This window comes from Ascidiella aspersa, chromosome 9 (genome assembly GCF_963924565.1).
Source record: "Ascidiella aspersa chromosome 9, kaAscAspe10.2, whole genome shotgun sequence".
Lineage (NCBI taxonomy): Eukaryota > Metazoa > Chordata > Ascidiacea > Phlebobranchia > Ascidiidae > Ascidiella > Ascidiella aspersa.
In genome coordinates, this window is record NC_139455.1 from 25,771,608 (window position 1) to 25,828,767 (window position 57,160).

Genomic DNA, 57,160 nt, shown 5'->3' on the forward strand with positions numbered 1-57,160 from the left:
AAATGAACTGAATTTCGCAAAACCAAAGAGTTTATATCTCGAAATGGATTTATACTTCACTTTTAAGATCTTTTAATTGTGTCTGACCTGAATGGTAGTTTTGTTAAAGTATTCTGCTGTCAATTCACACCAGCGTAAAGCACCTACCGGAGTCGCACTCGGTTATTTTAAACCGACTCCGCAGCCCTGGCATGTTTCAGGCGACACTCGAAGTTACTTCGTTGGTTTCGCGATAATCACAAGGTTTTGACCAAAGTATGACCCAAGCACCAAACGTCCATCTCTAAGTTCATGAAGATGGGACGAAGCTGCAGGAAGACTTGTTCCTTTAGGATCGTGCAAAGCTCGAAGTACGTCGCCGTTCGCGTCCAACTCTATTGCGATGTTGTGGGTAGCTTCGTGCGTCCACATCAAGAACCTAAATTTCCAAAGGTTTTGTTACCATGGACAAAGTTTAAATAAAAGAAAAAAGCACAGCTCAAATATTTCGTTAAAGTCATGTAAAAACAAAAAAGTAGAAAAACGTAACAAAATCGATTACATAAGACCCCAATCTCAAGTTGGAACAAAGTGTTTGGTGACCTCCTAGGGCAGGGATGACCAACCTTTTAGCTGAAAAGGCCGCATTGCCACTCATAAATTTCGATGGGCCGCAAAACCTATTAAATTGAAGAGGTGACGTGATAAGTTACGCCATATCGTGACGTCATAAAACAACTTAACTTATAAACATCCGCTCTTCGAGAGTGAACTCGTGTGCAAATGTGCACGTAAAAAAATACTGCGCGCTATTGTTTTAAAAAAGGTTACCGGAAGTGAAAGTAAGTGGCGGGCCGCACGTGAACAGCAGGCGGGCCGCAATGCGGGTTGGACATCCCTGCCCTAGGATAATGAGACGTGGATAAATATGCCTGGATTTTAAGGAGGAGCCAGATTTTTATTTAATTAATAAATCGTTTGGACGTAATGAGTGAAAGTTTACTTTTGGTAGATATATTTTTAAAACAACCCTGGCATGAACCTTCTCTGAATTTATCATATTTTAGAAGCGTTTCAATTCGTGATAGCTATAACAATTACATTCGTATTTTAACGAGGCTTGCTGTAACTTACTGTCAAGGTTTTACAACATATCACTCCTAAACCTTACAAAATTCGATCTAGAAGACTTGTTTTATACATAAAATTAAAAAGTTTTGGCAGTATAAATGTCATACATTATCCAGTATTGGTGGTCGACCATTCCCGCAAGCGTTTGACGAAGAGGTGCGATTCTCCAGAACCAATGAGCCAAGGTTGGAGATGGAACAAAACCTCCAGCAACCCAATACGTTCCTCTCCCGCTAGCACGAATGTTGTCCGGTAAAACTGAAAAAACAAAACATTTATTAAAGATATAAGCTTAGGCCAGATTAAGGGGGAAAGTTTGTTTTGTGCTTATAGTACACATTATGAAAATGATTACCGAAATCAGTTGGTATGTTTGTGTGTTGTGTGTGTTTGTTGTATGTGCTTGTGTTTTTTTCGTGCTTGGTTGTGTTGCATTTATAGTTGTACCAGCGTTGTTTTGTCTGTGTTGTCTGTTGTTTTGTTGTTGTGCGTATATGTCTGTGGGTGTTTCGTGTTTGTGGGGTTGTATTGTGTGTTTGTGTGTGTGTTTGTGTGTGTGTTTGTGTGTGTGTTTCTGTTTGTGTTTGTATTTCTGTTTATGTTTGTTTATTCATGTGTGTTCTGTATATAAGTGTTTGTGTGTAGGTTTTTGTATGTTTGTGTGTTTGCGTATTTTGTTATTGTTTGTGTTTGTAGCTGTTGTATGTGTTCGTGTCAGTGTGCGTTTCTGGGCATTTCTGTATCTTACTTGGAAGCATAATCGTTTTCAAAAGCTTCCAGGTCTTGGTGTCGAACATCTTGACTTGATAAAAAAGGGTCTCGACCACGAAGATTGTTTTTTCGTCTGCGGAGAGTTGAACTCCGTTTGCGCTGCAAAGACCAGTTACCAACACTTCAAGCTTCTTGCTGGCGAAAGTGTAGCGAATCAAACGTCCGCTGCATTCGCCTAAAACGTGTAAAAACATATTATATCAAAATAACATAACAACACAAATATCCAAAATTGGTTGTTAGCTTGAGAATTATTGTCAAAGCCAAAAAAGGTCGAGTAGATCGACATCATCTTGATTTAGACTTTTCGATACAAGCTTGTATTATTTTCAATTAATGTCGTTGTTATATTGGGTTGTTATATTTTTGGAATTTCTGAAAAAAATTAAAAAATGGAGCTTTTTTGATGATATAGGCCAGGGGTGTCCAACATGTGGCACGCGACCTAATAAAAAATGGCACGCAAGCCCCCAAGAAATACAGCCAATTGTCAAAAAAGCTGAATTTGTTATACAACCAATTGTCATTGCTTATTCCCAACACAAAACAATCCCGGCAATTACGACAACAAACAATTACTTCTGATATTATAACACTATACTGATTTTATTTTTTGTATAAAAGCGCTTTTAATATTAGTAAAAAATAGTTGCTAAGCTTTGGCACGGGAAGAAGTTATAAGATAAAAATTGGCACGTCGGCATGTTTGAGTTGGACACTCGGTGAAAACGGCTTACTGTGTCTTATTAACCGATAACATTAAAACAGATTTATTTCTTCAGTTTTCCTAAGTTTGTGTAAACATTTCGTCAGATTTGTTCCCTTTACAAATACTCACGCTGTTCGTAAAGTCTGTTTAAGTTTTCATCGATTTAAAAAAAAACTATTTAAATATTCTGGAAACTAGTATTTGTGAATTATGTCAAAAGCCAAAGTTTATAGCACCAAATTAGATGGAGATTGACCTCAATTTGAAGTTTATTGATATACGTTTATGTTACTAGATTGTTCAAGTTTTTAGATTTAGAGTTAGCTAAAAAAATTATTTTATATATTTTTTCAAATCAAAAATTTAAGCAGAGCCATTTGGCCAAGTTTTGAATACTTCTATGTATGGCTACGTTTTTCGCTCACTGAATGAATTAAACACTAACCTTCGATAATCCCGTAATGCATTAGGTCGATGGGATACTTTGCTGAAATATCGCTGATATAAGCAACTTTTCCATCTTTAGTAATATCGAGGTCGTCGGGCATTTTCATTGCTGGTTCTGTTTGGCTTGGCGTCACAAGAAATGTGATTTTGCGTGAATCAAGGTTCATCGAATAAAACCCGTAGATAGCGTCGACCACAAATAGAGTTCGTCCGCGTAAACGAAGCCCTAAGAATTCAGATTATCACCATTACTGAAAACTTATTCATAGGTCTAAGTAAGGATGTCTATGTTACTCGTCCGATACTAGGATGGTATCGGTAGTCGTCCGATATTATGATGATATCGGTACTCGTCCGATATTAGGGTGATATTGGTTTCAGCTCTATTCCAAGTTAAAGTATAAATTCCAGCAATGATTTGCCATAAAAGGCAATTACCTCGAAAGGTATTTCTTTTTAAATAGTCGGTTTCCACTGATGGTAATTAAACTTATTTACGTTAAAGCAATTTTTGACCTGAAGACATGACAAAATTATATTTGTTTTACTTGTTTTAGCATATTAACGACATCATTTGGTATCGATTCGGTTCGCGATATATTTGTCAAAAATATCGGTTATCGGCATCCCTACTTTTGTTATTTATTTACAAAAATCCATTAATCTTTGATTAAGCAAGCAACAATATTTTCCCGGTTTGTGTTAAACTTAAAACTTCAGTAAAATTTGCAAAATATTTTTAATGTTTCCTCACCTAATGGTCTTCCATGTTTCATTGTTTCAGTGTTTTTTTCCTGATTTGGGAAAACTCCATCGATGATTGTTTCTATTTGTGTGTTTTCGCCGTTCAACCTCGACTTGGTCATTTTCACCACTCTTCCATCGTTGAGTCCCGAGTAGAGGTTTCCTTGCTCGTCCTCAGCGAAACATTCAGGTCCGTCCAACTCGATTCTTAAAACAGAAACATGTTTTGTTAATTAACGGTATGTTTATGCCATAAAACCACACAAGATCACGAACTCATAACTTATATGAAATCATATGACATAATATGATTGTAACAAATTTAATTATTGTAACCCTTTTGTACAGAACTAACGTGTTAGGCCACGGTACTGTCGTTAAGATCGGCCACCCGCCGACTTGGTGTTCCTAGGGAATAGGACATTGTGTGAATTTCGTAGCCTTAGTTTTCTCAGCGCTGCGTGATATCTTTGTGTGAGATTTCGTTTTGTCTAGCGTCTCCACTCGTCGGGTGGATACCGAGAACCGAGAGAAGTGTGATTGGGTTTACCTTATACTGATTGTCGTTTTGTCCAATAAACGTCTTGCTCGAGAAAGTAAAGTCATTCCTATCCTTAGCAGATACTTTGGGGATTGTGTCCCGATCTAATGTGCGACAACGAAATCATATGAAATCATATGAAATCATATCAATGCATAGTGCATTTATACTACAATGATTAATTTTTACACTACAAATGATTAATTTATGAAAATGGAAAAGCCTTTAAATTAGAAATGGAATTTTCTTTATAGTTTAACGTTAATTATAAATGATTGAATTGGGACGGATATGACTGAAACTTGACTTTCTGTTGGTTAAAAATGACTTTACTGGGACGTAAGTTATTTTAAAATCGCTTGTTTGCATCACTGCTCCTTCATGCACATCCGATTTTTTTTATCCTTAAAATGTCGTATTTATACCATTGTGCGGTCGCTACAAAGTATTACTACACTCTAGTAAACTTGAGTGAAAATTTTCTTTATAGAAGTTTCACGAGAAAAACAACAGTGATTCATAAACTGTGGACTTTGAGAGATTGTTAAATGTGCTGAGTTAGGCTACATTTTGTTATTTACCATTTTATTATATTTGTATTAAAAAAAGACGTGCGTCCAAAGCTTGCAGTGCAAGCATGTAAACGTGAACGCAGACTGTCCGTTAAAAAACTGATACAGAGTTTAACGTGTTGAAACGGCGAGTTTTTAAGCAGTTCCCGCCTCTGCATATTTTTGCTGCTTTACGGTCACGGTCTGCTGATTAAGGTACATCCGCAAAAGGATTATCGAGTTAAAGAGACTGGATTAAAGATAAGCCCAAATAAGTCCAACTCATCACTGTAAGCTTGACTATAATACCAAGTCCGACTACGCTACCATTAAGCTACAAACGTGCAAAGCGCAGCGATGTAATAATTCAATATTTATATAAATACTTACTTTATTCCCTTTGCCAGTTTATCATTCACTGCAAATATCCCAGAAAGGGGCGTGATGTCCACATTTTTGCTTCTTGCAACTATTGGCGAATTGAAGTAAAAATAAACGGGTAATATGAGCAGAAGTAGGGCTACAGCTTTCAAAGTTAGACTGAAGTACCCGGTGGAATTAACAGGATCATTTTTAGGCAAAGATTTCACAGGTTTCTTATCTTGACGTTTTCTTTGCCTTACATCCATTTTATGCAACTAAACCTGCAAAACAAACCAAATATTTAGCTGAGCAATGCTGGTAAATGGTAAACCAAAATGCCGTTTTGGCCACAAATATTTTTGTCTTAACATGTTATTAAATGAATAACTATGGTTTCAACAGTAAAGGAAATTTACAATGCTGATTAAATTGCTTTATTGTCATTCTGCATAAACCTAGCATTGGAGCCATTGACTTTCTACCATTCAGAGTATTTGTTGGCTTAATGTTAGGTCAGCGTTAGCTGTAGGGTAGGTAAAAGGCAAACATAATCTCAAAGATCACACAGAAGTAGCCTACGTAGCATTTTGAACAATTCGAATATTTCAAGTTTAAAATGAATAAAGAAATATTTGTAACGGTCACAAAATGTTACCTACTTCTGCATGGGCTTTGATATTCTTACTACGTCTAACTTCAACCTTCAACCGTTACTCCAAACGGAAAACTAATTATAATACCATGTTGGCGACCATACCTTATCATAAAGTTGTTCTACGCTTTTTCTGTCTGAGAAAGGGCGTCTCTCGCTAATACGTTAATGTTTAACAAGCGATTGCGCCGATTCAGCAGCGGTTTGGTGACCTTGATTGCAAGACTTATTTGACCTTGACTGCTAGACTTTGCAGCTTGCAGAAAAAGGCACTCGAAAGAGGAAGGCCATAAAATTTATTTAAAGATGACGCCATGACTCAAGTTACGTTAAAAGTTGAATATAAACTTGACGTTTTAAATATTCGTTTATTAACAAAAGCTAGATTACAAAGATGTTACCCAAAAAGCACATTTATTTTGTTTAAGTTGCCAAAACTGCCTTAGGGCTAACGCACAATACAAACATAACAGATTCGTGCATACAGCTAACTTTTTGTAGTTTGAATAGTTAAAACAGCAGAAATTAAAACTTTAAGGTACACGAATGACAACAACGAGGGGAAAATGGTGTAAGTGTCAAGTGTAACTAATCATTAGGTACCAACGGAAAACGTGATAAGATAAAAAATAAAGCGTGAAAGGTGTGGTGCAAAAGTGGAAAAGCAATATAACGTGAGTGAGAAAGAAAGAGTGAAAATAACAACAAGAGTACAAACGACACATATCAAATAAACAATACCAACCGCAAACAATAACATAATCGGTGCAACATTACCACTGTTTTTTTCACTTTATTACTGTATTAATAATTGACCAAAACAAGGGTGGTCTACTCAATTCCTAACCATTATATCGTAGCCAGCCCCTTCATTCAGAAACCTGTGCCGTTTTATTGGTTTTAAAGTCAAATTGTGATTTATTTGACAAGCCTGGTCGACCGGTCGTGTGTGGTCTTAATCCGACGATCATTTACCAATCTTAGATCGTGTCAACGCTAGTCCTTTTTGCAGCGCATTTCAGCGATAATCAGATAATCGTTGACCTTGTGCTCCCTGAATTGAGACACTTATAATGTCTTCAGATTGTAATTAGTCGTAGTAAGAAATTTCAAAGCCCATACATAAGTAGGATGCATTTTGTGAACGTTTTGAATAAATCTTATTAAGGATGGAGGTTGTAGAAATGAATATCTAAGTCAATGCAGATGTAAAGGTAACATTTTGAACGTTTCGAATAACTACTTTGAAATAAGCTATTGCTGCCAGGCATAATGACCGAGTGCTGCTCATCCAGCACCAACGCTAGTAAAAGTACTTTTCTGTACCTCAAGTGTTGATGAAGGAAACCAATTACCACAAGCGAGGTTTTCTTGAGTCGTGGAACATCCATTCACGCGCCAGCACGATGAACGTAAAAACTGACGTTCTAATGCCGGTAAGCTAACGCGCGCTCTTACACCAATGAGCGTTGGTGCGAGTTTTTAATCGCACAAATTGTTGTTGTCGATTTATCCTGATGAAGACGTTCTGTATAGGACGTCGATTGTTTATAATAAAACTGCTGGATGAGCAACACTAGACTTGACAGTTACGTTTGTAGAAAGCGACGCTTGTGTGTTTATGTTTGTGATTATAGCGACATAGCGTGTTAAATATTGGACTTCGATACTCTTTTCCATGTTGGGTCGGTCTGTCAAATCTAGCCGGCGATTCACTCAGCTAATCTCCAACGCAGTCGCTCTTTTGCTATAAAGTTTAACTCGGCTGCTAGAAAAACGAAAACTAGACAAAAATATGAACGCCATATCTGCGAGACGTGTTTACTGCGCTGTAAGTTGTTTATGTGAAGCGGAGTTTGCTAATTTCTTTGAGTAAGCGTGCTGACAATATGCAGTTTGAATGTAGCGACAGTCTGTTTTAGTGAAGTTCAGATAGCACATGGTGGTCATGGGACTCATTTCCCCTGTTAAAATATACAAGTTTGACCAGCGCAACAACCTCGTAAACCACACTACGCAACGCTTGGAAGTTAACCGGTTTACCTGTAAATGGGTTCTTAAACTATTTTTAACGCCGACCCTTGAAAAAATATGTTTACTTTGCGTGGAAACTGATCGGCATAAAATTGTCCAGAAATGACGTCATAAACAAGGGACCTATAAACCTGTTTTCGGTTCAACAAATGTGAAAATGAAATAAAGTCCTAACGCATTCAAAGAGAAGCCGGCCAAGCGTTTTATCTTTGAAAACAGTAGGCCTATTCATTTAAAAAAAATAATCTATTTTAAACTAAGATTAACTAAAAAGCCTTTTTAGACCTCCTAAAATAAGTCCACATAACCCAGTTTAAGAGCACCTGACCTAGGAATACATTATTTTTTATACAGTGGGAGGTAAAAACTTGTTTTTTAGTCAGCCAAGTTATAAAATTACCACTGTTCTAGAGGCCTTAAAATAATACCAGGCAAATAGAAAATACATTGCTATAACTTTAAACAAGGGAATATTTTAAACGGATAAACGAAAACATTGGAGGATAGAGTTTACGTCAAATGTCCAACAAAATATAAACACCCCATCCAGGAGATCGCGAGCAAAACATGTTTAGCTTTTGTTTCTCTAAATTACTTCTGCTGTTGTAAAAGCAAAAGTCACAGGTCTTTGCAAAAACACTCATTCGCTTCCTAGAGATTACATTTCGAATGAAAAACGGCTATCGTAAAATTCATTTTAGGGAAAATTAGTAATTCCTGACACAAGTTACCTTTATTTCATTCTTTTGCTAACGCCTTAGCTAAAAAAAGCTTCAAGAAGTCTACATTTTGACAAAAACAGGGAGAGCAATATTTCGACTCATAAAAAATACGCCCCCAAGATTTAATCCCTCCTAGATTTCCACTGCTTAAAGTACAATATAGAAATCACTCCGCATCAAAATATAAAGCCACACGACATTGCAAAAATACCCACTTTGCTTCAAAAAGCGAATCGCATTGCGAACAATAATTTGGCTCACACATAAAACGTGAAAAGCAATTTAACTAAACCAGGGTTACCACAGTTTTATGAAAAAAAGGCATGCAAAGACTTTTCAAAGAAGAGCTTTTAAAGACCTAAGGTAGATCTCAACGTTCTTTAATATAATCCAAACACAAAAATAAATGCTATGTTGTGCGCAATAAAAATAGTACTAACGCACTTTCTTAACACATAACTTGAACAAAAATAAATTCTTAGACTATTCAAAGATTTTTGGGAAAACATGGGGTTTTTCAAAGTTTTTCAATAAGCAAATCATTTAAAAAACTCTGCAATAATTTGCGGCGACTCTATTTAATGCCTTATAGTCAAAATAGTTAAACATTGTTTTTTCTTAACGCACCTTTCTTAACACATATGGTTTGAGCTAAGCATAAAATAAATTCAAATACTATTTAAAGACTTTTAAAAAACATAGGATTTTTTAAAGACTTTTCAATACACAAATTAATTTCAAAGCCTTTAAAGACCTTTCAAAGAAAATTTATAGCATATAGATTTTTACAACGTAAAAAATCCAAAGACAGTTAAAGACTTTCAAAGGTTCAAATACTCTATGGCAACCCTGTTTACTCTATAAAATTGGCAGCGATGGAAGCACAAGTTTCACAGCACCGTAGCAATGGACATAGAAGACGAATATGAGCCCAGAGCCAATCTCCCATCGCTCAGCTCAATAACTTGCGAGAGAGCATAGATCAAGTTCGCTCCAGGATCTTGAAGAACTCGTAAAACTTCACCGTCGTCGTTCACCTCTACTGCCACCGCGTGGTCGGGACGCACGAAATTATGAATAAATCTGCAATATCGAAAATCAGATAAAAAAACAGAAAAAAATCAGAGATATCGGCCGAAAATCAGAAATTATCAAAAATTTGAAATTACACAAAAAATCAGAAATTTGTCAAAATTAAGACCCGTTTTTATTATTTATTAACGTTATGTGATGGTTGCAACGCGACAGAGTGCACTTACGTCATCATGTTGTCGTGTGACGTCATCCCAGCTAGTATCTGACGCAATGTGGGCAGCTGGTTTATGACCCTGGTGACCTTGGAGGGTACGTTGGCACCGGCGACCCAATAAGTACCGCGTGACGTCATGCGTAGGTTGTCCGGCATCACTGGAAAGTACAAGGTTATTGTGAAAAAATATTTACTAAAAATAATATTATCATATATGTTTATATGTTCAACTTTTAGTACTTCATATAAAAACAACAATTTTAAGTCGTTTTTACGGACCCATATAAATGTTTGAATGAATAAAATATAATTACTTCAAGCTCGTAAATAACTAATTGTATTAAGGTTATTACGTGAGAAGATTCCTAAATAAAGCAAAAATATTTTAATTTATCGTTAATCCATTCAACTTAGAGGGCCACATAAAAAAAAAGATTTCGAGTATTTTTACTTGGGTTTTGTTTCAAATTTAACCAAAAAATTATATTTCTCGAAACAATCCACATTTGGAATTAATAATTCGTCCCTGATTAAACAGGGAAACATGACATTCGAATTAATCTTAATTTATTTAAATAGTTTTCAATAGTTTCAACGTACACATCCCAGATAAAAAATCATTTCTGATAAAAATGGATTAAACAACAACGATTTTTATTTAAAAAATGTTTTTCTTAAAAAAATGTTTTCTGAAAAACAACTGTGTCTAAAATGTGTCGAACACTTTTTGTAAAACGAACAACTTTCCATTTCAGCCAGATATGTCCGATAATATCGGATGGTGCCGATACCTAATGCCGAATAATGCCAGTATCGGTTTCCGTCCGATATTATCGGGCGGTATCGTTGCCGATCCGATACCAAATTAAAATAGAAATTTTTAGCAGTGACTTGCGATTTAAAGCGGCGTTAACAACTGGAAGTAACTAAACTTTTTAGCGCCAAAACGAATTGCGCCTTATAAGGTGGGAAAAATATCTAATAAACGCTTCAATTTTTTCTATTTTGCTGTGAGGAGAACCTATTTATACATATAACGAGTAATCTTGAACACAAAAACTAAAAGCGCAAGAAAATATTCCATTAAAGCTTTATTTTTCGAACAACAACAAGAAGCGAGTTCCGGTAAAATCTATATTAGATCATCAAACTTTTACCCAAAATAATGGGGCGCGGAATAAAATGTCAGGTATCATACACCCTTAAGCCAAACCCGTGTTACCTGGGAGGTGAACAGTCCTCTTTACTTTCCACGTTTTTGTGTCGAAGTACTTGACCCTCAGCTTAGTGGTTTCTGGTACAAGAAGTGTCAGTTGGTCCCTGGACAACTGGACTCCGTTGGCGAAACATAATCCATCCACCACTGTACGTAAGCGCTTGCTCGAGAAGTTGTATTCGAACAAGCGTCCGTCGCATTTTCCTAAACGTGAATGAATGTCGAAACGCTACATACTTCTGTACGGGCTTTGATATACGTCTTACTACGGTTTTTAAAGGATATGCTTAAACATGTCAAAAAACATTTCTGACTTATAAACGACTTGGAATGACATTCTTATTTCGTGTAAACGCCAAAATCCTTAAATATGTTTTCTTAAATACATTTTTGGATTTTTATGTTGAGAAACTTTTATTTTCATAAAATATGTAAAAATGTAATAAGAATATCAAAGCCCATACAGAAGTAGGTATCATTTTGGACGTTTCGAATAACTCTTTATTGATTTTCAACATAGTGAAAGGGCACCAACATTTAGAATAAGTGCCTTCACACTTTGTTGAAAATGAATAAAGAGTTATTCGAAACGTCCAAAATGATACCTACTTCTGTATGGGCTTTGATATTCTTATTACGTCTTACTACAACCTCCAACCATTATGCTCCAATGTAAAAATGCATATATTATGTTAACGGTACTAAACCAAGTAAACATATAATGCTTCAAGCTAGTTTTATAAATGATTATTTAGTTAAAATTTTCCAAAACGTTTGGGTTCGTCAAATGTTTAACAAGCGTAGAAAACTTTATTAAAGAAATATGCCGCAGAGCGAAACGTTAAGCCCTGGGCGGTAGTTTGTTAAACCATGCATTGATTCGTAAACCTTTTATGGCGAACTTGTGAAAACTATTCATTATAACAGTTTTTTTTCACCCCTAGCATCTATCTCCAGAATTCATTCACCCTTGTCTCATGTTATGATAAAACTATTTCGTCTAGATATAACAGTACAAAATTACTTGGGGTTGTTTCGCAAGCTATCATTCATTTCTAACGGTTCACCCTTATTCACCCCTTTTGATTGGTTAACCCCTGCAAAAAATTTATTCACCCTGGGGTAAACCATTCACCTGTTTAAAAAATGCATTGGAAGATACGAACGACAATCCGATAAATCATTACCTTCAAGGAAAATGTATCCCAGCTTTGTAATGGCGTGTGTAGCTGAGCTATCTGTGAAGTAAGCAGTTCTACCATCTGCTGTGATGTCCACGTCGTTAGGAAACACCATCCTAGGCTTCGTATCGTCTGGCTTCACTAGAAACTCAACTTTCCCGCTTTCCAAGTTCACAGAGTAGAAACCGTACATTGCGTCAACCATGTAAAGTACCCCGTCTCTGATGCGAAAACCTGCATAAAAACAAATTTGTAATCTCGTTACTAACTGTTATGATAAAAAGTTAATAATCCTTTATTCAGACAAATCCCAGAAAGTTTCAAGCGATTTTTCTAAGCATTAATCCTCACGCTTCCAACAGCCGTATCTCGACACCAACCGTTGTGACTCTAACCCCTCTTGCGTACGAAAATTAGTCACGTGACGATATTTGACATATTACGTAAAACACACAAAAATAAATATCCTGATATACCCCTTTCAACAACAAAAAACACACTACATAAAATTACAAAACTGTCTTGTAAAACGCATAATTGAATTTCGTAAAAATATTGTTAATTAAAAAAGTTGATATATTTTAAATAAATTGCATTTTGTAGGCCACGGGGGTTGTTAAACTTTTTTAACTCAGATCCCTAAAAAAGTTTGGTTTGCGGGACCAGGGTCGTCATACAATTTTTAGAGATGACGTCACAAATTGACGTCATTAAACAAGTAGTGTAAGGAAACCTAGTATTTACAGCAAATGTGAAACTGAACTCAAGTCTTATACTAAGAAGGCACAACAACGTTTTTCAATTGAACCATTTCATTTTTCAAACCATACACCTATATTACATTTAAGCATCGATGGAACCCCTAAAAGTTGTTCCCGGAGCCAAGTTTAAGAACCCTTGATTTAGGGAGTCTGATTAAGTACAGCGTCAATCTGTGGGCACATACAAAAAGTAATATAAATTAAACGGCACCATTAAAATCGCAAAATGTACGTAAAAACGCGAAACAAGTCTTAACATTTCTTGGCTTGTTTGTAATAGCTTTAAGATCGTATGCAAAAAGGTGATTAGCTTGCATAGGAAAAAGCCCACAAGGGTTTAATATTTCTCCTGCGTATTACTACAGCCTCCAGCCATTGTACAACACAGCGGATTGTTGAACGTTGGTTAAGGGGGATATGAGCCATCGCTTACTCATAACCTTAACAAACGCTTGTGCCGACGAAAGGTTTTTCACTTACATTAGCCCGATGTCCATCAATTGTGCCTTCCCCTGCCTATATTTGCACAGCAGCAGTCGGCTAAAAATCGCGACAAGCCGCCAAGGTTTACGCCAACTCGACAAACAAGCTTTGAATTGACTGTAGGCTGTAAATCAAAGTCTGCCAGCAGCTTCAAAATGTACGACTTAAGCACGATAGCCGTAAATTATCAGCACCACCAGCAATTCGCCTAGTAACGTTCGCAATTTCTTGCTAAGCTGAAACAATTTAGCATTTAAGGAAATATTCTTGCTTTTAAATCCGTTTTTCAAAAACGTTGTATAATTTTCCCTACCTTATTTTTCAACTTATTTTTTTGCATTTTTGTACATGTTTGTTTTTTGAAACTAAAGATTCCTACTTTATACGACAAAACATATATTTCTGTTTCGAATTCTATGAATTACCAAAGTTGTAATGTTTTCATAAGATTAGTCTTAAAATACCCAAACATTTGCCCGTGGTGGCAATTAGCTAGAGGGAATCACACTGGTCACGGTATAGCTACAGTATTAATTGGTTCATGCGAACTGATTTTGGGAATTTTGTTTTGCTAACCGCTAAATAACAATGTAAAACTTCCATCGGCATTTACTGGTAAAGGCCTATGTCGTGCACGTTGTTTTTCCGTGAACCTTTACAGGATTGTTTTAATTTCTTGGAACAAATCCTAAATTTTGTTGCTTATGTACAATCCAGACTACAGCCAATAGATCGAAATTAGAACAAAATCAACGTGGAATAAAGCACAGTTTGGAATAGGACCAAAATACGACTAATAGTTGAGAGTGGTAACAACGATTTTTAATGTAAATGTAATTTAGTGTTTTAAACCTCGTATAGCTTACAAGTCTCAAAACTGGCACAGGAAAATATGATTAATTACTTTGAATAACTTCCGTCCATTCGCTACTAAACGAAGCATTCCACTCCAAGTAAAGGAAGGGTAAGTGCAATTAATCATCGCTGAAATCGTGCGTATTCACAATTCAAAAAACCCGCTATATATTTATAGTGTATTACTCAGCAATCCAATACCCGATTGAGTGGGAGCATTACCTGTTGCGTAACGTATGGGAAAAGCGCTTTGCTGTTTGAAATTCGCACAACCTATTAACGCCTGTGCTTGTATAAACGTTTGCTGGCAGAAATAACATCAGTAAAAGGTCCTTTTGTGCTTATCGTGTCGTTTGTATAAAACGGAGGTTCCAACCTACACCGGGTTAAGTTGGCCGACACGCAGCATATTTTCTTTATGACGATATAATACAGTTAAAATGTTAAAAAAAAAAAAAAATGTTGTGGGGTGCAATTTCAAACAGAATTTTGATGAAAAATTAAATGAACAGGAAATTTTAGGGAGTATTTAATTATCTATGCTTCAAGTTTGACACAAAATGGTCAGGCATTTACAGTTACCCGGCCCTTTATGAAAAGCTTGGCGACCCGTGGAAAACTATTTATAGTGCCAGTAACCCAAATAAATGCGACCTGAAAACGTTGTAGTAAAACACAATAAATTGCTTCGGAAGTACATATACTAAAATTGGAACGATACAGAGAAGACAAAATGATACCTACTTGTGTATGGGCTTTGATATTCTTATTAACACGAAGGTTGTGCTGCACATTCAGCAGTAGTTAATGTTTAATTTGTGGAACCACTTTTTCAAATTCGCACAAGGCGCTAAAAGTTGCGGTGATATAAGTTAAAATTTTGCAAACGTTCAATTTTCCCGTCGTGAAAATATTCACGCAATATAACCGCACAGAAATAGCTCGAAAATTTTCAAACAGAGCACGAATTAATTTGCATATATTTAAATTAGGTAGGCAGAACTTTCAATTCGGGAGATAAAATCAGAACTGTTTAATTACATAATGGCCCCACGTTGCTATATTGGGAAATTCATTTTGCTTTTATTAATATGATTTAAGGTCACCAAAAAGTCGGGGCATTCCACATTCTAAGTATAGTGGGTAGTTTTGTTTTAAGTCTTAAATATCTGCGATATAAACATTTTTACTTGAGCACATAGGCTAAAACAGTCTAAATTATTAACTGTTTTACTTAAAAATTAAGAAACACCAATTTCTCCTTATTTATTGATAAAAAATACCAAAAAATCGTTATGGCATTTCTTTTCGGTCTTATTACAAAATATATTTTGATTGAAGTTGGGCATATACAGGCAAACTATGATCAAACTTCCTATTTACTTCGTTTTATGGGATTCAGTATGAATGTTTTTCTAGGGAATTCCCACATACTAGCAGCGTTGCAAGTATATGAAATATTTTTTTTTTAATATCCCTCCAAAAAGAAATAAAGCAAGATAAAATAAACTGGCCAAAACTGGCAAACCAAACTTGTTCAAGAAATCTAAAAATACGCGTAGTTAGCCGAAAAAACAACCAACACAACATTTTTCATACCTAGTGGTCTTGCGTGGTCCAAATCCTCGCTTGTCTTTCTCACATCGGGGAAAACCCCGGCGGTTATGGCCTCTACCTTTCCGGCGCCGATGGTTCCGTCGTCTCCCCTGGCCACCTTAACAATCCTCCCGTCCAATAAGCCAGTGTAGAGGTTTCCCTTACCATCCTCCTCAATACATTCGGCGCCAACTAGGCCAGGGATTCTAAAAAATGAAATCCATTATAGCAGAGGTTTGAAAGAAATCTTTTTAAGTTGCAGCAACAACTTGGAATTAATGTAAAATCTAATAATTGAGGGAGTGAGATTGTTCACAGATGACGTTACGAAGTAATATAACCGTGACGTCATAAAAAGTTACCATAAGAACACAGTTTGTTTATTTTTAAGTTTTAGGTTGGACAGAAGTTACTTTCAATACAAAAGCTACATTACAAAGATGTTATCGTAATAAGAATATCAAAGCCCATACAGAAGTAGGTATCATCTAAAATGAAAGATTTACTCGAAACGTTCAAAATGCTTTCTACTTCTGTAAGGTCTTTGATATCCTTATTACGTCTTACTACAACCTCCAGCAGACAATATGCAACAAGGATGTTATCGATTCGCACAAACCGAAAGCGCCTTTTATTTTAGGAGGTGTGATGAAACGTTTCGAGTAAAAACAAATGTATCCCAACGTGGTAAGGCATACAAGAAACGTAAATCCAATTTGGAGGCCATGGCAATTGAAAATGGCGAAAATTGTTTGGACGTCCAATAAAGCATATACTACTACTCTGCTATTCATACGTTGCACGTTTACAGTACAAGTGTAAATCTCAGTATTGGATCCAATGATTTCGGTATGTCTTTATATCGTTGGTCAAAAACGACTGTTCAACTGCTAGATCACGTTTTTAAACAGGTAGTATATGAATGATTAGGTTTAATTGTGGTATAAACATACGTCCAAATATGGTTTCCATAACAAATGCCTAACCAACAGAACAATAAAATCCTTTGAACAATAAATCCTTGGAGAGTTGGCCCTGAATTTAAATCGCCCTTTGTTTCCAGATTAATAAAACCTATTTTATAAATAGAATAGAAATTCACATATCGTATTACAACACCTATAGGGAGTTGAATTTGAACTAAAATCGCTTATCAAGCTGATTCTAGTTGATTTAAGAGTTGGAACCTAACCAGTATATGCGCTATGCTTGGCGTACAAAATATCCGCTTCGTTGCTCAGACTTAAACAAACATATGCGCTTAACATCATTTCCGGGCTTTTGTATCGTTTCACTATTGTATGGCAGTATAGGTTTTATAACAATTATACGCACAATACGTTCCATAGGCTTAATTCTTTAGGCAGGTTCACACTAGACGTGATGTGTGTTAACGAAAAACGTCGACACTTAAGGCGTAAAAACGTTTTCGGTGGCGGAAAGTTGAAGTATTTTAACTTTGACGCTTCCAGTTAAAGCGAGGAAATTTGTTGCCGTAAAGGCTGGTAACGCGTTATGTGTGAATTAGATGACGCCAGTGGTTGACACCAGACGCAAAACTCGTGCAAAAAAACCTTGAGCTGGAAGCATAAACCTAAATGACTGTTCAATGTTCGTACGAACAAAGTGCAGATAAAAATATCTTTCTTTGCACTTGTTATGTAATGCTGACATTCAGGACGCGCTAATCTTTCAACACACACACATATTTTAGACCTTTGCCTACTGGAAGTCCGTATATACAATGCTCGATTGTGCGTACAGTAAACAAAGGGGTACATGTATTTTCTTGCGCTGACATAGTTCTCAGCTTACATTCCGTTTTAACTTTGTTTATTCCTCAGAGTGAATCACTTCTCAATAAACGTGGCCGTTACCCAAAATATGCGCGAACTTAGATAGATTATAAATATTGGTTAAAACCTGGATAATGTACTAATGCCTATTTTGTAATTGCTTAGATACCGGGTTGGTGACAGAACGGAAATATCCACATTAGGGTTGAAATACAAACAGGATTTCAGCCTTTTAGCATAAACGCTCTATAAAAGTAAGCGCTGGTCTAGCATCCTACCCAGCGTTCAAATAATTAGTAAATCAACGCATATAATTTGGGTTAGGGTGCGGGTTACCGTTTGGGTTTGGGTAGGTAAAGTATTAATTTAACTAATAAATATATTAATACTTGACCCACCCTAATCCAAATAATATGCGTTGATTTAAACATTGTTTCAACGCTGTGGTAGGATTCTAGGCCAGCGCCGTTTTTGCGATGGCCACAAATGTATTCTGCAATTCGCATACTCAGAAACAGAAACACGAATTGTACACCAAACGTCTAGGTTGATATTTACTTACTTTACGCCAGTTGAAAGACCTTTATTGGCTTGAAATTTCCCGGTAAGTAACACGTCAACAACATCATCCACCTCAACAGCGTTAATAGGCGACCTCCAATAAGCAACAGCTAGCAAAAGCGATAAAGCGGCCAAAACTATGCAAGTTACGGCCCAAATGCGACCAAGAACACTCCTAGCATTGTGTTCCGGGCTACCATTCGGTGTCTGTGGTTTTTTAACCTTCGCTAGCTTTCGTCTGCGCACTGTTTTGTTATCCATGTTCGCTGCTGAATGCTGTAGCGCTTAATACCGACTGACAGTATAAGCTTAAGCTATTCTGTGGTTGTATTGCGTGCTACAACGCCCATTAGAGCTGATGGCTAACTGTGTTGACAAGTTAATCATTGCTGACTCCGACCTGCAAGCCAGACCAGAGTGACTAAACCGCAGGGAAAAAGTAAACTTAGCTAATTTGAATGCAGGTTAAGCTGCCTTGTAAATTGTAATGTAGGGCTGGCACAACACAGCGTTCATTGCAGCCACTTGACTTATTCTGACATCACAATCGATAACAAACGCCAGGCGTTCTTCAAATTTTAAAATGAATTACTACTTTGAAACTGAAGGAGGGTATAATTTGATTTAAATCACAGCAGTTATTTATTTGTTTAACGATCGGGTAGCGAGATAGTTTTCTTCGTTTTCTAGAATTTAATGTTGCAATCATTTCAGCAATCACGTAGGCCTAAACTAAAGCTGCAAACATAACTTGACTTGGGCCATTTGAACAACTATCTTAACGTTGGTGCAAAGTATTTAACCAATTTCAAAGAATAAAACAGTTTATTTTTTATCCCGTGACCGGATTATGACAAAATAGTGTACTAGGAGTGCACCAGTAACTAAAATTTACATAAACTTTAATGAATAATTGTTAAAGGCGTCTTTGTCTTACTGTATTTTGCTCATAACTTACAACAGTAGGATGGTTTACATCTTAGAGCGCCTACAAAGAAATACTTCCGCTTTAATCAGTCGAATATTTGAGAAATGTACGAAACGGTTGAAGTACTATTTGTGCAAAAAATGAAGTATTATTAAAACCTACCTTTGTACACGACAGAACGTAATGTGAAATTAATGACATACTATAATTGATGCAATCAAAAAAAGGCATTTCGGTTGAAGAATTTTAAAAAAGACTTTCTAAAGTCCTAAAACTATATTTGACATTACAGTCGCACATTTGTGCAGGACAATGAACGATAAGCCCAGGCTTCTTAAGAATGCTTGTTTTTCGACGTAATTTGTGACGTCACGTACGAAATTTTTTTCGGTGAGAAAGGTATTCTACTTTCACCTCTAGTGTAAATTCAACTTGATTTTCGCGACTGAACTATTTAACAACATTAACTGTAGCCGGTAATCCGAAGGTCTTAACATAGTCGAAGGCGTGTATTAATTTCAGCGAAATTCGTGATTCAGCTGGCGCATGAGATTGTTAAAAGGAAATGACGAACCCATGCGCCATAATATCGTGGGTTTACTTTGCAAGTTTGACGTATCTTGCACTTTAACTAGACCTGGGATTTTCAATCTTTTTTCGAATTACGCACCGGTTTGAAACTTAAATTTTATCACGGACCACCCTTCATAATTGTAGTTCAGTAATGGAAATTTAATATAACTTTAATCCAACGAGAACCTTTAGCTTGTTTTACCGCAACTATTCTGAACTACATTTTAAGATATGGGTACGTCATAAAAAACCTCAAATAATTTCAATATTATATGAGAATACACGAACGCTACATCGACACCTGATAAAGTAATGACGTACAAATCTAATTAAAACACTTTTATGGCTGTAAAAAGATAAACAATTTCTTGACCAAAATGAACATAAACATTCCGATGGAGTTTCTGTTTTTTTGTATTACTACCAACCATAAATACCACCTCGCGTAAATATATGCATTACGTTGGCATTACATATACCAGTGGTTCTTGAACGTATTGACATGGCAGACTCCCTTTTGCCTTTTAAGGAAGAACAATGTAGGAACAATTTTTCAATAAAATATTTTGTTAAATCACCATTCAATATATCCCACAACTCATACAAATATTGTACATGAATTGTAAATTTATTATGAACTTTTAAAAAGGATATGCAACAGCTAATAAAATCTACAACCCGTTTTGCCATCCAACGTAAAGTTTTGTAGTTTAAACAGTAAACTTACATTTGATCGTGAAGGTAAACTTCCTAAAACAAATTACATCAAAATCAGAGATAAATATGCTTTCCAGCTAGAAAAAAAACGCAAAACGAGACTTTCGGTCTAATATCTTAAAAATCATACCCAGTTCAGCTTTGTATACTGAACAAACTTGCTTAGTTGACCGGTAATGACGTCATTTGGTATCGAGTCGTATCGCGATACGAGGGATAAAATGCAAATGGTCGGACACCCTCACAACTGTAATAAACAGACTTGTGATAAGTTTTTAGGCCTGTACAACGCTGTGTGAGAGTAAGCAGGAAAACCGATTAAAATATTTGTGTAGGTACAAGGTATGTCCCATGCTTTTGCACTCATTCGAGCGATAACTCAGGTTTCCGAAAGTTACTTGTTTTCGACGTTCTGTTATGACGTACTTTTTTAACGTCATCTATCAAATTGTGATGTGTTGCGGTAAATAAAATGCTTAACTTTCACCCTTAACAACTTTATAGAACGCAGCAACGTACAGATGCGAGCAATTGTATACAGCGGCAATTAATCGTAGTTTGTTATGTATACTTCTCAATTATTGTAAGTGCCGAGGTAAGCGCTGCAAACAGGACAAATGTGCGTGCTTCTGTAACTGCTGTTTGCCAAAAGACTAATCAAAGCGCACGGCCATCCGAGTATCAGACATAGCCACGAAAAATCATCACGCTTAATCTTGTGTTCAACCCTAGTCAAAATAGTTTGTGTGCATTGGTGGCATGTAGTACGAACTGGTATGTCCTTGTACTCAGTTTCAGTACCTATACTGTGAAGTATGCTGGGCTGGACAGCTCGTACAACAGCTGATGGTTGAGCAGCATGGAGTGTGGATCTGTGGATGTGTTGCTGTCTTGAGCACCCCTCTTTCGCGTCCAGACGGTTTGCAACCGCGTTAAAGCTGTTTGCTGATTCCATGTAAGAGGGAAGTAAGACCGGCTTCGGGACTCCTTGAGTAACGGTTTCAACCGGCATGTTTTCTAGTACCAGTAAGTTGTTAATTCAGCACAAGTTTTCGACTAAAAACAGTTTTTTCTGTTATTAACGATATATATAAACATGCTACAGGCCTTACACCTGGTTTTAAAACGATCTAAAACAACTCTATTTTTTTAATCTTAAAGATCAACAACTGGCAGTGTTGGAACAGGCTTATATTCGAATATAAACAACAAAAATAATAATATTTTTTTTCACCTAAAGATATATGTACTAATAACTTGTTTTTCGTAAACCTGTATTTCTGAACCAAGCTGTCTGCTTCTCTTAATCTTGCCATCCACATATTTTGCGCAAACGTATTTTTTGAGGCAAATTTAAACCACAGAGTTAGCCTTGGACGTTGTTTGAAAGATCGAGCGGTTTGCATCACATGAACAAGAAATTATGGTTTCAACTTTTAACTTTCATCCGGCAGATCACTGTCGCTTCTGGAAATATGACTGGCCCTAGCAAGTTTAAAAGGAAGAAATCTAGCTTATAGTAATTACTGTAATATTTAAACCAGTACTCAACAAACTATAATTGCTTAACTCTATTTGTCAAATGCTATAACTAAATATTCTAGGAGGATCGAAAAAACTTCCCAGTGGAATAAGAATCACACACTTGGACGTTATTCCATTCTCAGTATTTATTCTATCGAAATTTAGTTAGAATTATGCTGACTTCTTCGATAGTTTTAATACATTTTGGTAGCGCATTCTAGTACCGGTCTATTCGTCAGACGAAAGAGATATTAGCCTATACTTACTTTTGGAAAAACACTTAGCTTTCTTAATTGTAAGAAATTTGGACCTTGCATTTCAAGTTAAAAACACTTTTGTAAACTAGGTACATATTTTTACTCCTTTTCGGATTAAAAAACATTTCGGATTTAAAAATATAAACATTTCGGATTTAAAAATAATCAACTAGAAAATATCTTCGAGCGATAACCCATAAACCCAAAGGTTCTTAAACCATGCGCCCAAAGAGAATACTCTTTGGCGTGCCTCAATTAAAATCGTTTACACTATTTAATTTTTGGATAACAATTTGCCCCCTTTAAAATAAATTATTTGTATAACTTTGCTTGTATTTCCGCAGTAGGTACTTTATTGCATGTTATTAATAGTCGTAAGTACGTGTTTAATTTTGTTTTAGTAGTTCGCTACAAGCTAAAAAAATAAATCGAATTTAACTTTCGGCCGCCATTTTTTGTTGTTGTTTTGAAATAATCGGTGCCAACCCAACCATGACGGCCTAACGCACAAAGCGTGACTAAAGTTTCCTAATTTTTGCAAAAACCAACAACATTAAAAAAGTTGTGATATTACGTTTCGCATTTGTGGCCTAGGGTTAAGAATTGATATTCATATGAAAATAATGCAAACCTAACGAAATCTGCTAATATTTTACTTACATCCAGGCTGCAGTCTATACTGGTAACTGGCAGGTGCACACTGCACACCTGATTTGTAAATTAGGTTATTGCAAACTTCGAAAAAGGTTAAATTGTAATAGGATTCAGAACCTTAGGTGTGTATAAAAGATGATTTGGCGCTGGCCTAGAATCCTACCACAATCCACGTTTATTGGGTTTGGGTTGGGTGGGTCAAGTATTATTATTAAATAATGAATTAAATAACACTTACTCACCCAAACTCTAACTCGCATTATTGTGCATTAATTTAATAATTGTGTTAGGATTGTAGACCAGTGCCGATGATTTAACACACCTGACAATAAAAACTTTGGTTTTGGCAGGGGGGATATGCTTATATAGCTTCAGCTGCGATTGAAGCTTTGTGCATTTGATGGACTTTTCTCGGCTTAACACATTTTCTGTCAATTTTCCACGAAATACAAGACCACACCTATGGCTAAGAGCCAGTCTGCATTTCATGGCAGTTTATTTTAATCCTAGAACTCTGGTTTGCAGTGAAGCATTTTAAGGTGTGTAGGAAGCAGAGGTGCAATCATTTTTGGTTTTGCACACCCTAGGTTCTAATCCTACAACACCTTTTCCAAACTTTGGATTTGCAATTTTCCGGTTTAGACAGATAAGTAGAATTTGGGAATATTTAAATATTTAAAATTTGGAATTGTAAAATTTAATCAATGGGTAGAAAATTTAAACTACATTTTGGTAATCTTTCTGTCTTCTTAGCTTGTTAAAATTTGCATTTTTCTAGTAATTATTTTGCCTGAAAATGGATGATTCCATAAGGAGAAGAAATGTCAATCAGAAATCTTCTGAAAATGATGACCAAACTGAGGAAAAACATCCATCTTCCGTGGTTAAGCCGCCAGTAAAACGATCGAGATGCAAGCAATGCATGTTGTGGTTTTGGGTCATACTTTTACTTTGGTGTCTTGTGGGATATTTACGATGTCCTATCACGGTTTTCGAAAGCGATGAAGTCAAAGTGGAACTAACTGGAGTATTTTCAGTCAATTCTGATCTGACAAAAGGAATAAGGTTTGATAACTTAATTAAATTTTTACCAAAATACCTTTACATGTTTCGGTGCTTGTCTAGAATCCTAACACTTTTTTTTTAAGTAATGAAACAAGTTGTCAAAATTGAAATTGCAAAGAATAAATGTAATAATAATATTTGACCCACCCAAACGCAAATGCTAACTTACTCCATAACCTAAATTCAGTTAGCAATAGAAAAACCTGGACAGAAATGTGGTTGGATTCTAGACCAACGCCCCAAAATAAGTTGTTTCCTTCCTATGCAGTAATGCTATTTTTACATGCAAACAATATAAGAAATCTTTTTCTGTTTAACAATTATCCAAAATTGTGTTTGGTATAGGTCAGTGCACTAGAATCTTTGTAGTTCAAATACTATATTGAATTGTATTATTATATTAAATGTCGCAAACTGGATATTTTAGAAGTGACATTTTCGTGCAGAATCCCAGGTTTACCTGGTCCTGAAAGTGTGATGGAAGATTCAAGTGGTAACTTGTTCACTGGACTTGCCGATGGAAGAATTGTCAAGATAATTCCTGACAAACATGGCTCGTTTGTTAATGCAAAGATTGAAAACATAACGAATGGTTTAATTCCTGATGCTGATGTTACAACAAAAGATTTTCCCCATGGAAGACCATCTGGTAAGCTTTATAATGTATATATGCATTTAGAAATCATAAAGAGTTCATTTTCTTTTTTTAATATAACTCAACTGAATTTTGTCATATTTCATGTTCACCCAATTAAAAAGTGTTTTAAAATGTTTTTTGCAAAAAATTTGAAATTTGTTTTTTGTTTTTTTTGCGCCATTTTTTTTTATATTTTACATCATGCCGAGTTAATGCAAAATAAGGGCTTAATTACTATAGGTGGATAAACTAAAATTTTATTCGAATTTTTCTTGATTAATTTAAATATTGACTATATTTCATAACCAGACTGTAAAAAATCGTCATCAATCCGAAAAAGTTATTTCAGTTGATCTCTAGTTTTTAAGTCCTTCTAATTCTTGGTTTCAGGAATATTTCTGTCTGGAGACAGATTGTTGTATGTTGCTGATTGTGTCTATGGACTCTATTCAGTGGATGTTGTTTCCAAGAAAGTTACAATTCTAGCATCCCCAAATAATATTACACCAAAACTTGCCTTCCCCAATGACCTGAGTGTTTCTGACGATGGAAAGTTAATATATTTCACTGATGTAAATGAGGATTTTCCTCTAACCAAAGTCATTTATGGAATTCTTAGTGGTAAGCATGTGCTGCATATCTATTAAATGCAAAAACTGTTGTTCTTCAAATTTGTAGTAAAATATTATATTTACTCCACTTTGTAATCGTGTAAAATTTCAACATTACTAAGACAACAAATAAATAAATCTTAAGAGAAGTAATTTGTAATTTATTGGATAAAGCTATCTTGAAAACCTTTTTTAATTTTAAAAACTTGTGCCACATTCCTCATTTTAAAACCTTAAAATTTATCCTTATACCAGTAAAACTTTATACAGCTTTATCAATGAAAACCCTTTGCAACTTTTTAGGGGGATGTACAGGCCGTGTGTTGCAATACAACATAGAAAGCAAGCAACTCAGTGTAGTAGCAAGTGGTCTGTGTGGTGCAAATGGTGTCCAGGTGCTATCTGACCCACAGATGGTGTTAGTGGTTGAAATGTACCCAAGAAGAATTACGTGGATCGATGTTAAAACTGGGGAAAGGATTCAGACTGTGCCAATGCCAAGTAAGTATATACATCTAAGCAGTTTAAGATTGTTTTATAAGTTGATTTCATAAATTGTTTACTAACTTTGATTGCTTGTTTAGAAAATTTAAAATAGTTTATTTTTTATTTAAAAACATACACCTTCTGGATATTATAGTTATTTAGTTAAGAATTTTGGAAAATACTTGAACTGTACCATTTAAACCTTTTCAGGTTATTTGCTAAACACTCAATAAATATGCTGTTGCTACCAGGCATAATATACTAAAAATAGGCATTTTCTGTATTTCTTATCTCTAATGTTTCGGCTACCTATGTAGGAAGCCTTCATCAGGTAATGCAATGTTAACATCTGAATTGTGGGCCATCGCCCTTATCACCTTTTATTTCGTTTGTTGGTTATCACATGTTTATCTCCTTTTTGTGTCATTATTCTACTTTACGTGGTTTGTTGCATTCCCTGCATAAGTAGCCGAGACATTGGGAAAAATAAGAGACAGAAAGAGCTTTTTAGTGGCATAAACAAAGAAAAATATAAACTTTTTGTACTTCAGTTAGTATAAATAAATTTTAACTAGTATTTTTTCTCATCAATTTTTGGCTAATATCTTGGTAAGTATAAGTTATAAACTGTGCTTTTCAGTAGAATTGTTTAAAAAATCTGAAAACTATGACTTTACTGTTTAAATTGTCGACTTATTTACTAATCACTAATTTATTATGTAGTATTTATCTAAAGTAAACCTGTACGTTTTTCTAGTGATGCCAGATGCAATAACACGGGTCGGTGACAGGTATTGGATTGCCGGTTCGCTCGTTCCTCGATACATTTCAAGTTATGTCAACAGATATCCAGTTATAAGACAAACTCTTGCTGGAATGCTTCCACACAATATGTGCGGCATGTAAGTTCTGAAAACGGAAAATTTTCTTCAAATAATTGAGCTTATTTGATTGCTAATAATTGTAAAAAATGTAAGCGCGCTTTGTTTAAATACCCATTAACAATAGCAACATGCTAACTCTGTTCAAAACTCTTTTTAATTTCTTTCATATATTTTACGAATTTTCCACAATTTTTTAACGTTATCAGAATGTAGAAATTTCTCATTGATATTTTACTTATTCTAAAATATTGAGATTCCCAAATGAAGCAAAACTTACCCCTTATTGGCGGTTGATAGTCTTTCTAAGTGAGGTTCGAACTCAAAACGTCGGTCCAGACTTGGACAACTAGATTTATTTTAACTTTTTGAAATAGGAGCATTTCCATTTTTTTCCAAATTTGATTAGAATTAGCGAGTCGAGACTCGAGAAACAGCTATAGCACCATTGCCTGATGCATTCTGTTCATAAACTAGCCTGTGATGAGGTTCGAACTCACGACCTCGGTCATACGGAGACCGTCGCTCTACCAACTAAGCTGCACAGGCTCAGGGAGGAGCAAGTCGAGAAACAACCGTTGCACTGTTGCCTGCTGCGTCCTGATCGTAAAACCATACCGGGACTGATATTGGGATATTTTACAAAATATATGTATAAGGATTAAATAGACTACAAAAGTGCGATGCTATTTACATAATTTTATTTTTCAGCTTCCTACTTGCAGTGTTCAACAACTTTCAGCACAACATTATAGTTGAGATTAGTGAGAACGGCGAGGTGCTTCGATCAATGAGCGATCCGAACGCCCAACTAACCTACGCACTCTCCCGTGCCACTCCACTCAAAGACGGCAGGATTGCTCTTGGCTCCTTTGCTGCACCGTTCCTCGCAATTGTGGACAACTAGTTCTTTAAAGTAACAGTTTCTAGTTGAACTGAGTTTAGACAGCTAGTTGTAATCAGCGAATGTTGCAATATCAACCATTTCCTCATGAAACGACTACTAGTTGTACTTCCAACTAGAGATGACCGATAATAATATCGTGCCAGAACCGATACCCGATACCAATTGGTAGTATTAGTACTTGTCCAAGCACTGATACTAAGACATAGTATTAAATACCGGCTCCGACCCGGTGTGTCATAAAATAGTTTGCTGTGCAGTTCAGAAAAAATCAAGTTATTTTCGTGATACGTTCTTTGTTAAGAATCGTTCATCAACTGATTAGGTTTTAATTATTGGCCGATACCATCTTCTAACCGGTATTATCAGACAATTTTATTATAGACAAAACTCCTTAATGCAGTGTCACTGTAAACCAATTGTATTGTAAGTTTGTCTTTGTCAATATTTAATGCCACTTGATTTTTAGTTTTTGAATAAATACGGCAATTAATGAAGATTCTTAAATACGCAAGTTCATCCTATTGTATTGTTCCGTATATTTATGCTTGTTGCAAAATCCGCTTTGCTTTTAGTTCTTAATTTGCTGAATGCTATAATTTTTGAAGTGAAATTTGCGCTTCTGGTATGACACTGTTATGTACAAATTATGCAGATTATAAAGTGGCACTGTGATTGCTTGCCATGTATTCCAAACGTTTAGAATAATAAAGTCGTGTGTTTTATAATTCGTGGTTCATGTTTCGTAAATTAGTCCAACGCAGCGACCTACATTAATTTTTGTTTAGCTGATGAGGCACGGTTTTGCGAAGGCTTGTGAACATTTTAATACAATTTGTGGTTCTAGTTACACCTAAATATCCTATTTAGTATCAGGCAAATTAGGCATTTACAAACGTACGTTAAAAGCTAAACTTCTCAAACAATAGGATGTTAACAACCGGAGCCAACTAAACTTCATAAACCGAACAAAATGTCCCTAATTACCTGGGAAAAAAATCCTTCGTACGTTTCAGCAACTGAAGCATATACATATACCTAGAGTTTATTGTGTGATAAAGCCCTTCTAGAGTCGTACTAGCAAATCGGGAAAGCTTTCCAAATCAGTCAATCTGCAAAGGAATGACGTCATTTGGTATTGGGCCGCAAAGCGATAATTTTTGCCTAAAATATCGATTATCGTTATCGATATGGAATGTGGAGTACCAGACATCCTTAGGTTGGCCTAATTGCATGGTAGTGTCGAAAGCTTATTAAATAAACAGTTTTCTTCACATACGACCCTGGTTTGGGCAATATGCTTCCCACTCACTTGCTATAGTGTTATTGGACATCCCTAAAAGCAAGTTATGGTAAAATGTAAAGCCCATTACCATATTTTTTGTTTTACAACGCTTAAATCGCGCTACCCTAACTAGTTAAAGTTTAAACCTGGCTGGCCACTTACTTGTGATATTATTAATCAGCGCGTCATTTTTTCGATGCTATATTGTTTTACAACTGTTAACTGTTCTTACATAGCGAAGCCATCTAACGCAGGAAATGACCATTATCCGGCGAATATCATTACAATTACAACCCAAATAAAAAATTGACAAGTTAATTTCGCATCTGCGACATAATACTATTGCTGCACCTCTATCATGTGTGGAAAAACTGAAATAAATCGACAGAAGTAAGTTATTTAAATGGTTGCGTTGTATTACAACCGCTATGCATAGTTTTTGCTTTCTAGATAAACGTTTAGGTAGAGCTTAGAATTTAAAATAGAGACCAATAATTTTTTGCTGGGAGAAGTAAAAATATTTTATTACCGGTATTTATTATGATTGGACTGAAATATTGTCTAAGAATAAACTTTAATATTTATGAAGTATTACCTTTTTTAAGGAAATGACTTGACTGAAGTGCACTTAATTCACTATATTTAAATGACTGACTTACGTTGCTAAGCCAAATGACTTTGGCTGGAATAAAGGGTTCTTATTTAACAACTGGATTGCTACAAGATTGTTTTGTTATTTTTTAGTTGAGTATATTGCACATAATCTGGCGAGTTTACCAATTTTAATAGTTAAACGTTTTTTTATACTAACAAGAAGCTCCTCCGGTACTGAGTACTGAAAGTACCGGTTGAGCTTCTTTTCAGTATAGCCCCCAATGCCTGGCAGCAACAGCATATTTGTTTTGTTCTTATAGTTATGACTTGACTTGGAGTTTATTTTCTCTAATAATAAGTTGACTGGGACTTGACTAACTGATGACTTAGACTGGGACTGATTAAAAAAAAAATCTGAATTAAAAAAAAATCTGTTCGAAAGACTTATACAAATGACTCGGACTTAAATCATTTCAAAATTACTTGTTTAAAACACCGATTTATTCCAATTGCCTGTTTTCGTTTGGAATGGGAATGTAAACGTTTTTATTCGCGGTCCCCTAAAACTGTTTCCACGGATCCCAAACGATTTGCTGACATCACTTTGGAAACAGCTGGTATTAAATTAAATTAATCATTGCCAACTTTTTATGCAGTGACTCATTAAAGTGGTTTTCACGGAGGACTTTGGTATGTCGGTCTGAATCGGTTGATCACATGCCTTACTGCAATGTTGGCTACCGACCTCCCAATCAGCCTATTGCTTACTACGTGGCCAGGTAATAAATAGATGTGTCCGACATTTGACATTTTAATCGAATATCGTTACCCGATGTTTTAGACAAAAATATCGCCGTCTGATACCAATGACGTCATCACTACTATGCTCAAAAAACAAAATATATTCAATTAAAACAATCAAAGTTCATTTTCTAAGGTTATTAGGTAAAAGTTTTCTTTAACGTCACAAAGTTTAATTAGGCTGCCAATATTTGGTAATTGTACTATTTTTTAATAAATTTACCATTTTCAGGTAAAAATTTCTGTATTAAGCGACAGAGTGTATCAGTATCGCACTATAGTAGACTACCGATTGTTCCACAACGGGTATCGGATATTATCAGACGTCCCTAGTAACAAGTATGGCAAACTTTAAGTGTAGGCCTAAGTAATTCATGAAAATGAATAAAGAGTTGTTCGAAACGTTCAAAATACTACCTTCAAGTACCTCTGTTTGGGCTTTGACATTTATACTACGTCTAACTACAACCACGAGCCATTATCTTAAGAGTTATAAAACGTTCACAAAATGCGACCTAATTCTGTATAGGCTTTGATGTTTTTGTCTAACTAAAACCTTAATTCATTGTGCTTTTTGCTCGAATGTTAACCAAGTTTAGGAACAAATGTAATTATTCCTTAAATTAATTTACACATTTTTCAGCGTTTTTCATCTGACCAACGAAACGTTAAACTTCTGGACGCACTTTTTCCCCTTGATCTACTTTCTCCACAAATACGTTTCCCGCTTCGTTTCTGACAACTACCAAGTTGAAATGTACATGATCCCACATTACGTATTTGGCTTCGGTAAGGTTTACACTAATGCCGTGTTTCTCAACCGTTTTTCACGACGACCCTAATGCTATAAATATGCTGCTGCTACCAGGCAGGGCTGCGGACTCAGGACTCGGGACTCGAGGAGTCGGTTTGTTTTGGTGGAGTCGGACTCGGGACTCGAGTAAGACCACGTAAAGCTACCTGAGTCCCGAGTCCGACATGCGCATGCGCAGTACGAAATTTAAAAGCTGATGGCCGCGAACTGGAAAATTGTAAAAGTGGAATATCATATGGTGGTATATTTACCAACCATGTATTGTGGAATTATACGGCACCCCTAATGCTAAATATCCACGTTATTTTAATTACGTAAATTGGTGAAATACAGGCTGTAGAGTCTGGGCCGGACTTGGGACTCGACGAAATCGCACATTTCACCGGGGTCGGACTCGGGACTCGGGAGTCGGATTCGGGTTTATTTTTTTGGCCCGGAGGTAATTTTTAACCGACTCCGCAGCCCTGCTACCAGGCATAGTATATTTTAAATAAGACCCTAATACTATGCGTTAATTTATCATCGAAGCTTTGGCGACACAATTATCTTCACTGAACTTTGTGTAAGCGAACAAAGAATAAGACATAATCATAAATCAGTGCTAATTTATGATCTATGTCTTCGTGTTGCTTCTGTAATTTCTCAAGTTGTGGAGTAATCTTGCTCAGAACTAATCTTATTAAACCTAACCCGTTGAAACTACTGCAGTCAGTGACCCAACCAAAATATATATGGCGACCCGTGAGTTGAAAAACATTGTACTAAGGCGTGAAAGTGCAATATTTATCACACAGGAGAGAGGATTAAATTTTAGGATAACGCTCACATAGTAAAATAGACAAGATGCCTTCAGTAAGGCTTACCGAAATCAGACAGCCTAATCAGTTGATCAATGATGCAAGCAAGGCCAAGCTGAAAAACAACGATCCTGCAGTGAGGTTGGAACTCTCGGCCTCCGGTCATACCAGAGATCACAGATTACACACATTGTGCGAATGAATTTAGAAAACAAATAACGTTAAGAAACCTGAGGTTATACTTTTCTTACAGAAAATGAAAAAAATAGTGACGATGTAATTAAGTTATTTTGTAAAAAATGTGAAATTAATAAACCAGAGGTTTTCTTCGATCTTGTGAGAAAAAATGCCACTGAAATCTAAATTCAAATACATTACAGAAGACTTAATATTTTTCTGTCTTACTCAATGTCAGTATATTTCTCTGTTAAAGATTAGAACTTATGAATGAATGACTTTGATGGGACAGATAAGTCTAAAATACGTTTGCTCCCATTTGAAGTCATTGTCGTCATTAACGTGTTAGGGCGAGGAGATATCGTCTATTTTACTCATTCAGTTTGTCACTTTCTAAGAGATTGCGACAAACCAACAAAAAAATAATCAGGAGACGTAAAAAAACGAGTAAAACCAGGATCAGACATTTTTCAAAGAAATGCATATTTTACCAACACTGGAATCGTTAGTTCCTGTAAGTCAAGCAAAATAGGCCTACATATACATAACAAAGTGGTCGCAAAATTAACTCCAATTTGGAAACTGACGATGACAAATCCCTTTAACATTGTCAGATCCTGGTTTTACTCTGGTTTTTAAACTTCGTGTTTCATTTTTATATTAAAAACTTACCCGATTTCAGCGATATGCATGATATTGCTGGTCAGCTGCCTGGCCCACATGTTCAACGCTGCTTCGAGCGAGTTGCACAGATGCTGCTTCGCCGCCGATAATTCTTGGATCTACATTCACTCGTTCGCCTTCAAAGTTGTCGGGGAGTGCTACCTCTGCGAACTGGAACATTTCTGCCAGTGTAAGGGTTCAGTATTGGAATGACTAAAGTCATTGAATCAATGACTTGACTTAAGTGCACTTAAGTCACTGTTTTCAAATGACTTGACTTGAATGTATTACAATTGACCAAAATGACGACTTTTCAAAGTTTCATTTTTTATGCGAACGACTTAATATGAAATTGACTTGCTCTCATAATGAATAGGATTAGGACTTGATATTTTTGGCAAAATACTTTACTGTGACTTTACATTTAACTGATTAAAGTAGTTAAAGTTTGGCTTCTTCTATGGTTAGTAGCAGTGTTGTAATAACTTAAGTCAAATGGCTTGACTTGGACATAAGTCATTTGTTAAATAACTTGGGTATGATACAAGAACTTAACAAAACGTCTTTATCAAGATGATGTCGATTTAACTCAACATTTTTGGCTTTGCAATTCACTTACCAAGCTACATTACAGATCCGTGCATAGTGTACCCAAATTTTAATGTTTAAATGATATAAAGACATTATACAAAAAAAAATATTTTTTAAACTAAAGTTCACCTATATTTTTGTGATTTAATTCATATTTTTTATTCAGGGCCTTTCACGCTTTTCTCACACCGATTGTTCGGAATCTATTTGGTATTTTTCTTCTGGACATACTTGTACTTGAAGCGCAGCTCTGCAAAGTTACTTTCTGCTGTTGTACTCATTATTGGAGGAACCATTGCTGGGTCACCTTGCATTGTTAGGTAACACCATTTCAAATATCAACTTTAAACAAAAAAATCTTATTAGGAATGTCCAACAAAATATCGAATCGAAGCCGATACACGATACCAAGTGGTAGTATCGGTATTTGCCGATAATATCGGATCGGAGCTGATACACGATACCAAGTGTTAGTAACGGTACTCGTCCGATCTAAGGCGGTATCGGTACTCGTCCGATACTAGGGTGGTATCGGTACTTGTCCGATACTAGGGTGGTATCGGTACTTGTCCGATACTAGGGTGGTATCGGTACTTGTCCGATACTAGGGTGGTATCGGTACTCGTCCGATACTAGGGTGGTATCGGTACTTGTCCGATACTAGGGTGGTATCGGTACTTGTCCGATGCTAGGATGGTATCGGTACTTGTCCGATACTAGGATGGTATCGGTGCCTATACGATACAAAACTTCAATGGCATTTACATAAGTGCATTTAAGTCACTATTTTCAAATGATAGGACTTGAGATAACTTAGGCCTTTTGGACAAATGACTTGGGTTGAAATAAAGTAATTTAATTATGCATTTTTTTTAAATTAGCTTGTTTATCTTAATATTTGCAAATGAAACAATTTGATGGCAATACGTTTACCAGTTTAAATAATTTAACGTTTTATTTCTATGACAGGGACTTTGGCTTGAAGTTGACTTGCTTTAATTATCTCGGATTTGATTCGGGCAACCGATGACTTGGACTTGACTTGTTATTTTGCAAAATACTTGACTTGGACTTAAGTTATTTTACGAATGACTTGAGTTTGAGTTAAAGTCATTTTCAAAATGGCTTGTTTACAACACTGCATAAATAGGCGCCGATTTAATCGCTTTTTTAGGTACTACTACGCCATAGATCCCCGGCCAGACCACATCAGTTATTTTGGTGAATTTGCATCCGAGATATTTTCGCTGGGTTATTTCTGTACAATGTTTACTGGTTTGGTGTACGCTTTCAAGATTCCTGAACGTTTTTCCCCGGGTGAGTGTTGATCGTTATATTCTCGACATTCACATTTCACAAAATGATTTTTTTAGATACTATACACGTATACAGTTCTTTTGTGAAAAAACTGTCATTTTCAACAACTAACAAGTCAATTTTCGCTCCAATTCATAATTATAGTCAGTTCTCAAAAAACAAACGTTAAATTACTAAAATTGGCAAACTATAGCTTTTCGGAGAGGCTTTCCGATAGTCTCCATAGTCAGGATTTTATTTCAAACAGCTCAAGCTAGAAAAACAACTAGACTGTGGCGAGGTTCGAACTCACGACCTCCGGCTAAACCAATATTGCCTAACTATAACTTATCGTTACTTACTTTAACCTAATTTTGCAGATACATTCGCGTATGTGGGAAACTCGCACCAAATAATGCACGTGTTAGCGGCATTTTCAATGTACTTGCATTGTAGCTTCATCGAGACGTTTCTTGAAAGATTGAAGATTAACTTGGAAAAGGGGTAAATATGGCATAATAGTTTTTTCATAAAGTTGCCAAATATTCCTTCTAATATCAAATCAGGGTGAAAGTAGAAAATTTCTCACCGAAACGATGAAAATTGAGATGACGTCAGCAAGTTACGTCATAATGGGGCACCTGAAACACGTTTTGATTTCGTGCAAAAATATGCAACTGAAATATTTGTATAAATACATTTAAGGAGACAGTGGGGGGCACCAGACTGTGGCCTTGTCCAAACTAATTATTTGCGAACTTTTATTTTGTAAATTCAATTTATTTTAGCGCTTCGTGTGAACTTCTTACTGTTGTAAGTACTTTTTCCCGTTTAAGTGATTTCGAGCAATAGCAAGCCCCTTTTATGTGCCTAATGCGTCACGTCTCCTCTGAATTGAACTTTTTACCAATTTAAATAACGGGAATTTTTGTTCCGCACTTCGCACGATTCGACAGGTTTTCAATCTGCATATTTGCGCTCGAGTTCGTTGCAAAGAGCACGTTTTGAAAGATTAATTGTTTTATGGTTTACCATTAGACGTACCTTTGTGACATCATTCCTATAAAATGTATTGGCTTCGTACACGAAAATCCTGTACCTGTCCTAGTATTTTGCTGAATTATGTCCTGCGAAGGTTTTAAACGCAAATTTTACCCTTTAATCAAATTAGCTGGACGCCTATGCTATAGTTTAATGGTTCTCAACCGGGGTGCCGCGGCGCCCTGGTGTGCCATTTCTAATGCTCAAGGGGGGCGAGAGATATTTGAGAATCTTTAAGAATTTTCTATATTTGTGTACGATAAGAGACGATTATATCAAATGACATTTTCCTACATGTTTTAAGTTGATTGTGTTGTTCCAGTTTGATTTATAGGCCTAGTGACATTTCAGTAAAATACTTAACGAAAATTCCAGTTGAGGTATCGCAAGTCTATTTTTTTAGGGGTGCCGTAAATAAAAGGTTGAGAATCACTGCTATAGTCCAACAATGCTAGCATTTAAGATGGCTATACTGCTGTCACTGTTCAAGACTTGAGGTCGAAATTTGATTTCAAATACAACATTGCAAAACACATTTGATTTATTCTTTTAATGCTGTTTTGAAAGGGTTGTTCCTGATTCTGCACTGAATTCTAATTTGTGGATGGAATCCTTGGTTGGAGTGCTTCTTATTTGGGGACTTCACCTAATTGGAATCTTAGTGGATTGGAAAATGTCCAAGTCGAAAGAAAATAAAAAAATATCCTAACGTTTTAGCTGCACGCGTAAATACAACCACACTTTACCCAGCAATCTTGGAAATAAACAGCAAAATATGCACCAAAGTGCTCTTACTTTAATTTTCAAACTATTATTTCACTATTCGTTATATAACCATTACTTAGCCTATTCGATAGATGTCTTAATTTGTTGACTGAGTTTTGCTGGCTTTTTGTTGCAATTTATTTTGTGTTTCGCTATTTCTTTAAGTAGTTTCCACGACTATATTTCCAAAATTTTCCATAGAAATACATTTTTTCCCACTGCGTCCGCATATTTGCGAAAAAGAACCAGTGGCGTAGCCAGCTGAAAATTTTGGGGGGGGGCCAAAAAGTTTGAACTTTTTGTTTAGCTTTTGTCATTGTATTAATTGCCGTAACGAACGAAATAACAATGCTAGCAAACCGTTTCGAGCAGCAGCTGACTGAGTGTTAAACGCAAAGAAAACCATTCAAACAGCAAAAACTGACTTTTGAGTAGTAAAACTACATTAATGTATGTCAAATGTAATATTAACTACACCGTTTGTGACGTAACAATGCATGACAATTAAAGGTGTGGCATGCCTGTGATCGATTGTTGTGGTACTGCTCACAAATGCTAAAAAAACAAAGTATTAAGAGTAAAATATTTATAATTTTTTTTGGGGGGGCATGTCCCCTCAGGCCCCCCCCTGGCTTGGCTTATGAAAAGAACTTTTGAGAACAACAAGTGTTTTTAAGATCATTGTTTTATGACGTAATGTTGCAACGCCATCGCTGAAAATTTGCTTCCTCTCCAACCAAACAGCAATCCTTAATCCAGCCCTTGTATTTGACCTGCGCGAACTTGGCGCGCTGGAATAGGTTTTGGGCAATATTTTCAATATTTTTCGCTAAAAGTGTGATTGCTGGAAAGATGTAACCAATACAAGGACTGTGTGAAAATTTAAACTTTGTAGCGTCATTTTTAATTGCTTTATGCGAACATTAATTACGAAAGGCGTTTTTTCGAATTTGGGCAGTTATGAATTTTCAAAGAAACAGTAAACACCCAGTCAGAATGAATTTAAACATGATTTCTCATTTTGAAGGTGGTGACTCCTAGTTTATATCGTTAAAATTTGAACTTGTTGGCTCAACAGTTAAGGGTTAATATCGCTGAATATTAATATTCATATTTTTGAACATTAATTTGTTTCAATATTTTTCGCTAAAAGTGTGATAGCTGGAAAGATGTAACCAATACAAGGACTGCGTAAAAAATTCAACTCTGTATCGTCACAACTTTCGGAGATATTGCCCAAAACCTATTCCAACACGCCAAGTTCGCGCAGGTTGTATTTGTTATGCTGTACTTGTTTTGCAAGTGGATTTACAAACTGAAAGTACAACTGAAGTACAACCAACAAATGCAAAGCCTTTTTTTTAAAATATTAACGTTAGCTAAATAAAAAACGACTACAACGCGTAAATAATCAACTTGTTGAGATAAGAACCAAGATTTTTATACTAAATTTGCCTGACATAAATCATCAGTTGGTCCAAAAATCTTTTTAGTGTTTTCGCTGCAAATAATTTTATGTTATAAATTTAGGACATTTAGAAATATTTGGGGGGACTCCCACAAGTGATTGCGTGTCATTTTTAAATTGTTTAATCATTTAATAGGTTTTTTTACTTTTATTTTAATTTTTACTTTCGTTCTTTCGAATAAATCTTTTGTTGAATGGGTATTCATTACAGATTATACGAATAGTGTCCAATAATGAGTTGATTGGGCAAAACAAAGCTAAATCCGGAGAATTTTTGCAAAAGAAATTATTTTTTTTAAATTAAATGCCAGCGTGTACTTTAGGGACATAGAATAAAATGACCAAGTGTTAAAGCTCACAGTAAATTGATAAGAGTTTGTTATTAACCAATTTCTTGTACTTATTTGAAAAATAAGTAAGGCTTACTTTAACTTTGAGAAGCTAAAATAAGTTGCGCAGCTTTCAGGCTACTAGCTAAGCATCAAAAATAGGAATGTCCAATATTTGATGATACCCGATATTTTTATTAAATTAAACAAACCAAATAACTTCAATCATTGTTCACAGAATAGTATAACGCACCACTTTTAAAATCAATACACATTAGGTTAGGGTGAGGTACACTAAGGGTTTGGGTTCAGTTCAGGTGGGTCAAGTAATATTTATTCTCCAAGTTTGCAATTTGTTTTTTTTTGATTGGTTTCGTAACTGTAGGGTTTAACTAGCAATATTACTCAATTAGCTAAAATAGCTGTATTTAGAAAAGCGACCCTGGTCTAGAATCCTACCACAACGCACATTATTCGGGTTGAGGTATGGGGTTAGGGTGGGTCAAGTATTATTATTATTAAATAATGAATATACTAATACTTGACCCACCCAAACGCTGATTCGCACCCTAACCCAAATAATGTGCATTATGGTAGGATTCTCCAGCGCCGGATTGTAGACTATTACCAAATACTGTTTTGTATTTTTATACCATCTAGCATCTCACTTAGGTCAAAATATTACTGAAATAAATAAACATGCTTTTTGTTATGCAGTTGTTCTTTACAGCCTAATTTTGTATAATGCGGTACGAACAAAAATCAATTAGCAAAAATGTATTTCTACAAATAATTTTGTTCGTTTCGTTGGCCATCGTTGCATTTTCTAAAGACGAAAGAAACTTTGAAGAAAAATCTGACGCTATTAAAAACAAGCTCTTCTTTTTGAACCACGATGTTCACGACTCATCATTTTTGCCCCCCACAATTTTTGTGGCCATATTTGTGAGAAACAAGGAGCATTCACTGCCTTACTTTTTCAGAGGACTTGAGGATTTAAACTATCCTAAAAAGAGAATATCTTTATGGTATGTATAAAGGTATTACTAATGTTATTTTTAACAATTATTTCAGACAGTTGTTATTCTGTGACCAGTCCAATTGCATATCAATGCCTTTCCATCAAATTTTTTTGGCTAACCACATCAATATGTTATTTAGCGTCATGGCTGTGTTACGATAAAAAATAAATATATGTTTTTAGCCAAAATTTTTTGGTGGTAATCTTTGCCATCCGCATATCTTGGAATGAAGTCAGGTTACATGTACACACAAGATATTTAGAAGCAAATTGTGTCCAAACCTAAATTAGTAAAATTTTTGTGTCGGTTGTGGTAGGATTAGGAACCCCAGGTATAATATAAAAACCTGATTATAAAATATAAGGTTTCTGATTTGTTTATTTGTTGAACAGGATTGTTACCGACCATAACAGTGACAAGTCCATGGAAATCATTGAAAAATGGACGAACAGCGTAAAACAGCAATATCATAGTGTTCAGGTCGAAAATCCTGAATACAACTGGTCAGTATTAAACTTATAAATATACTAGTTTATACAATGCTGCATGTGAGGCTAGGGGCAGATCTTGCAAACAAATAAACTTTCCTAGGGTTACTCAGACTAAAATTAATTTATTCTAAAACATTTCTATATCTGCTCATTCAAGCCACTGCTCATAAAATAAGGCGTTTTTTACTACAAAAATGATAAAATTTGGTTTTTAAGCACTCAATTTAAGATGATTTTCTCGTTGACAATTTTCAATCTGTATTTGGTTTACTTAAAATACAATTTAAAAAAAACTTTGTTCTTTTCACATAATATTATTTTACAGTTTTATTGTTCGTGCTTAAATTATTAGGTCTATAGCTATGAATGCATTTATGTAAACTTAAATAGAATGATGGTGTAAATGTTTTTACAGGTATTATGAAGGTCAATCTAGCAACGTGCACTGGCCAAGGGAAAGGCATATTAGGATGCTTAAGTTGCGACAAGAAGCTCTTGTAAAAGCGAGACAAAGCTGGGCTGATTTCTTGTTTGTAAGTATTCTATTTCTGCCACACATTTGTTACCTTGTTTTGTACGATGTTGTTTTCATAGCGTACATATATATATTTCTTATCTGACTTAGTTTTAAATGGTGAGCATTATTTAGATTTTGTTATTAACTTATATTGTTGTAACTTAAAGTTTCTATTTATGCATCCCACTTGTACAGTGGTTCTTAAACTTTTGAAAAACTGATTGTGCAATTTCAATAACGATCGCGAGACCCTTGAAATAAAAGTATTGTAAAAATGTCAGTAGATAAAGACAAAGATGCAAAATGGAAAAGAAGAATTAAATTTGTGTGAGTTTTAAATTACCTTGCCTTATTCCATACACCTGTTTTAGATTGAGTTTGGGACTCAAAACTTTGCCCAACAGACCCAACTTTAGGAACCGCAGGTTTGGTCTATAACCGTCCTTGCAGGATTTGTTCATGTAAGAAACTTTTTATTTTGCCTTTTTATTTTTAAGCTTCTAGATGCTGACAACATACTGGTGAATCCATTTACACTGTGGCATCTCATCACTACTGAAAGGATAATGGTTTCTCCGATGCTTGATACATTGGGAAGTTATTCCAACTTTTGGGCCGGACAGGATGAAAAGGTAAATAACAAACCTTGTGTTTATTTGGTAAATAAAGCAAACCTAATTCCTCCAGCCAGTTTAAATAGTAATCCTCAATCACAAAACAGTTAATTTTAAAATTATCGACATGTTTGACACAAAAATTGCAATTTGAGCCAAGAAGCTTATTAGTGTGAAAAAACAACAAAAAAACATCCTTTAACTAAATAGTATCAGAGTGCTGGTTGATTGTTAATTGTCATTTTAACAACTCTTTGTATTCATTTTTTAATGATTTTTTTTAATAATATGTTGGCCACTTTAAACAAATGTAAATAAATTTCAACTACTGCAAAAAAATTGGCCTTGAAAAACACACTTTTTGTTTTGTTTGAGCTGCTTTTTTATGTTTAGGCTCATAGGAAAATTGGTATTTTGTTAATTTTTTAACCTAAAACAATCTCTATAGAAGTAATTTCTTATTTTTTAAATTTTTACTATATTCACTAATTACAATTAAACAAAGTTTGTATTTATGTGTCTTGCAATACAAAACATTTTTATTTAGTTAAAAATAATGCATTATTTTAGTAGTTATTATCAACATTGTTGTAATTATGTATTTATTCAACAGGGTTATTATGTGCGGACAGACGATTACTTCCCGATCAAAGATCGTGCAACAGTCGGAGTGTTTGAAGTTCCAATGACACATTCAGTTTTTCTGATCAACTTGAAACACAAGATTACGGAACACCTGCAGTTTTGGCCACTTCTTGATCACTACAATCTAGAGTTGGACGATATTATAGTGTTTTCATACAACTGCAAACACCTTGGTTTGTACATATATCATTAGATGCTTGCTAAAACATGATTTCTTTTGTGTATGTTTTTCTAGGGTAGTAATCTGTACATTAAAATGTTCATTTTGTCAAGCAAAGTCTTCAAGTTAGATTTATTGCTTGTTTAACAGTGTTTTTCTAGTGTCTAATCTGGGTCTGTAAAAAGTTTTTGGTCTCCCCTAATGATATAACTTTTAGTGCTCCAAAAAATAGGTAAATGTAATAAAGTTAAGCAGTTAGTTCCCATCTCAATTCTCAAGAAACTTGACCAAATTTTATTCAATTTCTATAATCTTTTTGGTTTAATTTTTATTCTGTTTTTTATGTGGTGACCTTTTTTTCTTTTTTAAATTATTTTTTGCACTGAACTTTAAAAAAATTGGAATTCCCTAAAAAAACTTTAAAATAGTTTAAGAACAAATGGTTTTAACATAACATTGATTAAGTTATGCAACCACATGAATAATTATACATGATACTACAAATAAAACATACACACACATATGTGTACAATACAACATCTTAAGGCGCTTTTTGATTAGCCATAACAGCTCATGTAACATGTAGTGAGTTCAAACCTCACTGAAGGTTAGTTGTTTTTCTAGCCCACCTTGCTTGCATTATTAATCAACAGACTCGGTTAGCGTATGATGGCTTTCGTTGTGGTACCAGCCATATCATCCATATATTTAAAATTATTTTGTTCAACTCTTATTTGTTTATATTTATAGTGCTTTTAAATTGTTGTCATTGTGCTTTAATTTTCCAATCTATAAACCATACTTTGTTATTCCAGGCATAGCGATGGCTGTGGACAACAGATATGTTTACGGATATATGCCAATTCCACTAAAACCAGCACAATCTCTCATTGAAGAAGTTGAAACCTTCACTCACTTATTAATGGAAGTTATGAGTATGTTTCAATTGTTCTAAGTATTTTCTGCAGGTGATTTTAACAGGACAATAACTTAGGTTTTCCGACATAATTTTAACTTAATTATTTTTAGGTTTTTAAAATAGATTAGAACCTCAATTTTTATATGAAAAATTGACTGCTAAAATATTGTTTGTTGTATATGAGATTTTAGTCCATATTTATAGGTTATATATTAGTCTAGTTGTCAGTAGGTATATTTTTACAAAGTTTAAGGTTTTTCTAAGCTTGTTTTTTAATATTGCCTGCTGCTATTAAAATCACTGACTTTATGCACCTTATAAATGAACATGGGTAGTTTGCTTTCTAAACTTTGTACTGCCATATCCTGTTTTTATTTTGTTTTTCGTCGCTTTCATAAATAAAAAAAGTTATCTATATGTTTTCCATTCAAATTAATTCACTAATTATTTTGGATATAATTGATATTGCTTAAAAGGTATCCTAACACTTTTTTACTTGTTTCAAGCCGAACCACCAGTTGGAATCGGGATAGAAATGAAACCGTCGGAAATCATAAAACCGAAAATAGCATCGAGCAAACTTTCTTTTGATGAGGCAAGCTTTTAATTTTAAACTTATTGAAGCCGCTAGTATGCACTAGCGTTTAAAATATGTATAAAAATACAAAAACGTAATGCCTTTGCCGAATGCTAGTGCCCATGGTTTAACAATTATACCTTTTTGTATTTCTATAGAAATTTGATCATATAGACTTTTTTATTCAAACTGCTTGTCAGAAACTGACTCGTAATAAACCAATTTATAATTTGTTTGTGGAATTTTAAACAAACAATTTTAAGCTTAGTTCAAAAAGGCTTTTATTAATTCGGTTGAGGCATTTAAAAAAATCTATCCTATGTTTGTTTTTTAGATCTTTATGATCAACTTGGTGCGAAGAAACGACAGATTTTACAGAATGAAGACTGTCCTGGATTATCAAGGAATCGATTATACACATTTCCACGCAATTGACAGCAAGTAATGCATTTAAACTAATAGTAATAACCTATTTCAAGGGTTATTAAACTGGGGTTCTTTGACCCATTGGGGGTACATTGCAAGTTTAGGGGGTCCATGGTGGCTTAATTAAAATATTTATATATGATTTGAAATATAGGAAGGCACTTTCAAAAGAAAAAAATTAATTGTGAAAAATTATTTAGTGCCTTCAGATTAAATACATGTTATTTAGACTATTTTCAGTTGTAGTATATTGTGTATAAACAGGTCCCGTCACATAGCAAAGTGTTTTTCTTGAATCTTTCACTTTTAACCTTCCGCCATCATCATCACCTTATGTCGACAAACGTTTGCAGATCGCTGAACACTAGTTACTTGAAGCAGATGGGAATTGACATGTTGCCAGGATTCGTGGATCCTTACAGAACAAGGACTCTCACAAGGGGAGAGATTGGATGCTTTCTCTCGCATTACTTCATATGGAAGCAGGTGAAGCAGCATCGGTCATCCCTACTCATTTTTTATTCAGATATTTTTTTAAATTGATCAGAAATTTAGTTGCGTTATTAATTTGAAAATATTCTCGATTTGGAAACAATAGACAAGACGCAACATTAATTATGAAATCGTTTATTTAACAAGGATTTTTTCGGCTTTTTAGAAACGTCTGTTTTTGACTATATTTGGTTGTTTAAAGGTTGTAGAGAAGGACTACAAGCAAGTAATGGTTCTTGAAGATGATATTCGCTTCGAAAAGGCTTTCGCGAGGAGATTGCAAAACGTAATGCGCGAAATTGAGGAAATAAACCTAAAGTGGGATCTAATGTAAGTAAATAGAAAACACGATATTATAAGGAGCTGGTCTAGGATTTTAGTCTATGTACATGAGGCACGCGACCTAATAAAAAATGGCACGAAAAAGCTAAATTTGTTCTACAGCCAATTGTCATTGTTTATTCACTATGCAAAACAATCCCAGCAATTACAACAACAAACAACTAAAAAATAGTTGCTAAACTTTGGCACGGGAAAAGTTATAAGATAAAAAATTGGCACGCCGGCATGTTTGAGTTGGACACCCCTGGTCTAAGGCGTCCATAAAAAATGTTCAGATTGGCGCCACAATGTTACAAGGTACGTCTTAATTTACTTCAATACGTGACTTATTTTTGTATTACAATGATGATGACAGTTTTTGTATTACAATGATGATGACTCTTTTTACTGCTCAAGCTGTTCAACTTTTATTTTCAAGGTTACAGTGAGATGCACAGCGCCTTAAAGGTAAATCAATTGGGTAGCAAACACTAGAACTCATCATTTCGTCACGCTCATAACCAACTGCCTAAGTCATTTTTTTACACATTTTCAAAGTTTTTGCTTCAGTCACTCCTTTTACCATCCCCATCCATAGACAAAGTGCTTAGGTCGTTTTTAGGTCATTTTCTATGCGCAATTACAAAAAAATGACTTGGCAATTTGGTTATGAGCGTGGCGATTTTTTTTTAGATATGTTTGAGGAACAAGGTCGCGTAACCCACGTATGCATTCTTGCCTTCATATTAACTCTTAATGTAAAAGTATTAGGGTTTTTCTAACACATTGTGAACTCTTATGTGTGTCTTAAATCCAAGAAGCGCAGATAACTAAGATAAAAGAAGGAAAATAAGGTTTCAGATGAAGCAGATAGAAATTTTACTCAGGCCTTAGGCAGGGGTGGCTGACCTATAGCTCATTGTACCTTTCCAAGAAGCGCACTTTAACTCATTTATAATACAAAACATAATAATAACAGATTTCTGCAAAAGCGTACAACATGTCCTTAAGTAACCTGCACCTTGAAATGAGTTTGGCAAAGACGGTAGTTCAAATCTTAACCACAACATAATTCTTAATTTAGCGGCAAAGACCAAGTTATCTTAAATCATAAAACAAATTATTTTCCGTTTATTTAGAAATGTGCAACGCTGTGTACGAACTTGCAGTCTTAATCTGAGCATGTGGCAAACCATAGGTACAACAATAAATAAAATCGTTCAATAAAGGAAATGGAAAGCAATGACAGGAAAAAGCCTGCAATTTTTGTACTGACCTATTCATCGGGTAATGTCCACAATTAGATCTGAAACATAAACGAGCCTATTTCACGATAAAAATAGGATGCACATTGTTGTATTATACAAAAGGGCGTATCTTTATGGAAGCCGAAACGATTGACAGCAGGTTGCTGCTTTTCGATCACTGTTCTTTTATACACTGACGAGTATAAAAACTGAAAGCTTTAAACTCCATAAAACCAGGATCAGACACTACTATAAATAAATGTATATTTCGCCTACACTGGCGTCGTCAGTTCCTTAATTCGAATGAAATCACGTCGAGTTTTATTGTTTGTTATATAATAATATTATACGTTTGTTTTCCTCACACGATTTTTCATTTTCAAGAATACCATTTTATTTTTTATGATTTAATCTAGAACTTTTCTCGCAAATTGTTTCTGTACTATCTGGGATATCAAAAACAGTCTGTCGCCTTATTAATTGTTGCAAATGTCAGAAATTAAAAACAAAAAAATAAAATTGAACTTTTGGTTTGTTACCGTAATATCAGCAAAAAAATTATCATAATTTAATTTTGGTATTTTTTAGTCAAGATTTTTTTTATGTATAATCATTCCTGAAATTTAAATATTTCTGATATTAGATTCCATGGCTTTATGACATATTAATATTTTCGCAAAATTTACAACAAAATCTTGTTTCACACCCAGATACATCGGCCGCAAGCGAATGCAGGTGAAAGTTCCCGAGAAAGATGTTCCCGGTACCGAGTTATTGGTAGAAGCCGACTATTCCTACTGGACCCTCGGGTACTTGGTCTCAAACGCTGGTGCTCACAAGCTTCTAGCGGGGAATCCCCTACCGAAGATGGTGCCCGTGGATGAATATCTTCCAATTATGTTCAACAAACATCCAAAGTATGTCGGTTTGAAACGCATTAATTTGAAGATTGATAAATCTTGAAGACCAATCATCTAAAATGTTTTTTTTACGAGGGTTTTGTTTTAGAATAACCTCTCTTATATATCTATTTAAAGAGAAAATAACTGCAGTACCTGTAATTTTAATATGAACTTGTACCGATGATTCTTGTATGAGGCGCTCAAAGAAGTGGTGGAACATGTACCGCGTAACCACGATGAAAACGTACGCAAGAAACAGGCAATTGTACGCTTCGTCAACTGCAGTGTGCTAACTCGAGTGTGACATTACTTAGGTCACCCACGGGCTGTTACACGCCAGCAACTATGCTGAAGGGAGACTGCGTGCATAGAGTCGCCACAAACTTATTAAACAGTTATTAAAATATCTTGTTTTAAGACGGTTATCACGTGTTAAACAAACTGCATGCTAAATTTTGTTTTGCTTTTTTTACATACCACTACAATCACAGTTTAGCCCCATAAATGTGAACTACCAAATTCAACACTAGGGTTGTCAAAAATTTGCGAATGTGTCGCTATTGTTTGTAAGACGACTCCAGCGGGACAAACTCACAGTTCTGCTAAAACATTTGCGCAATAAAATTTGCTTTAAAGGCGCATCTGCAAAATCATATTTTTAATCAAAAGATTTGGAAAATTATGTTCAACACAACATACTAAGTAAGTGGGTTTGGAAAATTCGTGCTAAGCTTTGTGGTTAATGATGTCCAATACTTTCCGGGCAAACTCCTCCGATTATTATGAGCAACTCAAGTAAAAAATAACATAAAAGCAACAGATTACAAGAAAATTCTTTTATGTGCAAAGATTGGGTTAAATAACGCAATTTTATAATTAATTGCTTAATTAAAACAATTTATTTTAACCCAAGTCATTTGTCCAAATGACTGGAGTCAAGTCAAGTCATTTGAAAACAGTGACTTAAGTCATTACAACACTGCTTAATAACGTCATTAGTATGCCTCAACAAAATTGATGAATTGACTTTCCGGTTATGTTCAACAAACATCAAAAATAAGTTGGTTTGTCTGAACTAAATCCGAGAAAATTACTGTTTCAGTGTTGTTTTAAGATCACTCCAGCAAGGAAAAATCACAGGTCTGTTAAAATATTTGCGAAATTTGCTTCACGCTCACATGCACAATCAGATTTCTGTTAAAAAGGGTAAAAAGTGTACAAGTGTTTCTAGCAGAAGCGACCAACTTACGCAGTCCGCCTCTTTCGCAAACGCTATTTTAATTCATCAAAAAAAAAAAAACGATAAACAATTACATTTCTGATTTCTCCAGAATTTGAGGAAAGTGCCAAAGCAATATGACGAAATTTATTATATTTATTAAATTCGAGTAGATTCATGCTTTTTTATATGTTTTGTTTTTTTCCTTATTTCCGTTACATCTACTTTAAGCTTCCAAAATGTTCAGTAATTAGAAATGCGTCGCCAAAACTTTGCAGTTACATTCACGCTTAGTATTTGGGTCGCAGCGAAAAGACCTGAGGTCATTCTTGGATGTCGTGGACAAAATATGCAACTAAAATAATTTCCTCCATACATTCAAGGGGTTGACACCGTGGTATTTATTGTGCTTGTCTTGCAGGCAGGAATACATGGACCAATTCCCTCTACGCAACGTGGATGCTTATTCAGTTGAACCGCTACTTGTCTACCCAACTCATTACACTGGTAAAAAAATGCTATAAATATACATGTTGCTAGAGGTGCTTATTTATAAAAAAATAATACATTTCACTTTCAAAATGTCGATATTGTTTAAAGTTTCCCCTTGTGTACATTAGTGTAAGACTGTAAGAAACACTGGAAGATAATGGCTGGAGGTTGTAGTGAGACGTAAATGAATATCAAAACCCATACAGAAATAGGAAGCATTTTGTGAACGTTTTTAAACATCTCTTTATTCATTTTCATCACAAGATTTATTCAAAACGTTCACAAATGTCACCTACCTCTGTATGAGCTTTGGTATTTGTTATACGTCCAACTACAACCTCCAGCCATTATCTTACTATTAATATGAAACGCTTTCAAAATGCTGCCTGATTTTGTATTGGCTTTGAAACACTGTATCACAATTAAGCCGGATGAAATTTAGAGTTTATTAAAGCACTGGTGTGCGAAGTATTTACGACACTATGCAATAACAACAATAATTATTTTATTTTCTACCTATTCAGGCCAAGAGAACTATTTCAGTGATACTGAGACTTCATCTATTTGGGAAGATGTTGGCAACGTTGTTTATAAAGAAAGTTCCAACTCAAAAGAGGAATTATAACGAGGTTATTTGTAGCACAAAGTAGCAAATATGTCTCCTAGAAAAAATTGATGCAGTATTCCAGCTTTTATTTGCGCAAATGTTCAGCTGTGTTGGCAGTTCAGTGCTTTTTGTTTCGTTTTGTTCGACTTTCTTGCCAAGAGAATTGTGCTTTGTTTTATAGTTTTTTTTAAGATTGCTAATAAATAAGAAATGGTGGTTACCTTCAAACTTTTGTTTGTAATTTTTTTTATCACCTAGTTAGGCGATTTTGATATTTTAAGGGTTGCGTTGACTCAGTGGGAAAGTAAGCCAGAACGGCGTTCCGGTAAAAACAATTGCTGCAATTTTTTTGAGATATATCATACCGGTGAAAAGTGTTTTCACCAGGCCAACTCATCACTTTCTTGAATGTATTTAAACTAAGATTTCATTAGCATATTGTGCACTAAATCGAACCCCGGGTTTCATAAAATTACTGGTTTTGGACGGATCGTTATGACGTTACTTTGTGACGTCATCTCCGGAACTTTTTTGCGTTCCATCAAATAAATTTTTCTACCTTCACCCCTGCCTAGCCTGCAGCGAATGTTTAATTCGGTGCAACACTCCACTTTCATTGGCAATCAGTTGTTTTTTCTGCATTTGAAATTAAAGTACCGATAACTAATCGCGATTAACCAGTGGTTCTTAACTCTTAAGTTTTATGATATCTTTAACCTTGAAACTAAATAAACGGATTTCCCTGACTTTGTATAAATAGAATATATGGCTTGAAAATTATATTCACACAGTTGTAAATTTGTTATTCAAGAGACAAAAAATAGCATATCATATTATAGTCGTATTATTATTGTTACCAATTTGCAATATTTTGGAAATCATTGAGCTAGTCCAAACGATTTGAATTTACTTTGCTGCAATTCAAGCTCTTGTAAATATTAAAAAACAATCAATCAATCGTCCCAGGATTACCAAAAGTCGTGACTGTCTGAGTTCCCAGACCCGGCGAATAAATCGTGACCGAAACCGCTTAAAGAAGATGCAAAACACCGCAATAATGAGCCTTGTCTGCACAAAGCCAATATAAGCTGCGTAAATGTATAATGAATCGTTCAGATGCTGAATATCGGCTACTGATACCTTACATGTTAGGTTGTATGTACATTGTACAAGCAGCAGGCAACGGTGCTATGATTGTTTCTGGACTTGCTCCCCTCTAAGCCTGTGTAGCTTAGTTGGTAGAGCGACGATCCCGGTATGACTGAAGTTCGAATCTCACCACAGACTAGTTCTTTCTAGGCTGGCCTTGCTTGCACGATGCTCCTTATTATGCCGACTGACTTTTGTAAGGCATTCAACGTACTACAACCTTCACAACATTCGCCCAGAATATTGTAGTTAAGCGAAAAATGTCATCATTATAGTTCATAGGAATAGCTATCAATATGTTGTGCAGAACCAGTGATCAAGATATTTTTGCGCGCCGGTCAAACACAGTTGTTATATTCGCCCTATATAGTATTTAAAAAGTTTCCAGTGATTGTATGTGTTAATTCCAATTTAATCCTAACTGAAAACTAAATACATGTATCAATTTTAACAAAAAATTTATGCTATGCAGGTGTAAAAGTAGATTAATTTACGCTGTTCCGAAAAAAAAAACACCGTTCTATCACCATTTTATGTTATGTCATTTTAGTCCCTTTTAATTTTAAAGAAAAACGGACTATTTTATGAAATCATAATTGTTGTTATTTTTACTTTAAAAAGGTACCAGGTTTTTAAGAAGTTAGGCTGATTGCAAAACATGTTTTGTTACCATCTGCTCTTGGTCGGTCTTGTCTGTGTTTTCAATGTACAAGCAACATCATTAACTTGCGTTAGAAGTGGTCCATGCAGGTACTTTGTGTGTTCGCATTTGTTGCTGGATCAGCAGTTGGCAGCCTTTTTAGAACCATCGATTATATGAAATAAACCTGGATTTTTTTCACCCGTTTTTAATAAACTTAGTGACTTGTGTTGTCCTATACTTTACATTTATTCCGACAAAAAAGTAAAAAAAATGTAGAAAACTGTAAAAATATTAAAAAAACCTCCCAGTCCGATACCAAACGTTACTATGCACAAATAAGACATAAACGTTTAAAGCGATTCTTTCCGTTTTTTAGGCCAAAATTTGCTTTAGTTACCTCCAGTTAAGCAAGCAATGGGCAAAAATTGGTATAAATAACCCAATTTTACCGAAAAAAGGATTAGTTCACTTCATTTCAACCCAAGTCATTTATCGGAAAGACGTAAGTCAAGTCAAGTAATTCACCCAAAATACTTAAGTCAAGTCATGTCAAGTGATTCGCAAATCGTCACTTAAGTGCACTGACTTTTTACAGGTGCGTTATGTCGGATGGTTCGGGCGCAATCAACCTGAACCGACTGTCGTTCAAGGGCGACCCCGTGCGGCCGATGTTCACCGTGCACCCGTACGCCACCCGGTGGGCGTTCTCCTACAGTCCTTGCAGAGGATTCGATACTTCGCAGTTTAGTGACTTGGCGGTGGGTATGTGCTGTAGAACAGGGTCGGCCAACCAATCAGATACCAAGAGTCGCACTTGTTGCTTGCTTAACCGTCAAGAGCCACACACGTGGAAAGGAAAAGAATGGTCTATTACTCCATTTCTTGCTCACTCCCACAAAGCGATCGCACGAAGCGCGAAAAAAGTGCCTTTATTTCGTTTAATAGACAAAGTTTTAATTTAAAAGGAGACGCGACGCGTTGGATGAAAAAATACACATTTCTCGACATAATGTCATTTATCAATACTATTTGCGCATAGTACATGAACGTAAGAGCAGCATATAACTGGGTGAAGAGTCACGTGTTGGCCCCCCTGCCGTAAAACAAGCAGCAGTGCTTCCCAACCTTTTTCAGTTCGCGACCAACTTTTAATGCAAGTTTTATTGTGCTCCCCACAATAAGATATGACCAAACGATTAAAAAGAAATTAATGAACGAACAAACCATGCATACACATGCAGTTTACTTTTAAAAGGGAGCCAGCTCACAAGGAATGTGGCATAGTTGCCATTCTAGATTATTTTAATCTAGATTTAGATGTTTTGGTTTGAATCTAGATGTAGGATTATACAATCTAGATTTTATCATTTTTTTGTTAGATTATTATAAAAAATATTGTGTAATCTAAATTAGTGACAGATTCGCTATCAACGATAAATACTTCACTAATTTCAAAAGTTTTGAAATTTTTGTAACTTGAAAATAAATAATGAGGTATAATATCGAAATTTCAGTAACTCGTCATGTTCAGTAAAATGTTTTATAAAACAGAAAATCTTAGATCTAAAGCATCAAGCAAGTCCCTTTATGCAACTTTATACGGCATTAGGCTTTTAATGTTGATTTTTTTTAAATCGTTTTTATGTTATTTTTTAGATTCCTCCATAAAACATCTAGATGTTTTTAGATTATTTTTTTTTGGTAATTCTAGTTGATTACCGTAATAAAAAAATGGCAACTATGTAAGGTAGCATTAAGAGTGTCGATTTTCAGGCTGTTTTGAGCCTTGGATGTACTTGTTACATTGTTGCATAAATGTCACGTAATGGTAACACAAAAATTCACATTCCAATAGAAAACTTTTAGAAATGTTTCGCAATCCACCTGAGATAGCTTCGCGGCCCACTGGTTGGGAAGCACTGAACTAGATGATTTTGAGCTCAGTCGACTGCGCACGTTGTTTGGTGAAGATTTTAACTCTACAATGTGCCAGGCTTTAGAGTAAAATAATTTTCGTACAAAAACGATGACATTTTTTTCTAGCGGATCGTGTGACATTTTTTTCAGAGATGACGCCATCAAGTTACTTCAAAACGGGACGTAACACAAGCAACCTTACCAAATCTAAGGCTATCGTTTAATTGTTAATGTCGTGCAAGATCATGTAACTGAAATCTTAGTTTAATCACATTCAAGAAGATGGCTGGATGGCCTGGGAAAGAAGGACATATCCTGGTAGAAAATATATTTTTTTTACCGGTACATCGTAACTGCAAAAATGATTCCCGTACCGTGCCGGTTACTTTCACCACTGCTATGTGGAAACCCACTTAATTTCGCCTTACGACCCGATGCCAAATAACGCCAAAACTATAATTAAACAAGAAAATTGGTAGAATTGAAACATTTAGATGTTTTTCAGGTTTGAGTGTATAGAAAGCATGGCTGGCTTTAATTGTAAATATACTATTTTCTATAAAATCACCTTTCAACTTTAAAAACGCCGAGTTACACTTTCCTTTTTAACTGTTTTTGATCAGGCTTTGCAAAAGAATGTTAACGGGACCGAGTTGGACCTGGGCGTTCAATCTAAGGAGGTTTTCACCATCGATTCAAAGGGAAAAGTGAAGGTGACTTACACATCTGCGGACGGACTCAGGTTAGGATTTAGATTTAAACGGGGGGCCGGGAACCTACGGCACGCGAGCCATATATGACGTTTTTGGTGACGCTATATATGACCTGGAACAACTTTTTTATTGTATAAAGATCGTCGGGAGTTTTACTGAACTGTGAACCAAGTATGCGAATTAACCAGCAACACTTTCAGTATATAGGAGAGCTGATCACAAGAGAACACGTAAGTTGGTTAGAAGTTTATTGTAGAAATCAAGCTTTGCAATAATCAGCACTCCTTTCTATCATTGCTTGCGTATCCAATAGCAATTGCGAACATACAATTTTCGCACAGTAGAAAGCAAATTCAGTAAAGAAACGGTGCAAGTTTTCTGTAAAGCGAAAATTGGAATTTAGCGTGTAAAATGGCATTGACAAACAAACGGCTGCGAAAATAAAACATACCAAAGTTTTTTTTTGCTTTGTTTTTTATGTCTGGCGTGTATATTGTCTTCGTAGCTGGTGATAACTGCACCATGCACCGAAAAACAAGAGCTTTCTATAGCAACTATATTGACCCCAAAGGCTAGAAGCTAATTGCATTCTTTACGTGAACGGCGCGCACTACCACGCCTAATTAAGTGCTTGTGATTATACGATATGTGTTCCCACAACAGGGGATCTTGCCCTTAATCAAAACATGTAATGCCGACGATATAAGTTTAAAGATTTTATAATAGCTTGACAAGCGCACCGCCACGAACATCAATTAGTCTGCAAGGCCTTACTTTTAATATAAAAAATAGAAGTTGACTTATATGTTTGATTTTAAATTAATCTGCGAATCTATATTGCCGTTATGTACCTCGGTAAAGTTCCAATAAAACTTGAATTAAGCGTTAATATACAACCATTAGATTCTCACATTTGGCTTCGAGCTCAAAAAGCCTATATTTTAAACTTTGTTTTATAAAGAAAACAAAAAAAGCATCTAAACTCTAATCCTATTGCATAACTTATTGGGTTTATTCTGTGTGTAATTTTTCCCTGGTAATTAATGTTTCCAATCTGGTGGAAGTCATGTTGTTTGAAGGACTGGTTCAAAACCGGGGTGCCGCGGCACACTGGGGTGCTATTTCTAATGCTCAGGAGTGCAGAGATTTATTTAAGAATCTTTGAGATTCTGATTTTTGATCAATTGTTTAACCTCTTACTACTCTTTGTCTACGATTAGTGTCAAAGAAATCAATTAATATATTTCACATGTGCAGAGCTGATTTGTTATTCCAGTCACATTTACGGTGACATTACAATAAACCACTTAACCAAAACTTAAGTAGGGATACTACTGCAATCTTATTTTCACTTCTGGGGAGTGCCGTAAGCCATCATAGATTAGGAACCACTGTTCTAGCCTTATAAATTTTATAAAAAAAATGCGCAATATTTAATAAAATAACAACGGAAGTCCTATCTAAAATTACAGCCACAATAAACAAAATAGAGGCATGCCAAGGTCATATTAATACTGTTTTCAGTTAAATTTGATAAGGTTAAGATCTTATATTACCTACAATAAAAGTCACTTGGAATTGAGTTAATATTAAGTGAAGATGGTACAAGCTCTTATCGAAACGTCTTTATCAAAATGCTGTCGATCTTCTCGACCTTTTTGGTATTGTAATTCAATTTATCAAGCTACAATACAGATCCCTGTATAATGTATCCAAATAATTTACTTGTTTTTTACTAAAAACTATTGTTTTTTGCTAAAAACTATGGCCTTGACAAAAAAAACAAAAAGCATTGAGTGAACTGTTTTCAACTAAAAACGTATTTTTTTACAACTCTGTTTGAAATGTGTTTTGTTATTGCAGGAGTTTAGCTTGTTTAGTCCATGTGCCTGTCCAGGAGCTTGCGATGGAAATAAAACAAGTAGGTTGATTTCAATTGTGAAATTGTTTTTCCAGCAACTACTTTTTTATTGAATGTTCACCAGGGCAATAATATTATGATTGTATACCAATTTTATCATTCACATCATTGCCATGATGAAGATTTCCTGCATAGGTGGTCGAAACGTCGCCTCATTTAATAAAAATATTGCCGGAAGAACAATTTTTCAATTGATTCAATGCCTGGCAGCAACAATATTTTGCAATGGGTTTATTTATTTATCTTTAAAAATGTGCAAAACAACAAAAATTAGAAAATAAAATAAATCTCACTGAATTTAATTGCTTTATATATTTGGCATTTCTCATTGTCCAAGAAACTAACAATAAAATATACTTCTGTCTAAAACGGCAGTTTATTACAGGAAACAAAAACTTGCATGGCTTATAATTCCCAAAATTTATGAAATTCATGCCTCTATACATTTACTTAATTTTTTTTCTTTGCAGCAACAACAACCTTAGCCCCAGCTACGCCGTTAATATCAACCACAACAATCAAACAAAATACGCCACCTGGCGGACGCGTGGATAATTTATACTGGCCACAAGTGGGCGCTGACATTGTGAGCTTGGTATTACACGATTTGATGCTGATCGTGGCGATCTCAATTGTTCTGCTTGTTTTTAAGTTTGTTTTCGGCTACACTTTGGCTTGCTGTTACCGACAGAAAACTGAAGTTCCGTATACAAATGCGTAATAGAACTAAATATATATATGCCAGACTTGGACAAGTAGATTTATTTTAGCCTTTTAAAAGTAGATTAGAATTAAAATTAGAGTATTTCGGTTTTTCCAAATTAGATTACATGTTCGATTAGAGCAAATTAGATTAGGATAAGAGCACACAAGCAATTCATGAATTTATTAAAAATTTAGAATTAGCCGCATTTTGCTCTAATTCATTGAATTACTACACTAGAATTATCTAGCTGTCTGCCATAAGCCTATCACAAAGCATAACTAATAATCAATTACCGGAAAAGTTTCTTTCTAATATAATATCCCTTGTAGCAACATCATATTTAATCAGCACAAAGCATGTTGTAGCACATTTTTTTATTTTACCACAGTCTGTTCGAGTGTTTATAACTTCTGCGACGTTGTGAATTGTTTCTTGTATGTGTGTTTAATTAAAGTCCTCAATATCTGTCATATATTTATTGCCAGTTCAACGTTAACTTCTTTTTTTGCGAGACACATCATTGACTTATTATATAAATTGGGCAATGTAAAGCAAATGCCTCATATTTATTCTTACCCTCATATTTATTCTTGCCATTTTGTACATTTTCTCTAAAAATATCGAATATTCTGACTAGTTTTTTACAAGCAACTAAAGCAGCTAATGAATTGAACACACATATGTGTGTTTACAACTGAAATCTAGCCAAAAAGCAGCTTCAGAAGGGCTAGATTTCAATTGTAAACACACATGTGTGTTCATGTTTCATTGCATAATGATATGGTACTGTGAATCCCCTTCAATTGAATTGCTTGTACTAACAAATTGAGCAAGCATATGCGCATGGTTGTTTCTCGACTCGTTCCCTTCTGAGCCTGCATAGCTCAGTTGGTAGAGCGACGTTCCCGGCTTGACCGGAGGTCGTGAGTTCGAACCTCACTGCAGGCCAGTTGTTTTTCTAGTCTGCCCTGCTTGCATCATAGATCAACATATTCGGTGAAGAGTCTGCAATGGCCTTCGGTATAGTTTTTTTACAAGCAACTAAAGCAGCTAAATCACGTAAAAGATAAATTAAGATAGTGTAGTCGACTATAAATCACTATATATAGTTTTTCATGTAAATATTTTATTGTTTAAAAAACGACTGGGTATATAGGATGTACACGCTGAATACATGAATACAGAAAGATGGATTTGAAGTAAATAAGCTACAGAAAATCCTAATGCATGGACCACAAGCAAATATACCAATGACAAATA

At 35.2% G+C, this 57,160-nt stretch overlaps 5 protein-coding genes and 1 non-coding gene across 6 annotated transcripts; 4 read left to right on the top strand and 2 right to left on the bottom strand.

The window, feature by feature from the left end:
• Window positions 1–213: 213 nt before the first annotated feature.
• On the bottom strand, window positions 214–5,502 carry LOC146134658 (adipocyte plasma membrane-associated protein-like). The gene is made up of 6 exons (XM_083397868.1): window positions 5,264–5,502; window positions 3,792–3,988; window positions 3,036–3,263; window positions 1,859–2,056; window positions 1,218–1,368; window positions 214–418 (listed from the first exon to the last, which is right to left on the bottom strand). Exons 1-6 carry the CDS (start codon window positions 5,500–5,502, stop codon window positions 214–216), a joined length of 1,218 nt encoding a protein of 405 aa, XP_083253994.1.
• A 3,338-nt stretch (window positions 5,503–8,840) lies between these two features.
• LOC146134659 (adipocyte plasma membrane-associated protein-like) lies at window positions 8,841–21,572 on the bottom strand. The gene is made up of 7 exons (XM_083397869.1): window positions 21,368–21,572; window positions 18,344–18,452; window positions 15,989–16,191; window positions 12,297–12,524; window positions 11,116–11,313; window positions 9,904–10,051; window positions 8,841–9,727 (listed from the first exon to the last, which is right to left on the bottom strand). The coding sequence occupies exons 1-7, from the start codon at window positions 21,570–21,572 to the stop codon at window positions 9,535–9,537; spliced, it is 1,284 nt and encodes a 427-aa protein (XP_083253995.1). The 3' UTR covers window positions 8,841–9,534.
• A 2,181-nt stretch (window positions 21,573–23,753) lies between these two features.
• Window positions 23,754–28,265, top strand: LOC146134660 (adipocyte plasma membrane-associated protein-like). Its single transcript, XM_083397870.1, has 6 exons — window positions 23,754–24,060; window positions 24,507–24,709; window positions 25,088–25,318; window positions 25,612–25,809; window positions 26,552–26,696; window positions 27,387–28,265. The coding sequence occupies exons 1-6, from the start codon at window positions 23,792–23,794 to the stop codon at window positions 27,580–27,582; spliced, it is 1,242 nt and encodes a 413-aa protein (XP_083253996.1). The 5' UTR covers window positions 23,754–23,791; the 3' UTR covers window positions 27,583–28,265.
• A 1,910-nt stretch (window positions 28,266–30,175) lies between these two features.
• LOC146134661 (membrane progestin receptor delta-like) lies at window positions 30,176–35,105 on the top strand. Its single transcript, XM_083397871.1, has 6 exons — window positions 30,176–30,237; window positions 30,903–31,048; window positions 32,730–32,900; window positions 33,468–33,621; window positions 34,476–34,618; window positions 34,978–35,105. Exons 1-6 carry the CDS (start codon window positions 30,176–30,178, stop codon window positions 35,103–35,105), a joined length of 804 nt encoding a protein of 267 aa, XP_083253997.1.
• A 3,816-nt stretch (window positions 35,106–38,921) lies between these two features.
• Window positions 38,922–49,073, top strand: LOC146134662 (procollagen galactosyltransferase 1-like). Its single transcript, XM_083396825.1, has 13 exons — window positions 38,922–39,228; window positions 39,615–39,725; window positions 40,129–40,246; window positions 40,728–40,862; window positions 41,458–41,662; window positions 42,465–42,584; window positions 43,075–43,163; window positions 43,480–43,586; window positions 43,925–44,057; window positions 44,266–44,393; window positions 46,342–46,548; window positions 48,174–48,259; window positions 48,769–49,073. Exons 1-13 carry the CDS (start codon window positions 38,945–38,947, stop codon window positions 48,867–48,869), a joined length of 1,824 nt encoding a protein of 607 aa, XP_083252951.1. The 5' UTR covers window positions 38,922–38,944; the 3' UTR covers window positions 48,870–49,073.
• Window positions 49,074–56,773: 7,700 nt separating this feature from the next.
• On the top strand, window positions 56,774–56,848 carry Trnaq-uug (transfer RNA glutamine (anticodon UUG)). Its single transcript has one exon. It is a non-coding gene; the product is annotated as a tRNA-Gln (tRNA).
• The last annotated feature ends 312 nt before the right edge of the window (window positions 56,849–57,160 follow it).

What these genes read in the sequence shown, in the direction of transcription:
- LOC146134658 (XM_083397868.1), bottom strand. Translation starts at nt 5,502, where the DNA reads ATGGATGTAAGGCAAAGAAAACGTCAAGATAAGAAACCTGTGAAATCT. An exon ending in AAACTGGCAAAGGGAATAAA is followed by an intron (nt 3,989 to 5,263) that starts GTAAGTATTTAT and finishes TTCTGTTTTAAG; the next exon opens with AATCGAGTTGGACGGACCTG. An exon ending in GACCACCAATACTGGATAAT is followed by an intron (nt 419 to 1,217) that starts GTATGACATTTA and finishes TTGGAAATTTAG; the next exon opens with GTTCTTGATGTGGACGCACG.
- LOC146134659 (XM_083397869.1), bottom strand. Translation starts at nt 21,572, where the DNA reads ATGCCGGTTGAAACCGTTACTCAAGGAGTCCCGAAGCCGGTCTTACTT. An exon ending in GGGATACATTTTCCTTGAAG is followed by an intron (nt 11,314 to 12,296) that starts GTAATGATTTAT and finishes ATTCACGTTTAG; the next exon opens with GAAAATGCGACGGACGCTTG. An exon ending in TCACACGACAACATGATGAC is followed by an intron (nt 9,728 to 9,903) that starts GTAAGTGCACTC and finishes TCGATATTGCAG; the next exon opens with ATTTATTCATAATTTCGTGC.
- LOC146134660 (XM_083397870.1), top strand. Translation starts at nt 23,792, where the DNA reads ATGGATGATTCCATAAGGAGAAGAAATGTCAATCAGAAATCTTCTGAA. An exon ending in GATCTGACAAAAGGAATAAG is followed by an intron (nt 24,061 to 24,506) that starts GTTTGATAACTT and finishes ATTTTCGTGCAG; the next exon opens with AATCCCAGGTTTACCTGGTC. An exon ending in CATTTATGGAATTCTTAGTG is followed by an intron (nt 25,319 to 25,611) that starts GTAAGCATGTGC and finishes GCAACTTTTTAG; the next exon opens with GGGGATGTACAGGCCGTGTG.
- LOC146134661 (XM_083397871.1), top strand. Translation starts at nt 30,176, where the DNA reads ATGCCTTACTGCAATGTTGGCTACCGACCTCCCAATCAGCCTATTGCT. An exon ending in ACTGGAACATTTCTGCCAGT is followed by an intron (nt 32,901 to 33,467) that starts GTAAGGGTTCAG and finishes TTTTTTATTCAG; the next exon opens with GGCCTTTCACGCTTTTCTCA. An exon ending in GGGTCACCTTGCATTGTTAG is followed by an intron (nt 33,622 to 34,475) that starts GTAACACCATTT and finishes TCGCTTTTTTAG; the next exon opens with GTACTACTACGCCATAGATC.
- LOC146134662 (XM_083396825.1), top strand. Translation starts at nt 38,945, where the DNA reads ATGCGGTACGAACAAAAATCAATTAGCAAAAATGTATTTCTACAAATA. An exon ending in AAAAAGAGAATATCTTTATG is followed by an intron (nt 39,229 to 39,614) that starts GTATGTATAAAG and finishes TTTGTTGAACAG; the next exon opens with GATTGTTACCGACCATAACA. An exon ending in ATACAACTGCAAACACCTTG is followed by an intron (nt 41,663 to 42,464) that starts GTTTGTACATAT and finishes TTGTTATTCCAG; the next exon opens with GCATAGCGATGGCTGTGGAC.